This window comes from Pelecanus crispus, chromosome 6 (genome assembly GCF_030463565.1).
Source record: "Pelecanus crispus isolate bPelCri1 chromosome 6, bPelCri1.pri, whole genome shotgun sequence".
Classification (NCBI taxonomy): domain Eukaryota; kingdom Metazoa; phylum Chordata; class Aves; order Pelecaniformes; family Pelecanidae; genus Pelecanus; species Pelecanus crispus.
The window spans coordinates 48,518,130-48,579,077 of record NC_134648.1 but is presented as its reverse complement, the minus strand read 5'-3'; the positions used below and the strand labels follow the sequence as shown (position 1 = coordinate 48,579,077).

The window sequence follows — 60,948 nt, the reverse complement described above, 5'->3', positions numbered from 1 at the left end:
GGCAGGACTAAACATACAAGATGTGGTTTCTCCAGATGAGAGGCCCTTGTGTGATCAATAAGGCTGAGCAAATTCAGCCCTGTCTCTCACAAGAGCAATGCTAAACAAAGTGTTCATAATGACAAACCAGGAGTTTTTGCACAAGGTGCGGGGGCCATCCTATTCCAGCATCACTTCTCCCTCAGCCCTGCAGGCCTTGCATGGGTTGAAGACTTCTGTGCAGACAGGGAAGAAGTACTGTCGACAAGATGCTTCATCTACTTGCTGTCAACACAAAAAAATTGATAGCAAGTCTGCTGACCCCACTCACTTCATATTCTTCCTGCAGCAAACTCCCACCAATGTGTAGATCTTTTTTTTAAAAAATACTTGTTTCAGTGAATTAAGATGGACACCTCTCCCAGAAACAGGCAGGTGAATCCTCTGGGACCCATGGGATCCAGCTCTGGCACTGGCCCACTAAGAAGTACCTGGGAAGATCAGCACTCTGTTCTGCTCCCACTCCCCTGTTCCCTTTCTCAGAACCCCTGCAGGTGGATCCAGGTCCCAACGTGGCCAGCAAGAAGTCTGTGGAGCCAGGCACACAAGGCACAGCTCTCTTCACACCCGGATCTGGTACCCATTGAGGTCTGGCATAGCTTTGGAATCGGCAGGCTTCTTCTCACCAGATGGCCTGTGAGCAAAGAGGGTAAGAACTATTCAGAAACTGTTTTTTCAGTCAGGAGATTCTGCACATAGAGATGGCAGCACAGGAGAAGGTACAGGAAAGCTTCAGACTTATCCTACACTACTGAGGGCAGGGTTATTCTGCAACCTCCAGTAACTCTCCCAGCAATCTCCACAGAAGAGCATGCAGGTTAGGAAAAGTAGGAAGTCCACTCTGGTACCCCAGATCAGTTTCAGGAAAACTATCTCACTGACAGCAGTGTAATTTTTGGGATCTCTTTGGGGCACAGGTCTGTGAAACACCAGAGCTCAGACCCCTGCGTAAGGTTAAATATCAGCTATCAAGATCACTGTCTATTTGAGCTGCTTTCCTCCTCCCTTGCCAAAACAAAAAAAACCAGCTGTCCCCCCACTCCTCAAGCACTGATAAACTCACAAAGGCACAGACTAGGGAAGAATGCTACTGCAGGTCAGAGAAGTATCCCCTGTTACAAAGAACCCCAGTGAGACATCAGAAGGATCCAAAACCAGACAGCAAGGTGGAGTCTGTGAGTAAAAGAGATGCTCTAGCTAGGTCTCCTGCCCAGCAGCCCACTCACCGTCGGTCCCCACGGCTGTTGCGCCGATGGGGGCTGGCCTGACCTCTTTGTGGGGAGGAGACATCTTTCTTTCTGTCCTTGGTGGGAGAGGGAGGCCCAGTTCCTTTGCCAATCTGCCAGAAAAATTGAAGAGCAACATGAGCAGAAAACCAATACAAGTGGTAACCAGAAAAGACAAAGCCTAACAATGATTAATTATATGGGAATAAAAGACGAAAAGGCAAGGCAAGCGCATCAAAAATGCAAAAGCCAGAAAAAACAAGCCACAGTGACAGCTATGGCTCCAAGGACTGTTGTACAGTCCAAGCTAATCGCAGCTGCAGTACTGCATGAGCGTCCATTAGGGGATCGGCCTGTATACAAAGGAAAAGAGCCCCCAGACTCCAATTCACCCTCTACTCCAGTACCATCTAGGAGAGCCTCTTCACTGCCACTCCTGCCACTTCATTCCCCCAGCACACCATCATCCAGGCAAGACAGCGGATGCAGCAGTGAACTACTCCATCCTTGTTCCTTACCTTCAGCCTCATATCACGGGCGTGTCTCTCAAGCTCTTTACGGAAGTCTTCCCGGGTTAGCTTGTCTAGATCCAGGATGGAATGCTTCCACTCAATCTGCTCCACGCTGTGTGGGTCATGGGACACACAGTGGCCCAGCTTCACCTTTTTGAGAGTGTGCCAGCAGCGGCGATATGCCTCCTCGAAGTCAAAGATGAGTTCGCTCAGTGTGCGGAAGACGGGTGCTTTGTACATGAGCTCCTCGCGTCGGCTGATGCCCAGTGCCCCATAGCGGCCTCCAAAGTTCACCCCCAGCACAATGTGTCGGAAGTAGTTCCCTGAGAAGTGGGTTTTGAAGCTGATGGGGAAACGGTCCAGCGTGGTCATGTTGTTGGTGAGGTAACTGACAGCAGCCACTATTCAGGAAACAACCAGTGATACCATTTTCTTGGCAAGATACCTCTTTCCTGCTCCAAACCTTCCCAGCCTGCTCAGCAGACTCACCACGGATTCAGGCATCACATAAGCAGGATTTGTTCTCCAGATCAAGAGTCCAGCTCATTGCAAGCTGCCCTGCTTTCATCTGGGTCATGGGGAAACCAGACTTGGCCTCTTCAACAAGACAGTCAACAAAGGGGAGTTAATTTTGGTGCAGTTTTGTGATGCAGAAGTTGCAATGCTAACACCTCAAGCGTACTGTATTCCATAGCTCCCAAACTGTAATGCTGTAGCATTGTTCCTCAGTTTGTTTTAATCTGTTTTACTAGCTACTATTTCACACACAAACCGAGGAACCTTCAGGACAAAATACTCATAAAACCACCCTTCTGAACCATCCATTTGCCATCTCTGCCCCTGCAGGTGGCTTTGCCAGTGTGCGTCAAGAATCTATAGCCCGAGTGACATAGATAGCCTGGAAGATAGCTAGGAAAGATGTGTACTTGAAGTTGACACATGTCTAGAATTAATAAAGGTATTGCCTAAGCTGGCAGGTAGTGTTAGACATAATAGTAAAGTGACATACACCATAATTAGAGGTTAGGGAGGATCCCTAACTTGTTTTAATGTAGAACACATGCAGGCAACTTTGCAGTAAAGGAACAATTTTATCCACAAAAGAATTCCTGACCCAACTCTAGCTAATATTTTTGCCCCTCTTTAGATATTCCTTAGATCCTTCCTTTACCTTTTACTCGCTTGTAGAGTTGTCCAGAGCTGTACCACCCTTCTTGGGGAAGGAGAAGCAACTCCAAAGAACTAGTTCTGATATTTCAGAGAATTGCTTGGATTTGGATTTTATTGGTGGGTTTTTTTGGGAGAACTGGGGAAGGAAAACAGAGGGATGTGGGGCTTGGTGACAATATTATCAGCAGTGTCAAACCGTCATAAGAGCAGAGGAGAAAGGATGGGCAGACATGCACAATTCCAAGAGGAAAGGATACATTCCCAGGATCACAGCTTCCAGGCATTTTATTGGCAGGGCCTCTTTGGTCATTTCTTTGGCCAGGTCCATCAGCCTGCAGAGTGGGAAAGGGAAAGATGAGGACAGTTAGAGGGCTTGTGCTATGCAAGTACAGCCAGTTCAGCCCTTTTGCACTATATATGTAAGGTAGGTTTCCAGGAGAGAAGGTGACCCACTGAGGACAGGGAACAGAAGAAAATACCTTCTTTAGGAAGATATTAAATCCAAACCAGGTCTCTACCACATGCTGTCGCTGCTTGCAAGGAACTCCCTTCAGTGCGTTACAGCAAAGCTGCCTACTAGGCCAACTTCTGTTCTCAGGGATACCACAGCACTTGGCTTGTTCTGGATGGACACCAATGTGACCACAAGCGGAAGCCTCAAAGGACCAACAGCCAGCAATATTTGCCACGCAAGGTTCAAGGACAGTGAAGCCCTCTTCTCTGGCATCAACCCTACTCTCCATTCAACAAATACTGTGGAGAAGACATTGCACTGATTACAAGAGAAGACATTTGGGGTCACATAAGACTATGGACTAGACCAATAGTAAGAAGCCAGTCTTGGGAGACTCTCAATATGCTATCCAAGAGAGTCAATGAACATGAGGTGCTTATCTCCAGGAACTTATGGGGCACAGCTCTTCCCAATATCTGCATTCAGGAGAATCCCCTTCTCCTTCAAAGTATGAGATGCCAAAAGCTTAGTGAGCCTAGATTCTGCAAAGGCACTCACAGGAGCTATGAAGTTAGACCTGTAAAGATCCGTGGCTTTTACGAAACTTGTTTAGGGCAGGACCTAATTTCAGAATCCATCAGAAGTTCATATAGTTACATTCCAATTAGAAGCAGGCAGAATCTGCATATCTTTGAAATACATTTACGTCATTTTACTGGATTTTGATTCATGACAACAAAACCTACTCTTGTCCTTGAGAGGGGCCAGACACAGCTCTGCCCAGCCGTGCCCCAGGCAACAGACAATGAAGTCACCTGAAGCAGGATGGAGCAGCAGTACTGAAAGCCCTGAGTGCCACCTGGCCAGGGGGTGGAAGAAAAAGCAGTGGGTATAGCAAGGCCCCAACATCTTAAAGCAAGGATTAAATGCTGTAGGGGCTGCCAGCACTTACCCAGTCAGAGGTCTGCTCTTCTTAATCTCAAAGAATTGTGTCCCAGTGTGATTGTACCTGGAGGCAAGAAGTTAAGGGCTTGGCAGTTTGGAAAGTAGAGTTTGAAGAAAATCTGTCTGAAGAACTTTCATGTTACTTACTGTTCTCACAGCAAAGTCATGATCCCACAAATATAACAGCAATGCAAGAGAGTCCCCACCCCTATCTCCTGCGTTTCTCCCATTTATAGTCCCTCCTTACTTCCACTGTATTTCCTTCTTGTCAATTCTTTCTCCGCCCCACACACTCCATTTCCCAAAGGTCCATGCTGACAGCACATGCACTGCGCAGCTTTCCAGTTACCAGGGCAGAACAAAGTTTGACAGATCTCTGCCTGCTCTGGTCTGCACAGAACACACAGAGCACTGAAACAATCATGGTGCCTTATTCTGAGACTGACTGGGACCCAATCCAGAGCACAACCACCTTAGATGGGTAAGAGATGCCAAAAGGTCTGCCTTCTTACCTTGTTTTAGGGCTGAAGCCAGAACTAGTTCTGTGTTTCATCAGTGAGATTAGACTATGCTTGCATGGCACATACCTGCTGTCCAGCACAACAGGGATGGAGAAACCTCATTCCCAGGACACAGTCACACAGGCAGCTCTGCACATAAAGGGGCAGGATACCACAGCTGCACAAAAGCAGGGTGGCTGACTGTCCTTTAGACAGCTACAGAGAAGAGTGTTCAAGTAGGATGACCTGAGAGGCCATTTTCTCACCAGCACAGCCCACCCATGCCTGAACAGTGAGGTGACACAGTCTGTAGTCCGAGTCCGTCTGTCAGATATGCTTGTTTATAATGAAATGGCACTGTAAAGCCACTGACCTAGAAGGGTGGGTAGTGGGGAAAGGCCCTTGACAATATGTGCATTTGTTGCAGGAGTGAACAGGATTCAAAGGTAACTTGGGCAGAAAAGAAACAGCAGCAAAACAGACTATCATCCCAAGTCCAGCTTCCTGTTTTCAGGGAGCAAGTTTCAGTTCCCCTCCAGCTACAACAGAATGAGCTTTTCTGTTCTTCACAGGAAAAGAAATTCCCCTTGCTCCCTCTTCCTGGGTTATCGCACCAGTGACTAAGGTAACAGTAAAGGATACTGAAGCTCCCTGATGTAGCGCTGTACAGCTTCTAGGCGCTCAGGGATGGGGGTGGATGGCTGGAATGCAGGCACACTTGGTATGGGAATCTGAAATGGGGAGCAGAACGTAAATCACTGCTTCCAAACCTCTCCAACTTCTTGCTGAACTCAGTGGCACATAGCTGCAGAGAGCATGTTTTTCTGAAACCAGCCCCTTTTTGCTGCCCGAAGTGACCACACCAAGAACATTCCTCTGTTCCCACACTGATAACTGGGAAGGGGTTCAGAATGAAGCACCACCACAGACCTGCAAGAGAAACTGTGTGAAAGGGTCCTGCATTTAGGCAACGTTACATTGGAAGAATTACATAAAATTAACTGACAAGGCAAGATGCAAGACAGGAAAGCTATCACCTGAGAGAGCTTGGCCTCATTTGAGTATGCAAACTGGAAGGCACAAAACAAAAATAGGGGAAGGGGGGAGACAGAAGCAAAAACGGGGAATGAGTTTCCCCAAAGCCACCGGAGCATGGAACAGTCCTGCAAGTAAGGGTGTAAAGGTCCCTCCCTGCCTCCTGGCATCTCAGGTGAGTTGGCACTGACTAGGACACAGGCTTGACAACATCATGACTCCCCCCCTGCAATATCCATTGTTTTGAATTACGTGGTTAGAGAATGACTGCTGAAAGCACCGTTTGGACTGCCGTCCCATTCTGAGGCCTTGGCCTTACGGATCCAGTCAGATTTTCCTCACCATTTGCTCCACAGGGGATAACTGCAGCCTTGTCAGCAGCTGAGAAAATGTGTCTGAGAAGGGTCCTGTCCACACGACAAATATGATGGAGAAGACACAAATTTGGTGTGACTGACAGGCTTGGAGAAACAGCCCAGCCTTTTCCCTCTGAAGGATAGCTCATGCCTTGCACACACCCCTCTTATACCAGACTGCAGCTTTTCACAGCAGTTTGTTTTTTAGCATTTTAGTTCCTCCTCAGACTTCCCCCAGAGCTGGGCTATCCCCCGCTAAGAAACAGTGAGTCAGAACCAGATCTTCCCTTGGGCCTTCCACTCCACTGAGCACAACTGTCTCTGCAGGCCATGGTTTTGTAGCCAGCAGCACTGCTTAGCTGCTCATCACCCTCCACATGTATTTCTGTGGCCACTCATTTCTGTACCTCCTTCTGCTGCCCTGGGTTGGCACAAGTGACTGGTGAACCAGGTCAGGCACCCGAACCAGCTGAAAGCTGAGCCAGCAAGCATGGGTAGTTTTCAGTCAGATCAGTTCCCTGTCCCGGTTTGCCACATGGTCACACTCTGCTTGTGCCCGCACAGCAGGGGCCAGAGACTGCTTAACCTTGAGAGGTGGGCTGTCGCTGCCTCTGGAAACTGTAATCTGTGAGTGTTTTTCACTCTAGCTCCAAACACCATCAGCAAGTAAACACTGAGCTAAACTCAGTCTCTATCCATTTTCTCTCCTGTGTTTTGATCTTTCTTTTCTTTTTTTTTTTTGGAAAACTAAGTAGCACCATTTGGCCACTGGTACCCATTTTCCTAGCACCTCTTAGAGGTGCCAACTGCCATCTCCAGTGCCTCATTTGCATACCCTGCTTGGAGCAAGCAGAGGCACCGGCTGGCTCACTTGCAGGAGGCGGCACAGGAATGGCAGGAGCAGATGTGAATCTGGGTTTGTTCAGCCGCAGCAGGAGCAGGGAAGGCTCCAGAGAGCAGCACAGGGATGGAGCCGTCTCTGGAACCACATGAGCTGACTCAGTTTGGATGCTGTGAGCTGACTCACTGAGTCATAGGAAATAATTTCCCGGCAGAAACAATGAAAGAGGTTAACAACCAGGACAGGCTGACTATTTAACTTTGTTTCATTTCTTCGGTATGGGGACTTCCATGCTTTTTGAGTGGAGACAGGGGTATTAAGTGCATGTTGACAGCACAGACCAATGATTCCAGGTAGTTACTCCTCCCTTTACTAGTACAGACCCCCAGATCCCCTTTTCCTCAAAGGACTGTGCAACACTGAGACAGCATAATGGCAACCAGTTCAGCAGGGGACTAGTTAATGCAGAAGAGCCTCCTGCACCTCAAGTAATTAAACTGATGAAAGTACAGTGTGCTCTCTCTCTGAGATCTGGGCCTGCAGCCCAGACTGGGCTACAGTTTCTTTTGCATCAGGTCTATAGCATTTTAATGGGGCAATAGAAGCAGGAGGAGAGGAATAAGGTCTCCATCCCTCAATCCCACACTGTCAGGATGGGAGACCTAATGCTTTGTTCTTACCCAGCATCATCCACTGGACAGCTCAGAAGGGCTATAAATATTAGGCAGTCTTCACAATCCTCCAGAAAGCAGAGAGGAATTTATTTGTAACAGAAAAGATAGGAAATCAGATCTATTTGCTTTCCCTTTTGTTATTCTGAAAGCTGGAGGAAGAGCTAGGAAGAGAGCCCAGATTTCCCAGAGCACATACATCTGCCAGGCTTAGCAGACTGACTGAGCACGTCCTTGGTCCCTCATCACTTGTGTGGAGGGGCTGCATCACCCCACTCCTAGATTCATGCACCCCGGCAGGCTGGCTATATGCATGGGATTGGGACTCTGCTTTTAGAAAGGGGGTCCTGAGAACAACAGAGATTTTAATGTAGTAAGTGGGCCATGCTGTACGGGAGACAAGGCAGATGGTAGCCAGGCACAGGCAAAGCTCCACCCGTATCCATATCACAGACGTGCTTGTTTGGCCAACCTGGTTTAGCAACAGTTTCTTTTATGGTGCTTATATGTATCCAAGCCCCTCCCTAATCTTCCTTTTGCAAGCAACATGGGAGCAGTACCAATCCCAGTTGTTAGCCTGACTAAAGAAACTGGATTTTTCCCTCTCTCTCTGTATGAACCCATTAGGTGCAACTCTTCCTGTCTTTGCCCTCATAACTGCCTCATTTAAAATCCGTCATTTCTCAATGAGGCAAGCACACATCACTTTGTATTTCCAGTGTGCACCCATTTGATGGTCCCAGCAGCTCCAAGGACAGCAATACTCCACCCTATTGCTAAAAAGGAAACAACCTACAGGAGGGTGGCACGCTCAAGCCTAGCATGCGTGGCCAATCAACTATGTCCTGCCACCGTGGCATGGCTCACTCAATGCCCACTCACCACAAATCTACTGGAAGGAAATGGGGACCAGGGGAGATCTCTGAGCTCTCACACCCCAGTGAAAGACATGGCCCCTGCAGCTGATCTGTGAACATATTTATGAAGTCTGATCACAGCCTCTTGCAGTCATCATTTTACAGTATTAAGTTTAGTTTATGGACAACTCTTTTGAGAGTTATTTCCCCCAGCACTCAATACTGGCTACCGTTCAAGGCCAAAAAGAGTAGGCAAACCACTGTCCAATTTCCAACACCTAAAAAGGCCTATTCACCCTCCAGCACAAGGAGAGTACCTGGCTTTTCAAAGGAGCTAGCTCTGCAGAGTACACTCATTGCCCTAATTCTCATCTGTTGCATCAGCCATTCAAAGAAACTTGATGGCACCGAGACGGGTGGTGATATAAGCAGGCCTCAAAGATAAAAACACATCCCTAGAGGGGAAAAGGAGCTAGGGAAACAGAGCCCATCCATCCTTGCTGCTTCCTGCATCCCAGCATCCTCTCAGCTGTATGCCTGGTGAACTTGGGAATGGGATCTCAGATTGCAGAGCGCTGCATGGAATTTATAGATCTGGTTCCCAGTGGTGCTAGCAGACGCCAAAAAAAAAAAAAAAAAGGATAGCCCAATTTCACCTGTCATTGCAAGAGCTCACACCACTTGTGTCCCCTAACTGTAATCCTTTGGCACCAAGACAATAAAGTGAGAACAGTGGAAGTACTTCACATTAAGACCAAAACCAGAGACTGAACGCTGTACTTCCCTCCCCTCATGCACTGGGCTCTTGTTTGTGAACTTCTTTCTTCCATTTCCCTCACCTCTCCTGGCCAAATCAGCCCTTTTGGTCAGGAAATTAAGTAGTGCATTTTCTGATTGATCTGAAACATGTTTTCTGCCTTCACCCAGGCTCAGGACAAAGTCAGAGGAGAGGAAGGAACTCTGAAAAGGAAGGAAAAGTCTAGCAGAGTTAGAACAGGGACTGTAATCAGGATTCAAGATTTGTTCTGGTTCCTGCTACAGATGCCTATAACTCTTCACTGCACAAAGGATGTTACATCACATGCTTCTCCAGAGTTCCTCGTCGAAAGCAGTACGGATTGCCTGTGCGCTATATAATAGCAAGTTCTTGCATACTTCAAGGTAATACATTCCCAAGGAAGTAAGTCCTTGCTAAAAAAGCCTGAGCAGAAAAAACTTCATCTTTTTGTATTTGAATTTCCTGTTAGCGTGATGGGAATACCCTCATAACCCGCCAATGGAGTGCCACACCAAATGTTTGCAGTGTCTTTTGTTCACAGGATGGCAATGAAAGGGGGAGATTTTTCTCCAGCTGGGGTGCAACACAGATAGCAACAATCACAAGAATTCACATGCAAATGTTTCAGTGTGGCACAAGGTTAAGTGAAATGATCACTGGTTCCTCTTTTTGTAGACTTCTCTGCATCAAGGCCAGGAACGCGCCTGGAAATCACAACGTCTGACCCTAGACCAGCAACAAGCTCTGCAAGCGTTTGCTAACTTCTCTTAAAACTCTCAGGCATCAAGAGTCCCTTTTCTGACAGACACTGTTCTGTGCAAGAATGCTTTTTGGTGTGGGAGAGTGTACCCAAATCTAATTTCTTCTGGTTCAAAGACTCGCCTCTGCCTGCCTCACTTACCCTCCCACCTCAAGTATTCGGACTCTTGTAACTCTCCTCATCTTTTAACCATTTATCCAGTCTTCCTCTTTAGGGCAATGCATCTCCCTCCCAGGGGGCTCGCACATTAGCCATCTGAAGCCTGTTTTCCAGCAAGGCCTCAGAAGAGGAGGGTGCTGCTGGCGCACCGGGCAGGGCAGAGCCCCGCGGGCACCCTCCCGCTCTCCGAGCTAGAGCGTGGCTTTGCTTCCTGCAGGAGCACCCCCGGGGCCCTTTTCCCGAGGGATCGCTCCCCAGCTGGGGAGCCCGGTCCCCAAGGGGGGCGGGCGAGAGACCCTTCCCAGCGGGATGCCACCGTTTCCCCTTTTCCCTTCGTGCGCCCCGCAGGGGACGGCCCGGCCCGGGCGCTCCCGCCGGGACCCCGCGCCGCAGCAGCCCCGGGCGGGGGGGGTCTCACCTTGGGCAGGTCGGCGGCGCCCCGGATCCTCTGCGCCACCCGCTCCCCCTCGGGGTGGATCCTGCCCACATGCCGCCACATCCGCTCCCAGGTGGGCTCATCCACGGGCAGCCCGCCGCGGTTGACGAAGAAGGGGACGCCGCCGTCGCGGAGATCCTCCTCGCCCTCCTCCTCCTGCTGCTCCTCGTCCCGCGGCGCCGCCGCCGCCGCCGCCGCTTCGCCGGACGCGGGGCGCCTGGCGGCGGCCGCGGCCCCGCCGCCCCCCGGCATCGGCATCGCCGCCGCCGCCGCCCGCGCTCAGCGCCCGCCGCCCGCCGCCGGGCCGCCGGGGGCCGCGCCCCGCATGGCCGGCGCACCGGGCACGGGGCGTCACCGCCCCCGCCTCGCCCCCGGAGCTATCAAGGCGGAGGGGGCGCGGGGAAAAGGGGAGAAAAAGCCGGGCGGGGCGGCGCCGGCTGCCGCATCAGGCCGCCGCGGCGGGGGAGGCGCCGGCGGCCCGACCGCCCGCGGCAGTGACGGCGGGCACCGCGCGGGGCGGGCCTGCCGCCGGGGCGCCCCCGCCGCGCCGCCTCCCGAGCGCTCCGCGGGGCGGGGGGGCGGGCGGGGACAGCCGCCCCCCCACCGGGTGCTGCATGCGGGGTAACAAAGCCCCCGCGCCGGGCGGGGCGGGGCGGGGCGGCGCCGCGCTGGGCCGGGCCGGGCGCCGCTCCCCTCCGCTCTGCTCTGCTCCGCCCCGGGCCCGGCGGCGCGGGGTCTCGCAGGGCCCCGGGTGGCGGCGGGCGCCCGCCGGCGGGGTCCCGCTGCCCGCGGGCGATAGGGCCGGGAGGCGGCTGCGGCCGGGCGATAACGGCGGCGGGGCGGGAGGGCGGGAGGCAGCCGCTGGGGGCGGGGCTGCGGGGGGCGGGGCCACGAGGCGACCGTTTAACGGCCGCCGTGAGGGGCAGCTCGGGCTGGGCGCGGGGCCGTTAGTGCGCGGCTGCGCGCGGTGTCCGCCGGCCCGCTGGGCTGTGAGGGAGGAGCGGGGCCGGGCCGGGCCGGGTCGGGCCCGGGGAGGCCGGAGGGGCCCGGGGAGGCCGCCCTGCTGGAGGCGGGGGCGGGTTTCCATGTGGAGGTAGCTTTGAGGAACAGAAGAGCTGGGATAAAATTACCCCGTAGAAAGCAGTGAGTGGCAAAGAAGGTAACTGGGCTGCTCCTGCTTTGTCTTACCAAGTGGCAGAAAGTGATGGTGAAGGCTGGATGGACTTTCCCCAGGTGGGAGCTGCATCGCTAATCTCAGGGTGTGCCACATGTAGTGTGTCTCCCGTGGGAGGGGCCCAGTTTCAGGGTTCTTTTGCCTGGAAAGAGGTAAAATGCACCTTTATATGAGGCCTGGAGGTGCACCACAAGTGAAAGGCCGAGTGCTTTGCTCTAGCTTCATGGTCTGGTTCTCTATTTCAGCCCTCCTGCAGGACTGTGAAGCGTGCAGCTGCGATGGGCGGCTCTCCCCACAATACAGGAGATGTGGAAGCCTGTTGTCCGGTGTGCTCCTGGCACAACAGTTGTGTCCTCATCCATAAGAGCCAGGATGTGTCTTGCCATGGACAGGGCTGCTGACTGTGTTTTTTGCCACCCTATAATATTAATCCACTTTGAAACCTCTAGTATAATACAAAAGTGTTCTGTAACTTAAGCACCGAGTAAAAGAAATGTGAACAAAATGACAGGTCAGCTGTTAAGGAACCTTCTGAAGGGCATCTTGAAATGCTTGCATTTAGCACTCCAAACAAAGGGCTGTTGTTCAGCATCGGTGTGGGGAATGAGGGAAATACATCCTGGGTCTGGTTGCCATGGGATTTGATGCGTCCTGAGAACTGGGTGTACCCTTTACGGAGTCTGGCAGAGGATTTCAGAGAGAAATGCCACTTGTCCTGTAATGCTCTGCAGGCACATGTTCGCATGAGATGATTTCTGAGGGCAAAATACTTGAACATAGTCAAATTGCTGAAAGGTTGATTTCCTTTCAGAAAAATTAAGCTAAATGCATATCCTTGCTTCTGCCTTCCAAAAAAGTCACCAGCATTGCTTCATGCAACCTATGTTGACTGTGGTAATACTTAAACACATACTTCTTCACTGAATAAGGATTTTCTTTTGAATGGGGACCTTGAGCAGTGCTGATTTGTCACTTCAGTAAGGTTTTTAGTGGTTTTATTGTTGTCTTTGCCTTTTACCTGTGAGCAAGTGGAGATCGGTAGAAGTCGACTTGTACCTGAAAAGGCAGCAAAGCCTGTGACGGGAATCACTTTACAGCTGCTGAGTGGACACATTTTGTAAGAATAGTTCATACTCTCCCATGTCCTTCGTCCCTTCTTCCCCAGTGGTCCCCAGTTCCTCTACAGACACAGGACTGGAAGCGCACCAGTCATACGATGGCAGTGCACAAGCATATTGGGGGACATCATCTGTATTTTGGTAGTGGCAGGTATATTTTTAGTAACAGCATGGGAAAGGACAGGGTGCAAAGGCCTTAAATGCTTCTTTTGGAGCTGTATTGCCTCCCCTGGCTGAAGCTAAGCACAGCTGTCCATAGAAGCAAGGATGCTGGTTTTGATTTTGAGCTCCAGCACTAATTCAGGGCTGGCAATTCACATTGCCTTCTGTACCTCAGCTTTTCTATCTGTAAGAGGGAAATGCTAATAACTTGCAGCCAGAGATTTTGTAAAGTTTAGTTGGTATTTTTGGCATGTTAAGAATTATTCTTTCCTAAAAGTGAAAATAACGTGTTATAGTAGAAGTGAAATACAATCCTTGTATCTTTAATGCCTCAAAATATATTCTCAAATCTCAGCTGGAGGAAATGTAGCTGATAATCATCATCAGGCCTTAAAATAAGGCTTGTCAGGGGATTTTTGCTTCAGTTAATATTAGTTAATTATTAGCCAGTGTCCTTCCCTTCTGGCCATCACTTTTTGGCAGCAGCAGGAGATCAGTATTTTAAGGTAGTAACATGGCACTATGCTTTGTTTAGCTGGGAAAGAATAGAGCACAGCTGTGCTGAGTGAGCCAGTCCCTGCAGTGGGGAGTGAATGTAAGTGGGGTGACAGCAGAGGACAGAGACTTTGCTGCTTCTTCTGCACAGCTAGCGTTTCCTTGTCCGTGAGTGGTGTTACCTGTGGTGCGGGCTGTGTAATGGGCATTAAACACCGCCTCTAATTTCTGGCAGCAGATTATTGTGGCTAGGATGATGAGGGACCAGAAGACCATTTGATTTTTGTTTAATAACAATATAAATCTTTCATTTACCTATGCTCTGTAGAGGAAGACCGTGCAGACACTCTTTGTGAATTATACCTGAGAATGGTTTAAGCAGGTGAAGCTTTGTTAAGACAGAGTTAAGATTTGCTGTTAGCGAAAGAATAAATGACATTCATAAAAGATTGAAATCAAGTCAGAACTTCTTTGAATAAAGAAGTTATTTCATAAGATAGAAAATATTTTATAAAGGTATTCAAGTGATGTAGAGAGCACTTGAAAAATAAATTCTCTCCTCTGCTCTTCTGGATGAATTGAGAGTTTTGTCTCTATTGGAGGGGATCCAAATTTGTTTCTGTAAACATGGATAGTGAGCGATAGTGTTGACTTTCTGTTTTGTAATGTCTTTTGCATTTTGATTAATATTTATTTTTTTTAATTTCTGCCAATCATTTGTTATTATGCTGTCATTTTGTTTAAAAAAAAAAATCTTTAAAAACACCAGACTGTTCTTAAAGCACTGTCTTTGTGAACTTGCATAGGAGCAATTAAAACACTTACCAGAGATTTCTAGTTCTCAACGGCAATTCTAGGCCACTATTTCCATAGTTTAGTTAACATAGATTTTCTTAATGTGAGCTGCAACCCTTCATTTAAGAACTCAATGATCTTAAAGGTCTTTTCCAACCTATGTGATTCTATGATTTTATATAACACTAAATGTTGCTTAGAGCATGAGCAGGGGTTGTACTGTCTTTATCCATCTTTGCCTAACTCTTTGTGATCTAAGCTTCTCTGTGCTGCTGACTTCCTTTATTGTAACTGTTCCGGAGTGGGTTCCTTTTCTGTGTTATTGAAAGAGCTCAGTGAAAAGCCTCATGTGACAAACCAGCGTCTTTCCGAATCTATTTCCCAGAGTTTATTTAGCTCCAAAGTTATCATCAAAACCCACTAAATTTCCTTCAGTGTTTGTTACATATTAATTCTATTTAATTCCCTGTGTGTTTGGAATGCTTCTTTCAAAGGCACCTGTAGTTTGTCTAAACTGATTTTCCTAACTTTGCAATTGAGTCACATGGTGCCCCTGTATCACACTGAATAGCTTGCAACATACTTCGTGAGGGCCCTTCTCCTGAGAGCTGTGTTCCTATGTATCACAGATTCCTTTGCACCTGTAGGAAATATGTAGGAAACTTCCTGCAGATTCACATATTTGCATCCAGACTTGACTCTACTGGTAGCAGTTACAACAGGAGGTGAGGAGCTGAAGGGCAGGAAGCGAAGTGTGTGGCTGCCTGACTGTGCTTGGGCCCTGCAGCATCTAGCTGAGTCCCGTTGCAGAGAGGAATGGGCTGGGAGGGATGTCATGGTGGGGTCCAGGGTGACCTTGACCTGACAAGTTAGCACAGCTGCTGTGCCCGGTAAAGGGATGGGGAGGAAACCTGTATAGCTTTTTAGTAGCAAATTCTCTATGCAAAATCATTACGTGAGATATGGTGTTAATTTGGATTCACAGTACTTATGTTCTATGAACATATTTACATGAACCTTGTTCTTTGTGTGGAATAAGTGGGGAGCTGAATTTGTTAAGTCTAGGGGAGGAGAAGCCTGCAAGGGTACAGGCTTTAGATATATAAAAGGTCCCTGAAAAAAAGGAGTGTCTTACACTTCTAGGGTATATAGGACAAGAGGTAATACATGTTTAAAATGTAATGAGAAGGATTCAGGTTATACATCAGAAAAAACTTTCCATAAGGATAGTGAAAGTCTGGAAGAAATGGCCTCAGCAAAATACGGAGTCCATATCATTGAGAAGTTTCAAGCATTGTTCATCAGCCATCAGTCAGGAATTATTACAATTGGATTTGATAATCTTAACGGTCTTTTCCAACCTAAATGATTCTATGATTTAGTTAGAGTTGATCCTGCTTCTGGGAGGAGGGGGAAGAACCTGTATGACTTGTTAAAATCCCTTACAGCCCTTTCTTCTGTGCCTGAAAGTCAGTGGCATAATGTATTGACCACTGAAGGTAGGGAGAGTTTTTGCCAATTTGAAGGGCTCTCTTGATGGTGAAATACACTCAACTCGCTTCCACAAATGACCCTTGCTTGTACAAACAGCCTCTTGGGTTCCAGTTACTGCACTTAGATGAAAGAAATAGTGTATAGCAGGGTGGAACATCAGAGCAGAGTGGCTTAACGGAATTTTTCTTTGTAATATCTTTTTTACACACTATGTGTACTACCTTTTTAAGTGTTTGATTTGTTGGGGTTTTTTGTTTGTTTTTTGTTTTTTTTAAAGCTGCTTTCAGTTAAAGATAGAGGGTTGCAACTCATGTATCAACGTGGTGTTTTTTGTTTATGTGGTGTTTTTTGTTTGTGTGGTGTTTCCTTTGTCTGTGTTTAGTTTTCTCCAGCTCACAACTGTACTGACTTTAGCCTGCTCATACATATGGCTTTATGTGTGATGAAATTCTCTGCTGCACAGAAAACCCTGCTGAGATCAGTATACTGCTGAGCAGTATGCATATGCTGCAGTAGATCTTTGCCCAGAGCAGGAATTCTACCTTTGCCCCTAATTCTGCTCTTGCCTAGGTTCTTGTCAGGGCTATCTCTGAAGATAACAGCAAAGCTTCTGTATTTGATTGCAAAGCTGATGTAACCTTTAGTCTGTCTGGGAGATTGATTGGCATAGAAGTGCCAGAATAGCCCTATCCTGCGGGCAGCTAAGAATGATTTCATCAGAGATATAGCGACTCCACACACTTTCCTATTCAGGTGCAGTCATACTGATTACTTTTCCTGTGTAGGTCAGATCTATGAGAGAGGAGACTTAGATCCAATCAAGTTATCAAATGTCAGCAAATATTTGTGAAACTTCTGCATTTATCTTCCTTTATCATTGGCCTGTTGAGCTGTCACATAACCCAGCACATCGTGGCATGGCATTCTCTGTCCTGTCTGTCACACGGTTGATACATGAGCCATGCATCATCTACCGTGTGGAGATTCACACACTGGGAGTCAAGAAGGCTGAAAGGTTAGGACTTGCTGGAATAAGGAGAGGGCTATAGATGGTGATCGAAACTTTACGATTGGACTGTTTTATTTGGAGTTTCTAATTTGTTCTTAATAATAACTCTGCTTGATGAAAGGGACTTGGAGGGACCTTGGGTGTGGAGTTTCAGGGTTGAGAAAGGAAGGGAACAGCCCATCATCTTGCGTGCTCTATGCCACCCCAGCTTAGAGGCAGGGTGTGAGACCAAAAGCTAGAGTTTTGGGTTGTGTGTAGAACTGGCATCTGAAGATTTATTAATCCAAATAGGGAACAGAAAAAGCACCATGATACTTGGGTGACAAGTGAAAGAACTGTAAGTAGAAATGCTTTCTGAAGTTCAGCTATCTCCTTCAGAGAAAAACCATAGACTGGTATGGTTTCACATCAAACTGCAGTGAAAGGAAGTTGAACGGCTAACAGGTATAAAGTATTCTACTTAGCTGGGAAGAAAAAGGGGCTTTGTTTTCTGAAGAGAGTGGAAAACTCCAATTTTAGGAGTCACAAAAGAGTTAGCAGAGCTTTCTTTTATATGAGTGCTAAGCAGACATAGCTCAGTGTAATCCTGAAGTTACACTGGCAAAAAAAATGTGGAACATAAATTGAAAATAAGTGTACCTGATTTTAAAGTTCATTGTCTTCTCCAGTGAGCTAGTGGATAAAGCTAGAAGGTTCTTTTATCATAAAATTCATAATTTCCTTTCTGTCTATCTATATTTTTTCTAGAGTTGGAGAGGAAACAGGCTTCTGTCCCATAAAACCTGTTTCCTCTTCTACACTGGTACAGAGCAGACACTTCTGAAAGATTTAACTGGAACCAGAATAATGAATACACCAACATGCAGGGTATTTATTTAGGTTTTTGGAAGAACTGCTTTCAAATCCCAACAATGCATTGTGTGAAACAGAAATTTAAACATACATGTCTTGCATCCAAATAGGTGTGCTGACCTTGGGCTATAATGTGAGTCTTTCTTATATGGGTCAGAGTGAGCATTCAGTTATACATACAAAAGACACTACTCCCAAACTAGCCAGGTCAGGAAGTTGTGTACAGCTTTAGGTTCAACTCCCTGTGCCAAGTCTTGTCATGCATGCAGTTTGCACTTAAGTCTGTCTTATCACTGACTGCAGATTGTCAGTACATTCTGGCATTGGCGCCTCTCCCTTTTGGTTTGATCAGAAAACTCTCCTTGAACCTGAGTAACCTTTCTTAGCAAAAATTTATTTTTCTTCAAGAAATTTCAATAAACTGGCATTTCCCAAGAGCAAAGGTATTTCCTCAAGAAATTTTTTATTATTTTCTCAGTCAAATTGGTCTTGAGCAGTTTTCTATTCACAACTTGGTCCTTTGCGTTTCCAGTTTTAACTTCATCATTTAGTGGTAATAGACTCCCCCCCCCCCCCCCCCCCCCAGGATAAAGTTATTGCAGCAAAGAAACTTTCAAGTGCTGCATGTGTTTTAGAGATCTGTGCTGCATTTCCTCCTCTCTGGTACTCTGTTATGTCTGTGCTTCCCCAGTTTTCTTTTTTGTGTGCCTGCAGCATCCTTGCAAAACATGGAAGTGCTACTCTTCCCATTCTGCAAATTGAGAAATGAGATGGAGAACTTAAGCATGTGCTTTTACTGTAGGCGAAAAGACACCTGAGCAGGCTGTGTGATCACTGACCTAGAGCAGTACACTCAGGGGAGTGAGCCGGGTAACTGGTTTAGGACCAATTCTGTGCAATGATATCTGAATGTATAGGTGCTGACTGGTTCATACTGGTACAGCAGTGCTGTGCCATGTGTGGCTCCTGGCCTGGGAATCTGCAGCTCAGAGAGCTCTGTGGTGTTCTTTGCTGTGTGGTGTAAACTTGTCCTGAGTGACTTGTCCAAGATGACACAGGAATATACTGGCAGAGTGGGGAATTAAGGTGAGTTTTCTCCTGAGCAGCGAGCCAACCTTCTTTAATTTTGTTTCTAGGCTACATAAATTGTAAGTGAATAAAAATTCTGTGCATCTGGAAAGACTTTTTCAGTATTTTTTGGAAAGTGGGTTAATTCCTATAACAAGATGGGTTTTGGGGACTGGAGAGAATTGGTTGGAATGGGATTAGTTATGTTAAGGAAATGCTTAGTCTGTTTTTCACTGCTGGAAATGCAAATAAAATTTTGATGGATTAGACTTTCATCTTGCTTTTCTTTATTGAAGTTAGAGTAGGAATGCATTGACCTGCCCTATTATGTCATAGACTTAAAAGATTTATTATACATTGAGGAATGTATTAGAAGAATATTAATAAAATTTTTCATTGAAAATGGGTTTATCTCTATTAAGAAATGTTTTTGTCAGTGTTAATCTCCTGGTTCTTGACTCTGTTGTCGTGTCCACCCCCCTCACTAATTCGTAGTCCTATTGTGCCCAATTTATTAACTGATGACAATGTGTGAAGATGGTGTTGGTTTTTTGTGCTCTCTGCAGTGTGGAAGCATTTTCTTGTTTGCACAATGCATTTGTCAGTAACGTTCCATTCCATCCCATCTTTGAAAGCACGGGAAGTGTGAGGAGACTGGAGTGTTAGCGGGTGCAGCTGCAGTGCGTTCCTGATGTCAAAATCCCACCTTTTGCCATAGCAGTAACATCAACACTAAATGTAGAGAATGGCTGGAAAACTCCAAATGCAATTTTTTAAATTGAGTTCCATTAAAATTTCTTATGAGAGGGAAACAGTTCTCTGACTGACAAGTGGAAAAGCTTGTGGAGAGAACAAAACTTTTTGAAAAGTGTTGTAGGAGTGGGCAGCATTTCCTTCCCCAAACTGAGCTTCTGCAAACTCTTGAGTTATACATTGCATAAGAAAAGGACCAGAGAGGCTGCACTAGTGTCCTAGTTTGCACTTTGCTTGAGTTTAAGAGTGTTGTGCACTTCCTGTTTGTTAAAAAATAGTGAGTTTTGAAGACCTAAATTTAACCAGGTTGATGCAGAGCCACAGAATTAACTGTTCAAGCTGGAGATGTTCAGACAAGGTGATTTATAAGTGGGACCTTTATTCTTGGCTTCTTTCTCCAGTCTATTTCCCAGAAATAAAACATACAGGCCCTTAAGAAAATAAAATGCACTTCCCAACATGAAAATGGTCTAGAATACAGGTCTGCTTTTATTTTACTGATGTCTCAGTCTTTCCTCTTTGTTCCCTTCCCAGATATGTCTCCTTGCTTGGAGGAAAGCTGGCACATTAGGATGCCAAACGAGGACCAGAAAACAATGCACAGGAAGTAAGTATTCTGAAGAGAATCCCAGCCAAATTATGACAAATCCAGCCCTATCTTTGAAGAATTTTACAATGCAGTTCTTCACTGTTACCCTGGTTTTCTGAAACCTGCTAATCTCCTAATAATGATAGTTTTGCATTCACTATTGCATTACATTTTTTTTGGTAGGTATCCTATTGAATGTGCTTGATGCCACATAGTGCCATCCATTCATACAGAGGAGAGAATTTGTTACTGCAGATTTTGGAGGTAGGGTTGGGTTTACATGGAAGTTAAGGTGTAGTACAAATAGCTGAATTTTTTATTTTAGCTGGCTGTGGACTAAAAAGATAAGTTTTCCAAGGGAATATTGTATAAGGAATATACTGCAGGGCTCAAGGCTCACACTTTGGGAGTATAATGGACTCTGCAGAGGCTCAGGTGTTGCTTTCCATCCAGGTTGTTCACTTTGTTAGTATTTGAATTGGAAATTAATTGGATAGTTAATAAGACTGTACCTATAATTATGGAGATTATGTTTTTCACCCTCTCCAACTGGAAGTGGTGCTGAATCTAAGCCTCAGCTCCAGAACACCTTGACCTCTGAGTATTTGAAAGCTGGATTTTTTTACTTCAGGCTTACAAAGAGGCTGTGTTTGTGAAAGCTTTGTGCCATGTTTGATCATTTGTCTATTTCTCTGTAGAGTGATTACTTAGCTTTTTTCCTGGGTAAAAATTTTAGCGAAGACGTAGGCATGAGAACAAAATGGGAGGAGTGACATCTAGTGGTTAGCAATGAAAATGTGCATAATTAATTTTTTTCCCCTCAGAACAATGAAAAGTAAAGCAATTCCTAATAAATGGCTTGGGATTCACTTAGAATTTATAAAACTTGAAATTTAGAGATCATTTCTGATCAGTGGAACCTTTTCTGTGTGCTGTCAGCCTCTGGTGAGCAGTAACTTCCTTGCTTGATGACTGATGCCAAGGAATGAGTTTGATGTCTGATGCCAAAGCCTGGTTACCCTCAACATAGAATCATAGAATCGTTTAGGTTGGAAAACACCTTTAAGATCATCCAGTCCAACCATTAACCTAACACTACCAAGTCCACCACTAAACCGGTTAAGCGTAGAGTAGCAGTTTCATGTTTCCTGGTTTGTGGCTGGATTATTTATAATGAAAGTAAAAACTAGGAATCATTAAGATTGGAAAGGACCTCTAAGATCATCATTCCAATAATCAACCCAACACCACCATGCCCACTAAACCATGTCCCAGCTTGCCACATCTACCCGTTTTTTGAACACTTCCAGGGATGGTGATTCCACCACCTCTCTGGATGGCCTGTTCCAATACTTGACCACCCTTTCCGTAAAGAAATTTCTCCTAATATCCAATCTAAACCTCCCCTGGCGCAGCTTGAGCCCATTTCCTCCTGTCCTATCATTATCCACTTGGAAGAAGAGACCAACACCCACCTTGCTACAACCTCCTTTCAGGTAGTTGTAGAGGGCGACAAGGTCTCCCCTCAACCTCCTCTTCTCCAGACTAAACAACCCCAGTTCCCTCAGCCACTCCTCATAAGGCCTGTGCTCCAGACCCTTCACCAGCTTCCTTGCCCTTCTCTGGACACACTCCAGCACCTTAATATCTTTCTTGTGTTGAGGGGCCCAAAACTGCACACAGTATTCGAGGTGTGTCCTCACCAGTGCCAAGTACAGGGGGACAATCACTTCCCTGCTCCTGCTGGCCACACTATTTCTGATACAAGCCAGGATGCTGTTGGCCTTCTTGGCCACCTGGGCATACTGCTGGCTCATGTTCAGCCGGCTGTTGACCAACATCCCCAAGTCCTTTTCCACCAGGCAGCTTTCCAGCCACTCTTCCCCAAGCCTGTAGCGTTGCATGGGGTTGTTGTGACCCAAGTGCAGTACTTGGTCTTGTTAAACCTCATACAGTTGGCCTTGGCCCATCAGTACAACATGTTCTAATGTCTTCCTGTTTCTGTTTTCCATTTCATTGCTTGTTTGATTTCAGGAATATTTTTACATGGCTATCCCTTTCCCACAACCAGAATTTTAAGATCATATGGTTTTATGATTTTTGTTTTTTAGAGCATTGAAGGGAGATCATCTCATGAATAGCTCAGTTATGAGGGAAAAATTATTTGAAAAGAAACTGATCTCGGCAAAGATCAACTGTTTTCTTATGTTGAGAACCTAACTTTCTCATTTATTGCTCTTGGTGTTAGAAGAGTTGACACTGTTCACTTCCACTGGGAAGGATTCTAGTCCTGGACTGGACTTCCACCACCCAGCCCAGGTCTTTGCTAGCTCAGGCAACCTTGTTGAATGGATTCTGTCTAAGGGTACAGAGTGGATTACACCTGCATGATGCCTGGTAGAGGAAATGGGTGGTTTTAGTAGGTTCTTTCCTGTTGTAATTTCCAAGGACTCTTTTTCTAGGCTACTGGACCAGTGTAACTAATCTTGCTATCAAATACTTACGGACAAATGCCAGCTGTCCATTTCCCATTGAAGCAGGAGCTAGATAAAATCTCGATCGCTCCAGGGCAGTGCTTGGCTTCTTTTGTTATACAACACTATGATTTCAGGTTAAATTTGGAATGCCAAGAAATGAGCTAGTCTATGGTCATATTTTTTTAGATCTCAGTAACAAAAAATGTTGTGCCTTCCCACTGGCCTGGCAGGCTTCAGAGAGAATGGAAACAGGTATTGCCTCAGACTTGAGAAAGGAGTGGGGTCCACTGAAATTAGACCAATCTCTCTCTTATCTGGCTTCCTGGGAAGTCACAAGCATATTCGGAAATACTCCTGCCCATCCATTATAGTATGAAGTTGGGGAAGTTTTGGGGTCAAGTTTAGACTAGCGGCCACTGCAGTTGAGTCAGTAATTATAGTAATATGGCAAATTCTGAGCTCCAGAATGCTTTTGGGATGCATAGTGTATAAATACATATGTAGCTATGGAAAATTCTTCGAAAAGAGGTAGTATTTAATACCTAGGAGGAGCGGTAGCTGTGTCAATCTGTTGGGTCTCATGAGTCTTTGATTTGGCCTTGGATATCCAGATGACTCTGCCCAGCTTTGTTTCCTTTCAGTTCTTCAGGGGTGAAGAAATGCAGAGAGGAAGGTAAAGGGATGTGTGGCACACGTGTGTGTGTGCTAGTAACATATCTGTCACAGCTGTGGGGTCTGAAAGGAGAAGGAAGGAAACAGGTGAAATCTGTTGTGCTAAGAGGAAGTCAGCATGTGTTTGAATGCTAGCAAATGACAGATCTTTCCTTTAAAACTCTGTGCTCTCATACTGTGAGAAGGGGGCAGGCTTGCCATTGTTAGATACCTCCTTTTTGAAGCTGTAAGGTGAGCTTGTTTGGATGCAAGTTTTGTGGAGAAGTCCATGCTACAACAGGGACAAAGCCCAGTGCCATCATTGAGTTCCTCTGGAGCGGGGAGTGTTACAGACAGGACCTGCACATAGGGGAGAACAGCAAAGGAATTTTTCCAAAACTTCGGTAGTTACAGCTACTGGGGTATGACAGAAATCACCCTCAATTTAGCATCAATGCTCTAACAGGTAGCAGAACTTCTTCAAAATATATGCCTATTGCATTATAACTTCTGCACATATTTTTCAAGTATGGTATGTGATACAACAGCTATTACAGGTGAAGCCACACCAGCTTCTTTTCCTGCAGTGAGTCAGGCCTCTTAGGCCTATAGTGTCAATGACCTTTCTCCAGCCATGGCTTCATGCATAAAAGTGTAAGAAATCCCTTACTGTGTCAAACCTATGTCTCATCTAGACTAGTATTTCTGCCTCGGACAGTAACAGCAGGTGATAGTATATGGGGCTAGGACATGATCCTGACCATGTTGTGCATTCCCCTCATTCTTTCCCAGCATCCACAGTCATTGGATTAGGATCTTTAGGAGGTACACTTGTGCCCATTCCCTTACCTGTTTTGGAACTGCTGTCCATAAATTAATCCTCTTTGTATAGCCTGCTCTTTTTGTCTAGCCTGCAGATATTATTGGTCTCCTCAGTCCCATGTGACCAGAAATTTACTGTTTGCTGTGTTTTAAAGGAAAGTTATTACTTTTGTCTGTCTTAAACCTGTCTTGCACATAGTTTAAGTGAGTGCCCATACTTCTAATATTGTAAGGATTGGTGAGTAATGGTCCTGCTCTCACTTTCTTCACTCCCTTCATGATTTTGTAATTCTCAATTGTATCCCCCTCAGCCTGCATGTCTCCAAATTAAGGAGAGAAATCTCTCCTCATAGTGCAGCTGCTCCATCCCCTAAATTCCTGTTGTACAGTTCATGTGCTCGCATGAAACACAAGTGCTTAAATGCGTATACAGATCAGTCTCTCACTAGCTGCATTTCCCAGCTGTCTGTCACAAGGTAGAGTTGGCTGCCCAATTAAAGCGGCCAGAGTGATCACAGCATAACTATTTTTTTGAGCACCTTGTATTTGACCTTTTTTAAAGCTGTAGCAAGCAGATTCCAAGAACACTTGTGGGTTGAACTGCAGCAGCTTTCTGTTGGATGGAGACTGGCCAATTTACAGCTGTCCCTATGGATGTCTAGCTTTTTCTTGGCCTGAAAACTAGCTGTTACAAAGGTCCAGATCCTCACTAGTTGCATGTGGAGTTTCTGGTCATTTGGGTTACAGTGCTGGCCAGTCACCCATTTGTACTTTTTGTGGTAATTCTTGCCTCTCTCAGTGCTGAATGTGTAGAGTAATTTTTTACTTCTTGGTAGTTAGTACCCTTCCTGTATGTGACAGGATGTCCATGGTGAGAATGCGGCCAGCTGCAGGGTACTTACAGGTAGTAGCCACACTTGGAGGCACTTGCACTGATTTTGGCCAGGACACTGATGCTCTCCATCTTGAGAAGTGGATCTTTAGAGGAAGCTGATGCTGCAGGCAGCATCTATCATCTCACTGGTCTCTAAATAGGGTGGAGGTTACTATCAGGTGGTGTGGTTATGATAAAACTGGTTCTTATATCTTACTGTTCTTGACTCCTGGCAGTTTATTATAGATTAAGTTGTCTTGGTTTATTGAAAATAATCCTGATATTGTTTTTAATCATAAATTGATGAGTTATTTCTTTCACAGATGACTGAGTAGCTCTTCTTGGGACCCATGTTGAAAAAAAATCCTTTTCTCAGTTTTAAGTCCTGTAACTGATTTGACTGGGTAGTGAAGGGAAGGCTGAAATGTTTAATTTTATTATATCAGTAAGAATTAAAGGGTATAAAAGAAAAAGATAACTAAGACTAACACTTGGTCTAACTAAACATGTATGACTATGTAGTCTGGTAAGCAGAAGACTGCGAAAAGAAAATTTGCTGGTTTTTTCTCTTTTAGAAAAGTAAAGATTTAAAAAATTGAATGAGAGCAAGTGTTTCTCCCAGATTTTAATAAAAAACACTGAATGTGCCCACCTACTCTCATCTTATTGCTGATTTTGCCATATTCATGTGGGAATAGTGTGAGCTACAACAGTTTGTGTTGCAGTGACCTTAATTGTGTAAGGCATGGGGCACATTTTCTCCTGCAGGTTCTGTACACACAGTGCTATGAAACCTGCAACACCTTTTCTGGATACATTCTGTATTGGAGTGTCTTCCTGTCTCTAAGAATAATACTCCCCAGAGCTGATCTTCCGTGTCCCTAGCTGCTGCATTTTCACTGCCAAGAAAGTAACCTCATTCATCCTTTGCACCAAACAGTGTCCGGGAAACTTCATACGTCAAACTAAGCAATGACTACATACCAGAATAAACTCTCATAGACAACTAGTGAAGAACAAACACATACATGGTCTGTTCACCCCTGATCTCTCATCTCTTGTTCTCAAAACGCTTCCTACAGACAGCTTAGGAACTAAAATTGTCACCATAAACCGTGGACTCAGCGGAGATACTGGTTTTATAGTGAGTGATAATCTTCCTTCCCACAAACTCTCACTGTTTCACACTAGCAATTGTCTATCTCTTTCTTCCTTAACAGAATCACACAAGGTTTCCCCTTCACAGGTACCACCTGCTTTTTCTCTTGGATGCTTTACCAATGCCTACCTAAGTAAATGCAGAGTTCTTGTTCTCAATATGTACTCAGCTATACTCAGAAAGGATTTCTGTTCGTGAAGGCTTTTTTTTCAGCTATCATGTTTGGTCTAATAAAACTATTGCACTGGTCTACAAACTCATCTTAGAATAATTTGCAGCTACAGCAATGCTAATGCTGGAAGGAAAAAATGTGACTCGGGGAAACTGCTCCCTCTGCTGTGTAATCCTCCTGCCAGAAGCTCTGCACTTGCGGTATTCATTCAGCTTTGTTTTTCCTGTGACACAGTTATGTTGTTGGGTGTTGATTCCTTGTGCATAGTAGAAATTTTGAGAAACCCTCAATCCCTGGGCTTTTGACAACAAAACACTAATTTCTTTGTCACACTGGTGAAAAAAAATCACATTTTTATATTTATAAATACCAGCATCAAAATAAAAATTTTGTAACAATAAAATAACTATAAAATATTTCAAATTCCATGAGGCGTCCCATTCATGCATCTTTTAAATACAGGCTTTCTAGAAATTTGATTTTATGAAGGGACACTACACAAGGAAATTTTTTATTTAAATGAAAATGGAACCATCCATTGCTTTCAGCAGTTTTTCATGTACAGTAAATACACTGCTACTTGAACACCTTCCATGTAGCATAGATAGTGTTAATAAAATTCCTCACTGGTGTCTATGTAGTATAGGTAGAGCTAACAGTCTAATAATTCCTTGGTGGTGGGTTTTGGTTTTGGTTATGGTGGTTTTTCAGCTTTTACTGGGTTTATTTTGTTATCTTCCTTCTGGGAAAACTTGCTTTTTAAAGGATAGACAAGTGTATCAGTATTGTTAATGTGATTCCTGTGGTAGACAAGGCACTTCAAAGGGGAAGCAACATTTCGTGGAAGGTCATGCAGCAATCGCCTGATCTCTGGAAGCCTGTTTTCCAGGCAGATGCCCTAGGAAGAACACTGAATTCTTGCAAGTTCCTTGTTCTGGTATTTGTGAACTGGATTGTCCTATAGTACAGCTTCAGAATGCTTCAAAGATGGATATTCAGTCTTCACTTTAGTTGAGACTTGATCCAGAAACTATTGTAGAGATAGAAACAGTGGCCTTGAACAAACATTGACTGCAGCTACTTTAGTGCTTTGTTTCTGAGCAGTAGTGTGCTTTCAAAGCAGATCTTGTTGCCCTCCTTTACTGCAAGCTGGTTCATTTTACAGAGTGATTCCGGTGTATGTGAACCACATATGAAGTCCTTTGGAAAAAACCCAAAAGCTGTGGTTCCATGTATGCACCAGGTGCATCCAACCCACAAGGAGTCACAGAAGTCTGAAGCAAAGACTGGTTCTCACTACTGCAAAGCCCCCCAGAGTGTCCTGAACAGTCCTGTACCATTAGAAGACTCTCAAACTATGGAGGACACTTGCAACATAGAATCATGGAATCACAGAATAGTTTGAGTTAGAAGGGGCCTTTAAAGGTCATCTAGTCCAACCCCTCTGCAGTGAGCAGGGACAGCTTTAACTAGATCAGGTTGCTCAGAGCCCTGTCCAGCCTGACCTTGAATGTTTCCAGGGATGGGGCATCTACCACCTCTCTGGGCAACCTGTTCCAGTGCTTCACCACCCTCATTGTAAAAGATTTCTTCCTTCTATCTAGTCTGAATCTACCCTCTTTTAGTTTAAAACCATTACCGCTTGTCGTATCACAACAGGCCCTGCTAAAAAGTTTAATCCCATCTTTCTTATAAACCTCCTTTAAGTACTGAAAGGCTGCTATAAGGTCTCCCTGGAGCCTTCTCTTCTCCAGGCCGAACAACCCCAACTCTCTCAGCCTTTCCTCATAGGAGAACTGTTCCATCCCTCTGATCATTTTTGTGGCCCTCCTCTGGACCTGCTCCAACAGGTCCATGTCTTTCCTGTGCTACGGGCTCCACAGCTGGACACAGTACTCCACATGGGGTCTCATGAGAGCAAAGTAGAAGGCAGAATCACCTCCCTCAACCTGCTGGCCATGCTTCTTTTGATGCAGTCCAGGATACAGTTGGCCTTCTGGCTACAACTGAGGACATTGAGGCTCATGTCCAGCTTTTCATCCACCAGTACCCCCAAGTCCTCTGCTGGGCTGCTCTCAATCCCTTCATCCCCCAGCCTGTATTGATACTGACAGTTGCCCCAACCCAGGTGCAGGACCTTGCATCTGGCCTTGTTGAGGTTCACATGGGCCCACTTCTCAAGCTTGTCCAGGTCCCTCTGGATGGCATTCCATTCCCTCAGGCATATCAGCTGCACCATTCAGCTTGGTGTCATCTGCAAACTTGCTGAGGGTGCAGTCGATCCCACTGTCTATGTCCTTGATGAAGATATTAAACAGTACTGGTCCCACTTTGGACCCCTGAAGGACACCACTTGTCTCCCATCTCCATCTGGACGTTGAGCAGTTGACCACTACCCTCTGGATGTGACCATCCAACCAGTTCCTCATCCACCAAACATTCCACCCATCACATCCATATCTCTCCAATTTAGAGAGAAGGATGTTGTGGGGGACTGTGTCAAAGGCCTTACAGAAGTCCAGATAGATGACATCCATAGCTCTTCCCTTGTCCACTGATGTAGTCACTCCATCATAGAAGGCCACTAGGTTGGTCAAGCAAAACTTGCCCTTTGTAAATGCATGCTGGCTGTCTCAAATCACCTCCCTGTCCTCCATGTGCCTTAGCATAGCTTCTTGGAGGATCTTCCCAGGCACAGAAGTGAGAAGTGCTTCTTCATGCACACTTTCATATTTGCTATTAGCTGCCATCCCTCATCTCTGTGTCTTTGCTGCTCCTTTCTCCATCCTTCTCCTGGCTTGAAGTGTGTTAATTTCTTTAGCTGTCCTATTTCTTTTGCAATCTACCCTTGCTGAACCCCTCCTGTCTTCTAGCAGCCTTTCTTATTTAAGTATTTGTCCTTTCTGCTACAGTCTTTTGCAGTTGTGATAAACTCCAGGCTCCCTGAAGATCCAGTGAGACATACCTGAGACTGAAGAAACAGTGCTTATCATCAACCTGTATAGTGAGAAGTCTGAAAAGTTTCTCTGGTGGAAAGATAAGGAAGCTGGCGGAGGAGCTCGCCAAGCCACTCTCCATCATCTATCAGCAGTCCTGGTTAACAGGGGAGGTCCCTGATGACTGGAGGCTTGCCAATGTGACGCCCATCTACAAGAAGGGCCGGAAGGAGGACCCGGGGAACTACAGGCCTGTCAGCCTGACCTCGGTGCCGGGGAAGATTATGGAGAGGTTCATCTTGAGCGAACTCCACAGGCAAGTACAGGTCAACCAGGGGATCAGACCCAGCCAGCATGGGTTCACGAAAGGCAGGTCCTGCTTGACCAACCTGATCTCCTTCTATGACCTGGTGACCCGCCTGGTAGATGATGGAAAGGCTGTGGATGTCATCTACCTGGACTTTAGCAAAGCTTTTGACACCGTCTCGCATAATATCCTCCTCGGGAAGCTGGCAGCTCACGGCTTGGACAGGCATACTCTTCGCTGGGTAAAGAACTGGTTGGGTGGCCGAGCCCAGAGAGTTGTGGTAAATGGTGTTAAGTCCAGTTGGCAGCCGGTCACGAGCGGTGTTCCCCAGGGCTCTGTTTTAGGGCCAGTCTTGTTCAATATCTTTATCAATGATCTGGATGAGGGGATCGAGTGTGCCCTCAGTAAGTTTGCAGATGACACCAAATTGGGTGGGAGTGTCGATCTGCTCGAGGGTAGGATGGCCCTGCAGAGGGACCTGGACAGGCTGGATCGATGGGCCGTGGCCAACTGTATGAGGTTTAACAAGTCCAAGTGCCGGGTCCTGCACTTGGGTCACAACAACCCCATGCAACGCTACAGGCTTGGGGAGGAGTGGCTGGAAAGCTGCCTGGTGGAAAAGGACTTGGGGATGTTGGTCAACAGCCGGCTGAACATGAGCCAGCAGTGTGCCCAGGTGGCCAAGAAGGCCAACAGCATCCTGGCTTGTATCAGGAATGCTGTGGCCAGCAGGAGCAGGGAGGTGATTGTGCCCCTGTACTCGGCGCTGGTGAGGCCGCACTTGGAATACTGTGTCCAGTTTTGGGCCCCTCAATACAAGAAAGACATTGAGGTGCTGGAGCGTGTTCAGAGACGGGCACAAGGCTGGTGAAGGGTCTGGAGAACAAGTCTTATGAGGAGCGGCTGAGGGAAGTGGCGTTGTTTAGCCTGGAGAAGAGGAGGCTGAGGGGAGACCTTATCGCTCTCTACAACTACCTGAAAGGAGGTAGTAGTGAGGTGGGTGTTGGTCTCTTCTCCCAAGTAGCTAGCGATAGGACGAGAGGAAATGGGCTCAAGCTGCGCCAGGGGAGGTTTAGGCTGGAAATTAGGAAAAATTTCTTTACGGAAAGTGTGGTCAAGCATTGGAACAGGCTGCCCAGAGAGGTGGTGGAGTCACCATCCCTGGAAGTGTTCAAAAAATGGGTAGATGTGGCACTTCGGGATATGGTTTAGTCTAGTCTACCCTTGATTGGTTTAGGTGGGCTTGGTAGTGTAGGTTAATGGTTGGACTGGATGATCTTAAAGGTCTTTTCCAACCTAGACGATTCTATGATTCTATGATAAGTCCATAGCAAAATCAGGATTTCTATGCCTCATGCAATCAGACCAACAAGTAGTGTTATATTATATTCAAGAAGATAAAGGCTCAATTCTTGAAAAACTGGGAGAACAATCATTTTTCATGGGCATTATGCCCTGTTTCAGACATTTGAAGACATCTTCATGTCCGAAGACACCACTGACCAATCCCCATTGATTTGAGGATTCTGGGGTGACCTGGAGGAGAGTGTGGAGGAGAACATGTTCTTCTGTGGGCTCTGGAGTGTTTGCTCCAGGAGCTTTCCAAGATCTCTCTGTTGGCAAATTCAGGTTTACCTTTCGGGCCTGCTCCGCACCATGATCTGGTGGGCCACACAGTTCAGAGCTCGTTTCTCACAAAAATTAGGACAGATGGGTATGTGTCAGTTCTCCATTTACCCTACAGAACGCTCAGAGAATTACATTGTATCCACAGACATATGTGGCTGGACAGCTTGCTCTTCCCTCCCTTGCAGAGTCCTCTGATGGAGACAGGACGAGTATGATGGCCATCTACCTCTCCCTGTCAAGTAGAGGGGTTCTGTGGACCACTTCTTAGTGGGGAGCAGGTCCCGCTTCAGGTGTGGTTCCACCTTCTTTCTTCTCCTCAGCTGGCTCCCCAGTCACAGCTCAAAAGCACTGCCTGAGCTGCTGCAGGCAGGGGGCAATGAGTGTTCTGTATAGCCCTTCTGCTGGGATGATGTGACCCTCCCAAAGTCGAGGTGCCATTCATCAGGGCAGGAGACCATGCAACCAGTCTCTGACAACATTGCCCAGTACCAGCTACAGCTGCACAAATCCCCCAGGTTCATACTTCTTACTGAGGCTTTGGGATGTCTTTGTGGTCGCTGTGTTCTTGCTGACAGCTTTCCAGTTTCCACAGCAGGCTGGGAACTCCTCATACGTGTATAAGCACAGCATACCTGTCATTGTGCTCTACTTAGCTTATGATCATAGTGGGATCTGGAATGGAAGAGGATATTGCATCTGTTGTTTGATCTGTTTTAAATACATAAACGCCTGTCTTTGCAGTTAATGCCTTTAAAGTCATAGTGTATGTAATATAGCCTCACTGGAATATCTTCTTCCACAAGCCATAGCTGGTTACTTTGGAAGTTAGACCAGGCTTCTCTCACATGGGATGTAGCACCACCTTATTCTTAAGCTTTTCCCTAGGTATCTGTCATTGGTCTCTGTTTATAGCGGCACAGACTTCAAGATGAATTGTTTAGATGTCTCTATTCAGGCTAACTGTTCCAGAGTTGAGTTTGTTCTGGGACTGCACATTCAATGACTATTAGGCAGTGTAGGAGAAAAATTGTCAGGCTAGATTGACCTTTGGTCTGACCCAGTACAGCTCTTGTATCTTTCATCTCTGCTTTCTTTGTTGGGTGAACTGTGCAGAAAAACTTGTAAGTCAGCATATTTCTTCTGGTTTAGCCAAAGAAGGGAAATGTTTCATTTGAAGACTCATCTTAAAGAACCTTTTTCTTTGTAGTCACCAGACATCTGGCTTTTTTATTTCCACTAACGTAGAGGTAGCCTTTCCATCTGGCTTTTCCAAGTATGAAAGTTCTACCCAGAGGGTAGATCATATCTGTGATAACAAGTAAAGATCCACTGTCTGTTTTTATTCACCTCCCCCATTGCATTGCTGGAGCGTTTACATTCTATGGACTGAAAGAGAAACAAGTACTGAACTGATAACAAAAAATGATCTTACAAAGGCAGGCTCCGAGGAAATGTGTACTTGGATATGTGGTTAGCAAAAAGACAAGTGATAGCAGCTCAGGGAGACACTTTGCATGTAAGTGGTTTGAATTTCCTGCATTTTGGCTTAGAATAGTGCTGTGTTTGCTGGAAATGTGAAAAGTGAAAATGAAGAAAAAGGAAGAGATCAGTTAGTGAAAATACTAAACCATGTCCCTGGAGAATGTTGTCTTCTTTTAGATTTACAGAGGTAAAATAACATGTCAAAGTAGCTGAAGGGCTATTTCTACCCAATTTACAAAATACAGTCTGATTTAAAGGTTCCTTTATTGTTGTATCTGCCTCCTTCTGTTTCTGAATAACTTGCAAGAGTGCAGTGAGTTCAGAACTGACATAAACTTAACTAGATGTCAACATTATATGGATATTTCATGTTCTGCTACTTGGGGAGTACAAGGTTGTGATGGCTTAAAAAGTTGAATCTGGGACACTGCTGAATGCTTACATGAATATAAAAATACATAGGGAGGCATCAGCCAGAATACACAAATACATGGAACAATACATAGCCATTGATTACAGTTGTGATGAAATAGTGTGTTCTAAGAAGTACCTCTTGTGTCTCTTCTCCTTAGCCCACATCATGGAGCTTACTACCTACAAAAAGCAATAGATCTCGAGGTAGGAGTCTCAAGTCCAGTGGAGATTCACAAGGTTAGAAGGGACCTCTGGAAATCATCTAGTCAAGCTCCCTGCTTAGAACAGGGTCAACTTGAGCAGGTTGTTCAGGACCATGTCCAGTCATGTTTGGGAATTATGTCCAAGGATGGACACTCCATAACCACTCTAAACAACCTGTTCCAGTGTTTGACCACTGTCACAATAAACTTTTCTTATGTTTAAATGGAGTTCCCTGTGTTTCAATGCATGCCCATTGCCTCCTGCCCTGTCACTGGATACCAGTGAGAAGAATCTGTTTTTGCCTTCTTTACTTCCTCCCATCAGGTATTTATACACATTAATAAGATCCCCCCTGAGCCTTCTTTTCTCCAGGGTAAACAATTCTACCTCTCTCAACCTCTCCTCGTATGATAGGTGCTTCAATACCTTAATCATTTTTGTGGCCCTTTACTGAGCTTGCTCCACTCTGTTCATGTCTCTTGTGCTGGGGAGCCCAGTGCTGGACGCAGGACTCTGGGTAGGATCTCACCCGTGCTGAGCAGAATGGTAGGATCACCTTCCTCAGCCTGCTGGCAATGCTCTCCCTCATCCAGTCCTGGAGGCCATTTGTCTTCCTTGCCACAAGGGCACATTGCTGGCTCATGTTCAAACAGGATCTCTAGATCCCTTTCTTCAGAGTGGCTTTCCAGCTAGTTAGCCCCCAGCCTGTACTGGTGTATGGGATTATTCCACCCGAGGTGCAGGATTTGGCATTTCCCTCTGTTGAATTTCATGAGGTACCTGTTGGTCCCATTGCCCATTCTTCAGGCTGTCAGGGTCCCTCTGATGGCAGCACAACCATCTGATGTGTCAAACACTCCTCCCAGTTTTGTACCATCTGCAAAATTGCTGAAGGTACACTCTGTCCCGTTGTCCAGACCATTAATGAAGATGTTAAATACTATTGGCTCCACTATCAACCCCTGGCGTACACGATTAGTGACAGGCCTCCAGCTGGACTTTGTGCCATTGATCACAACTCTTAGAGCCTGACAGTTCAGTGAGTTTTCAGTCCACCTCACAATCCATTTATCAAGCCCATGCTTCATCAGATTCTGAGGAATTTCAAAGACTTAGTAAACAAATGCCAACTATGAATAGGAAGGTGAGTCCTCATTCTTGTAAGATCTGTGATATGTTTATTGAATGGACTATAGCAAAGTGTTTCTGCTGAATTAGTTTGATTTTCAGTTTACAGAGAAATTCACAATTCCTGCTTTGCTATTTCTGCATGGACGAGGGCGGTGTCAGGTTTATTTTGCTATGAAGAGAGAATTGATTGATATTCCCTGCATAGCTGATTCAGGGAAAGTGTGAGTTTTACTGTCATATAAATTATTTCGTTATTTGTACTTCATGTAGTTATGAAGCTGTGTAAACAATATTAATAAAATCAATTATGTGAGGTTTTTTCCCCAACTTCTAGAATACTTTGGTTTTGAACAATTTACTTGCCCTTTTTGCCAGGTCAGATCATGAGTGAGTTCATGTGAGTGAACTCATATTACTGTATCACCCTGAGGGCAGAGAGTTTTGCATGAGGCCTCTGTGCAGAATAAAGAGCAGAAAATAATTACTGCAAGGTCCTGAATCTTTCTGAAAGTGCTAGCTTGGTATCCTAACCTTCTGTCTGGGGTGAATTAAGAGCTGTTTCTATGACCCATCTAACTGAGCAACAGCTAGAGCTCAAAGAACCAGCTTCTCCAAAATGTGTGGGGACTGTCCACACACTTTGATGCTTTCCAAGTGAATTTTTCACTGTCTCCCCTGGCCCAGTTGATGGGATTGTGCAGGTTGTCTCCAGAAGCATGTCACTGCTGTTTGTTAAGAGATTCTGAGGGCTAAGTACACTGAACTGGGGCTTTCCATCTCTTTCCCAGGACTGGGCATGCAAAGTGTTTGGGCTTGAGTAATTAGCACCTCAGACCCACTAAATCCTTCTTTGTACTCAGCAAAGTAGTTGCCTTCCTTCGATGACTGGTGGCCAACAAAACAAATACCAGAACCAGGAAGAGCATCTTTCTGCCTGTTTTAATGTGCATTTCTTTGTCTCCAGGCCCTCCTGGCTCCTTTTTACATGCCAGTCTTAATCCTGAGCATCTGACACCTCTCCAAGAGTTCCTGAGATGCCAAACTCCTCTTAGCTCTAGAAAACTTCAACGCATTTGTCTTTGTTTTAATTAATCCATCTTTACCCTTCTGAAGGATATCCTCAAGTAGGCTTTCTGTCATTCATTTCTCTTTTTGTTTATTCAGCCCTAGGACAGCAGGAAGGATCATCAGAGGGAAGCTGGGACTCTTCTCCTTCATCCAGAATTTATGTTTTTGTTGGAACATAAAATACATGAATGAAGTCGTCTCAGTATCAAAAACAGAGGTAGCAATGTAATTTCTCAGAGGAGATCTCTTACATAATCTATGAGCACTTTCTTGCAGGTGCTGTTTTTATGGGGTGAGAAGGGCATATGGGGCGGGCACCTTCAAATTCCTTTGTCTGTCCATTTTAAACATACCCATTCAAACTCATCCCTGGTGTCTTCTACCTTGACAGAGCTTCATACAAATACATTTGATCCACCATAACATTAATAATCATTGTGAGGGCACTTGTAATCAATCCGCAACAGGCCAAAAGCAGAGACCTTCAGCATGAAGATGACAGACAAGAGCACTTGAGCTCAGGTCAGCTGTTAACTCCAGGCTTTTACATTTCCAGCAGCAGGACAGCAGTGGGAGTTAGAAGCTTATATAGAGTCTCTCAGAGCACTGCCAAGGCAAGGACTTGTAATTTACGATTTAAAGCTTTATGGAGAAGTGAGTATTGTCTGTTGGTGATGTTGGCTATTCATTGGCAACTCATGTAATTTTGCCTTGTCACAAAGATTGCTGCTTGCTATTTTAAAATGATACTTCTGGCTCTCAAACTTGGGAGTGGTAATCTGTTCATGTTTAGGTGTTGGATGATATGATTGAAACACTTTTGTCCCCAAATGGAAAAGAAAGGTCAAAAACCTTTCAGAACACTTCTTCCAAGAAGTCAATGCAATGCAGCTGGCTCTGAAACAAGCCTCATGCTAAGACATCCTGCTTTTGGAAAAAGGGCTGTGCTTGAATATTGCAACTCCGGCCCACCTCTGTTTTCAAGACCAATGCAGCTTCAGGCTTTAGTCCCTGTTAGACACAGTGAGAGAACATAAAGGGTCTGATCTTTGAAAGCCTTGAGTGAGCAGCTGTATCATGAGCTCCTGCCGCCAGGCTGAGGCAGTACTCAAGCAGGAGGAATGTAGAAGGTCTGCTGCTGTTCCAGCTGCCAGAAGGTGCTGCTCTGCCAGTAGCCTCTTTTGCTCTCCTCTCCCTGTCACTCAGGCTGGGGTAGAGGTGCCAGCAATTAGTGGCTAGTTCTTGCAGTATTCAAAGCTAGGCTTAGGCTTAGGCCAGGTTCCACATGTCTTCTGAGTCAGCAGAAGAACTGTTCTCAGGGATGATCACATGTTGCCCACCAAGCAGAGCTCAGATAGCTTTGTAACCCCACATGCTTTACCTTTATCAGCCCACCAAGTGCAGCATGTATGGACAAAATTATATCTCTCCAGCTGACCTCCAGCGGTAACCCTTGTACCAAACAGCTACTTACTGCTGACTTGAACAGCTCTCATCACCCTCCAGTAACCACTGACCCGAGCACCTCTAGTACCCGCTGGTTTAAGCACCTCTAACCAGCTTTCTTTCTGCTATGTGTCTCAGCTTTCTCTCTATATATGCAGGGCCTGCCCATATATACAATCCTTGGTACAAATGGAGAAGACAATGAAAAAGCTGGTGGAAGTACTTGAATGGATGCTGACCTATTCCTATGACTGCCTCACCCCTTATACCAGAAGCCTGAGGTAGAGTATATTGGCCACACACTGAAGCTTATAGGTTATTTGTAAAATTAAATTTTGTTTTTTTAATAACATTCTCAGCATGTCAGATGGAGCTGGTCATAACTCGATAACTATGAAGAATAGCTGTTGACAAGCCAGTAGTGTATGTCCTGTGCAATGGGGAAGCCAGTCCCTAACAGCAGTTCTGATGTGATGTTAACACGCAGTTTTTAGGGCACATGGCCATTTCCATCCCTTTTCATTAACACTCAAAGTCAACTTTTCTGCTGCAGTTCAGGAAGCAAGGAGTTAATTCTCTGCTTATTGGAAAGTAGTGAGATGGAGCAGTGGGAGTAGGCCTATTGAGTATCTCTGAGGGGATGTAGGCAAGGAGCTGGTGGGAGCTTGTTCAGGTAGAAAAAGATGGATGAATATTTCACCCAGCAGAAGACTTGCTGCTGAATCGGTTAATCTACTTCCCCAGATCAGAACTGAGCAGGACAGAAAACATTTTGAATTTAAGGGTAAAGTAATCTTCCTGGCCACAAGCTCAGCTCAGTTGTGAGGGCAGAACACACTGTGTGAAGCTAGGAAGGGCAGTGATTAATAGGACATTATAATACAAAAAGATCTGGGTGGCTAGTCTTGGCTTACTTAAAGGTTGTACAGTTGCTTCATGTCTTTCTGATTCCATTAAAGTGAAATAAATAGTGGCCAGCTGGCAGAATATCAACCTCATGCATTTAAGTGCATAAATTATTAAAATACATAGGGTAGAGTCTGGGGTGCAGGACTTATGAGGTCTTTGGGTATTTGTGCAAACTTTGTGTCTGTATGCTGGATATTTCATGGAAATAACAATTTTAAACACAAAATTTCTTCCTCAGCCATCATATGTTAAGTTAGTGTATGTCTAGGCCAGCACAGGTGATCAGAGGGAAAGCAGTGAGCCTTAGCACAGCAGATTGTACCCCTGACAAAAGAACTGGTTCAATGACAGGCCATGGGAGACTCCACAACCTGTGAAATGTAGCAGAAAACATGTTTTCTCCTCCCTGGGAAGCTGAGCCCCTGGCAAAGAAAGCACGAGGCACCTTCTGTTTGCACTGGTCTTACTGTGTGGCTAGTGAAGCAGATGACTGCACTCACTTTGCTACAGTCCTATTTTGGCATCACAATGTATTTTTAAGACTAGACTGAGGGCATCTTCTCCCTCCTCCCTCCCCACATACAGTGCTCAATCTTTGTTAAATTACGCACATAAAACCTGGCTATCTGCACTTCACCTGTCCCTGGCCCAATTTCCTTCTGCTTGTTGTGAGAGGCTCATCCATGATGTAATGGGGAGAAGGCAGGAAAAAACTGTCATGTTCAGTGCTTTCAAAGGACCTCTCTACCGTTTTCCACTGAGGTAAAATCAAAGGTGGGGATGCTCTCTGTCATCTAGTGGCAACTCACTACCTTCTTTGCCCAGTCTCAATGTTCAACTGGGCTTAGAAGCACTGTGTCATGTTGTTTTGTGTTGTTTTTTTTTTTCCTGAGATCATTAGAGTGATCCAGCTGATGTTGCTCCATAAAGGCAGGCAAATACTGAGAGTAGCTCAGGATTATTCAGACAAAATCTGAAATGTGCTTGTCTCTTCAGTGTCCTTTTGTTGGTTTTGAAGCTACATTGTTGTGAACAAGCTGATTGAAAGATTTCATTGCAAATAGTGAGTTTAATGTGGAATGGTCCCACAAAGTGAACCTGGAGCTTCCTGGCAAGAAATTTATTCCAAAATTACATTATTTTTTTCTGGAGAATGGAAGTAAGATTATATGCGTTACAAAATGCATGTAAGGAACTCATTGTACATAGGCTCCAGATCAAGACTATTCACATGAATTATACCTGGTATACAGGTATATCTATACGCCAGTTGAAACAAGGGACCGCTTCAAACACTTTCTGAACACCTGCCTGGAAGCCCTTGTTGTGTCAGTACAATCCTCTGCTTCTGATGAAATGGCTGGGGGTGGCCTCCCAGCTGTTGCTCCAACCTATTAACTACAAGTTAGTGCGTTGGTGTGCGTATGAGTGAGCTGGGTGAAGTGGATGTGTTATGTGTAGTTATCTGCTATTAAAATTAACAGCTTGATTTTATTATTAATAACAGCTTTATTAAGAAAAAAGTGTTTGTGTAAATATGGGTTGTGAAGATCTCTGTCTTCCTCCAACTTGATACTGTGTCAGGGAAATGAAAATTTTCAACATATGCACTGAGTAATCCAGGCACACAGATAAATCTGTGTAAGTTCCTTAATGATTCCTGGCAGGTAATGAGGCCAGAACCAGGCTGGAGGACCAGTTAGGGAACTTCTGCTGGCACATACAGGGTCTGTATGTCATGGATGGAGCCTGCTTGTAGTTCTGTTCATATACATTCATAAAATTAATTGTATAGGCTTATTTAGACTAGTCAGGTTATTTTAATGGGTGCCACATTTCTTATGTGCTAAGATGTAAAGGTTTTTTTCGATTTGGCAAGCTGGATTTTGGATAAAAATTATAATTTCTTAAAAATTTACAATAAAGTATTCAAATTTTATTAAAGTACCTGGAATATGTTAAGCACAGGGTTTACATTTTCAAACTTTAAAAATTTTTATTAAAATACAGGCATTTTATTAGTATTTGGAAATTTGATTATTGGATACCTAAATTGTGAAGACCAGGAGCAAGAACAACGTACTGGAGGACAGAAAGTTTTATATGAAAGGAGGAAAGATATCAACAGGTGAAAATAGTGTTAGAACATATATGGGAATAGACTGGAAGACCTAGGCCTAAGTTTGCCACATTTTGGCGGTGGTAGATATCATTCTTTTCTCTCTGTCTCTTACATGTGACTGGAAACAAGAATATTAGTTTTCTTCTTTCTCAGTTCTCAGGTGAGTTTCAACTGTCACTGAGTTAATGCATATGAAGAAAATAATCCGTCTTCACTTTCTAGTTAGCAATAGCGAAACTAAGGCATAATTTTTTTGTACAACAAAAGCTGAAAATACTGGGGCAATGGAAATATAAGTTTTTGTTCTGTTGTGAAGACTGGAAATATGCTTGTCATGAATAATGATGTTTTATAGAAATGAAAGACTACTATGTAAATGTGTATTTGTCAGAGCTGCAAAATGGAGACTAAGTACCAACTATGCTGGCAGTGTTATGCAGACCTTTGATTATAAAAGGTTGAATTCTGTAGAGCACAGCAGTGCACAAGAGACAGGCTGGTTGGAGGAGAAACTCAAGACTTTTATTAGCTGCAAAGGCACTTCATTCAAAGAGGTGTTCAGCCTGCTGGGAATATCTGTTTCACCCTAGACATGCTTTTACTGTGTGCTTCACATAGGGCACAGTTTTAGCAGTCTCCTGAAAATTTTAAATCTGCATGAAACATGGCACAAGCTTGCAATGACAGTAGGATGGCTTTCGGGAGATCATAGAGCAGCTTTTAATATTCAAGTGCTGTGACTGTGTATCCGTCAAAAAAAAAAAAAATCTATGGTGAAATCATTAGCCCTAAATTTTAATAGAAAAAGTAAAACCTGTTAGTTCTCCAGACCTTTACAACAAGATTTCCATTGACTTTGAGGCAAGGATTTTGCTCAGTAATAAAACTGGTAACTGATTCAGTCTTTACAGTTATTACTTGTTTGTGTTTTGCTGAAAGGCGAGCTAGCAAAGTGGAACATGCCTCTCTACAGTTCTCAGTATGATGCTTATAAAGAGCCATTTATGGGTTACCCTAAAATTTCAGAAAAAAAATGTTATTTTGTTAGCTAAAGATTTAATTTTCCTTTTACCATTACGGGTGTAAATGCAAACACCTTACAATTAATGGAATTATTCATTATTTGCAAAGCTGTGTAAGACAGAAGAAAAGCTAATTTTCTTATTAGCTGTTTCTTGCTTATTCACTTCACCCTCATGTGAATTAATCTAACACTAGACACCAAACCATCAAATGTGATATTAACTGGTGGAGGATGTTATTTTCCTCATATTGCTCACTTATTGTAGTCTTCAATGAAAAAAACTAATAGAATCCAGCTCTTAAGAAAAAGCCCTTCACTGACAAAAAGCCAATGTTATTTCAGGATCTCCCCCTGATTGGTCAAGCCACTGTAGGAAACTGAGCAGGGATAAAACTTGCTGCGGACCTCACAGTGAGAAAATGCTTCCCTGGGTGAATAATTCCAGTGTTTGTCATCTCAAAGACATTTAATGTGTGGCAGAACTGTGAGGAGAGAGAGAGTGGTGTCTAAGAAAACTAGGTTAACCCCATAAAGGGAGTTCTAGGACAATGATGGATTGTGTTACTTTCTGTGATGGCTACAGTTGATTCTTCTCCTGGCCCTTACCTGATACACTTCCTCCTTGAATAAAAATTATCAAGTGCATGTATATTCAGGAGAAAGGGTTAAATGTTTGTGCTAAGTTGCTTTTATTACCTAATATAAAATCTTCATGACCTATTTGAGACATAAATGTCTAAAATACTGTACTCATTAAAAGTAGAAAAGCCATGTTTTTCCAACATTTGTAATGGAATTCAAGTTCCTCATCTTCCAGGCTTGCAGTTTGAGCATGCTATTCCAAGAAATACAAGATGAGCACGAGGGAGGAAGGAGAGAACACTTGACACCAAAATCACAGATTTGCTCACTCCCCTCGGTTCTGGGCCAAGCATCATACCTAGAGAAATAATTTCTCCTTTCTCTTCCTTTACAAATCAAATTCATACATGAAGCATTCTTTGCTGATGCTCTTATCCTATCAGCTTCTCATCTGTAAGTTTGCGGTCCCCAAGACAGATTAGGATATTGGTGCTGTGCATGTCCTTGTGAGCCAAAAGACCTTCAGCTTTGTGGGGTTTAATCTGCTTTTACTTCAGGGAGGCATTGCTGCAATTCTATCTCAAGTTTCTCCCATATTTTTCCCACATGATTGTGCTTTGAGACTGGAGACAAGTCCATGATGAGCTGTGGAGGGTGGGAATTTAGTGACTGATGACTTTAAATTTCTTCTGCTGTTGTGTGGGTCTGTAAAAAGAGAAAACCCCAGCAGAGCATGCTGGTCAGTAGCAAGGTGAAGTTTGGATAGGGTGATAGGGCCCTTCCAAGTCTTGTGGTACCTGTCTGTCTGAGTTAAATGACACCTAACCTTGGTCAGGCCTGGAAGGACACTTTTTGTTCAAAAAAAGAAAAAAATGTACACGGTGATAAGACCATTTCCTTTCTCACAGCGTCTCCTTTAATGTCAGGCCTGAAATATGAAGTCATTAGGGGATATTAAAACAGTGCTGACAAACTAATTAACAAAAGACATTACGCCGGATGGGCTCAATTTATCCTTTTTAATGGTTCTTATAAATGGGTGCCGCCAATTAAAATTAATAAAGATTTACCAGCGATTGCCCAGCATACACTGTTAAGGAGCTCCACTGAAGGTCGCCTTAAAGTCAGCCTTGTCAAAGCTGCAAGTTCAGCTCCCAGTACCAAGCCATGCTGAGTTACTCTCAGTTATGTTTTCCCAGGCAGTTTCTCTTTCTTTGTATTTGGCTGAAGTTTATACACTTCTGTCTCTGTCTCTCTAAAAACTCATCCATCTGTCTGTTGACTCTATTAAAAAATATCCCCCCATTCACTATTAGATTTGTCACAGTTTCACAAAGGAGAATCTCAACAGTCAGTCTAACGAGAACTTTGTTCTTTCCAAATCTGTCTGTGATGAAGAAAATCTTGACATACAGCTTTCTTTTTAAACTAGTGTTTATTTTCTTGCTGTCAAATTAAGGTACAACAGAATCCCTGCTTAGGGGCCGAGTACCCACAATCAAGAATGCCCTGTGTGGCTGTAGCTTTGTTCAGCCTAGAACAGACTGAGCTCTGTCAGGCTGCCAGTGCTCCACCATGTTTGTTGCTCATGTTTTGTGAACAAGGAAGTTTAGGAATTCATCCTTACACTTGGATGACAGTGAGAGCCTCATGTTGAAACAGTTTCAGCCAGCTATGTGGGAAATTAAAACACTAGCTTGTGTAGGTGATTAGGCATTAAAAATATGAATTAGGAATGGATCAAGGGAGAATTCTGCTAATACCCCAGTGAATAAAAATTGATGACAAACAGTAACTTCTTTGTAACCAGTCCACTAACAGGAAAACAGCTTGATAGACTCGCCATGCAGCCACTAACCTGACCAGCTCACCTCTGAGGTTCTGTCCTCCATTTGCATTTTGTAAGGCAGTGGGGCAGGTAAACTGGCTGAATGCCATTCTTTTTTCCCTTACTTTACTTGAAACAAATGCTGGCGGAAAGACTACTGTAAGTGGCTAGATGGAGATGCAGCTGTAGCTTGTGCTGGGCTGTGTTGGCAGGTCCGTCCTGATCTTTGTGTCATGGGAATGTATTGACTGTACTGGGCAGGAGGCAGACTGTGGGAGAAGGTGGAAATCACTGCTTAAGAACTGAATGATTTGGTGCAATCTTTTGGTATTGCTTCTGTTAAGGACTCCCCAGAAGGCAGCACTAGGGGACACCTGCTCTTGTCTTCCCATGCACATTTAGAACTAGATCCCCAGTGTGAGATGGCAAGAACATGCTAACACTTTTGGAGAGTAGCCAAACAGTTCCAGATTCATTACTCTTCAGTTCCTGGTAAATGACTGCTGTATGCTGGAAAGAGGGGACCAGAAATGGTATCCTCTGTTCTTTTCTATAATTTCTTTGTAAAAATACTGATGAAGCACAGTAAATTAACAGTTCAAAAAAGGAAAGAGACCAATGGGAACAATGGTAAAGGCAGTGTTACATGAACTAGAGAAACAGCTCAACTGATTTTGTGGGAAACCACCTCAGATTGCCACAACTGGGGCAAAGTGGCCCTGCTGGGTGAGCTGATGAAACTCCAAGGAAATGAGAAGGATTAGATCTGCGAGAACTTCAAGAGAGCTGAAGCTTTATGTTGTATAGCTGTAACTACCTCACTGGAGCTAGTTTCTTACTTCCTTTACTTTTGCCATCTCACTCCCCCACTTTTGAGTATGCTAAGCAAATAGAGGAAATCTGTACAGTATATTCCAGGAATGAACATGTCCTCCTTGTGAAGCTTAAAGGACAGGATAACAGAAAAGATTTTCAGATTTTCTGGAGATGAAGAGAGGGAGGGGGTAGGAAAGAAAGGAAGGAGAAAGAGAAGGAATAAAATCTAAGGAGGAATTGGAGAGAAATTCTAAACAGAAACACAATTACTGAGTAGAGTCTTTCAAATTGCTCTTAACACTTGTGCAAAATTTTAGTAACTCCTCTAGATGAACATTGATTAATTTTCTTCTCACAAGCAGTATTCTTTGGCAGAAAGGTACATTATTTATTCCAATTAGAAGTATGAAACATTGGGACTAGGGGACAGACTTTGGATTTTGGAAACAAGTTCTCTGCTCTATTGAAACAAGTCAACTGCAAGATTTTAGGTTTAGAAATGTGAGTCCATCCAGGGTTTTTCAGGAATGACTTGTGGGTTCACCCTATCTCAGTTTTGTTATTTATTTCCATTACGGTCTGGAGCAGACAAGATACAATGGTACGGCATTTGATGGAATCTGTGAAGCCATGCATTCTCAGCAGAGAAAGGTTAAATCTGTTACCAAGCTTTCTGTAGAGTAAAGCTCTCATCTATGTCTAAATCTGATCATTTCGAAATACACCTCATTATAGAGCTCTCAGAATTCCTCTTGAGCTGTCTGAATACCTAAAACCCCAGTAGCAGCAACACCTATGACACCAGTTGCCCAAAGCCAATTCTCTCTTGGCTTGCCTAGTAAGTTGATATTTAAGTTGATGACAAGAAGGTATTTGCACACCACTTCAGTATTGAATTTAGTAGCATGCAGAGTCTGGACTCTTCCTACTCCACTTGGTTGAAGTCTTATTTTCTGTAATGTTGAAAATATCCTTGAAAGAAGTCTTTTGTTGAATCCAGTCCCTACCCTGTGTCCTATTACACTTAATGTCACAGGACTATAAATTGTTTACTGTCCCATACTAAAATTTTGGCACAGATATTTATGGCAGAGGTCTTCATCTTTGTAAATCTCCTTAAATGTCTTCTTCTGTGCCAGCCTGCTGGATGATAGAAAACCTTTATGTTTATCATAATGTGAATAGCTTTGTGCTGTTTAAAGGTATCGCTCTTTTGTTGACTTGTTGATTTTATTAGAATAACCACATTTAGGCTTGTGTTGCCTAATAATGGTGCTTAGAACAAAGATTGTTTATCTTCAGATAGTTAATTTTTCCTCTTCATTTTCTCTCCTCTCTATTTCTGATGCAAATGTAAGAGCTTTGTGGTGTCCCTGTAAACCATTCCGTGTTTAGTATTCAGTTTTTGTGTGACTCTGGAGAAAGGAAACTGAAGAAAGGAAAACGTATCTTCTAATTTAACAAATATTCAGCTAATGGCAAGATATACGTATTTTGCCTGTTAAGACTTCTCTTACCTGATCCTCTAACTGGCCTGTAGCAGAGGATCTGCCTACCCAGGGCTTTGCATGTTTTCTAGCTTTGTATTATTCAGTCTTCTCAAATTCCCAGTTGCTTTGCAGGTTTTTTTTTGAGCTAGATCCTCACTAAAATAACCAGGTAAATGGGCAGGAAAAACAACGGATCAGAACTGAAAGTGAAAAGCAGCAGAGCATCGTGATTTCAAAAGGTCTAAATAACGGGAAAGAGAATACTCACAAAGATCACTTTCTGACCAAGTTTAGTTCAGAAAACAGTATCATCTGGAGAGGCTATTCTGGAGCTTTCTTGGCTTCAGCTCCCACAGTGTGCAGAGCTGAGGGGACATAGTGATTAATAGTGGTAGTTCTCTCAGTATTTCTCTGGATCTTTCCATCCTGATGGGTCATACCACCTAAACTCCTTGGCATCCTGGAATCTCCTCATACAATGAACTTACAAACCCCCCTAATATTCAGGAACAGCCATATATAACCTGCAGTTACATCTGGCTAGAACATGGCAGCTGTTCTGTAGCCCAAAGCAAGACCATGTAACATTTAGTAAATAAGATCTGCCAATTACTTCACAGCATCCTGCAAAGCAGCAGGATGATTTTTAAGAGATAGTGTAGGTATGCACAATAAAAGCAAGAGTGTTTGGTGTTACTCTGCTTTGTCTTTTAAAAAGGGACCACATGCTCAAATTTTGGCTCATATCTTCCCTGGTAAATAGTACCATGCCTGATGGAGCAGGTGGGTCCTGCTTGTGAGCCAGACCCTTCAATATCTCTACTGTTTTACTGCCTCCTTTTTTGCATGCCCCCAGATTTTTTTTTTCAAATACCGCTGCCAATTGCCCCTCTTAACAGAACATTATTAGATGCACCATTGAGACTTGTTTTTGTAAGTCTGATCCTCCCATATGCAGTGACTGCCAATCAAACTTATTCAGGATGCGTTAAAGGGGAATATTGGGGTGTATGTGTTACAACCTGGTTCCAGGCTACTAAGCTTTGCAGTTTCCTCAAACAACCCTGCACTGAGGGATCACCAGCTTTTGCCTGCACTCCTGATGTACAGTACATTAATCGTGCCCTCCCTAATTCCTGCTTCAAGATAAATCTCTTGCGCTCCCATTATTTGGCTAATTGCTGTGGATTATATGGCAGTCGGGTGCTCTTTGGCAGGGAAAGATTAATGGAGGACATTTCCTTTGTTTTGATTTCATTTGCTAATTGCTGTGTGGAGAGGTGGTTATGTTAATTCATCCTCTCTCCCTGTTAGATAGCAGGGTTTTGTTTAGCATGTGCTGGGAAAGGAGTAGGTTGCCAGGAATGTTTCTTTGTCTTGCTCTGTGGATTTGGGAGGGGGGAGGTCTTCAGGCAGTAGGTCAGCTTTATCATTGGGTAGATGGAGTACTCTTATGCTTATGTGCTTTTGTATGTTTCCATGCATAGGAAGTACTAGGTGCACAAATGAGGAATAAAGAATTTTCTGCATTTTTGCTGGAGGCTGAATCATCTGGTTGTTGGTCTCTTTGTATCTCTGTCAGACTTGTGGTAGAAAGTCAGAACCCCACTGAAAAACCTGGGCCCTTTAGCTGAGCATGTATGCCACCATTCTAGCCACTGGACAAGATGCAGGGTCAGAGCCTGTGAGCAACTAAGCATCCTTGCTCTCCTGATGAACTTGATGGGAATTGAGTGCTGTTACTAGCTCTGTTTTTATTAGGTAATTTTAAAAACAACTGTCACCAAATGTGCAGTTCCCTCAACTTTAGATAAATGCAGAAGTCTGAGGGAGCTGGTCAGATAATTGAGCCATTCACACTTGTTAGCCAGAAAGGAGCCCAAGCCACTCACTGGTGACTGAAAATTGCTACCATCTGTTGCCTGTTCTCTGGCTTTTGCAAAGTGTCTCTGATGTCAGTCTTTCCTGCTGAGACAGATGTTCCCATTGCACATCTGCAATCAGGTATTTGTACTAATTGCCCCTTTCCATTGACAGGTTCATCTGCAGCACCTTCACCCCAGCAGAGATGCCTCAGAACAGAGATATTATTGGAGTAACATCTGAAAGGCATAGTTGGAAGGAATCTGCCCAATGCCTTCTACAATTTAATTGTTCTGTGAATAAATGAGACACCTCAGTCTCCAGAGTTATCAGCTTGACAGTTTTTACTAGAACAAAATCCTTTTGGTTCAATGGCTGCAGCTATTAATTTAGGGATCCAGACATAAAGTCTTTATTATGGACGACTGCCAGTCTTTCTACCAAGAAGGCTGTCAGCCAGTCCTTAGTTTGGGGAAGTTAAACAATCTGACCATCTTTAGGTCTTGTTGTTTCAAGGGACTTTAAATTGAGAACAATAAAATCAACCCTGGATAGTGATAGAAATAATTGTGCTAAGCTGTTTATGTTTCTGATAGTTTGCAGCAAAATGGAAGGGCAGGGTTTAGTTGTCTTTGGATTTATGAACTCTAATCATTATTTACTTTTTAAATTCCTGTGGAAGCCTTTCTGTTTTCACTTTATGTGAATATAGACAGGAGCACACTTACCTGCTCTAGACTGTTCATTATTTTTCTATTGCCATGAGAGCATCTTCTTGTCTCTTTGGTAAATTCCTCAGGAGGAAACATTTTGGGGCCTCTCATAACTCTGTTGCTCTGCTGTTATTGCTATTGTTTCAAGTTAGGCTCCCTGCACTAAGACACCATCTATTTCTGCAGTGCCTGCATATTTCCATTATTCCTTTTGCATCCTTTTAAATTTTCTTCCCACTGCTGTGAGCTTAGTAAGATGCGCTTAGCCTACAGCAGATCTTCTTGGCTGACCAGTAAAATTTCACCCCCTATAATGTCCAGACTTCAAATTAAATAACCATGCTGATCTTGGACATCACTGGATTATAAGCTAGGACTCTTCAGGCATTTTCTTAACCTTCTTTAAGAAACACAGAATTTAGTATTTAGAGTGGACACTATATGCGAGCTGTCAAAGTTGCTTTGTGTAGGTCTTCAAACTGTATTTCATGTCTTCCAGAAGGGTCAAGATTTCAGGAGGCTGCCAGGAGGTTCTAAGATGCTGCCCTGTTTCAGGTGTCCCAGAAGATGGCTGGGCAGGCTCAGCTCTACTTTGTTATAAGTGGTTCAATTTGGAACGCTTAGAACTCTCATGTTAGGTTGGCAAACTTGGGCCCCAAGCAGGACTCTTGGTGTAAGGTAGCCATTGTCTGGAACATAGAAAGTGGTTTTCAGAAATCTCTTCACAGCTACTGAGAGCTTTAGGAGTTATTGCTCATGGTCTAGCAGGGAAAATGGCTTGCTTTTGCTGTATGTGTCACTGCTAGAATGTTTCTGTAATTGTGGCTGAGGGTGGTGGAAACATAAAACATTACAGGATGTTTCATGTTGGAAATTGTTTTGAGATAGGGTGTGACTAAGAGTGTTTTACAGTAGGTGTCTGAGAGAAGGCTGACTGTGAACTAAGTCATGTGGAAATGATTCCATAACACTTAATGTATTTTGCAATTCATAGCAGTTATTATCCATACCTCTCAAAGCACTTTCAAGAAAGGTTAATGTTGTGAGAAGTCTTTAACACAGGGGCTATTGTTTTGCATGGAATAAGCTCACAAAATCACAGAGTAGGATGTTGAATTGGGCAAGGTGACTGGGAAATCCGGAGAGGAAAGTTGGTTAGGAAAAGGATGAGGCTCAGATCCTCAGATGATTAAACAGCCTATAAATGCAGGGGGTACTCATTGCTCCAAGTAAAGTGTCTGAGCTTTGCCTCAGGAGTCCTAGCTCTTAATTCACGTCTAAACCATGGCTATTGGTCCCTACTGTGATACCACCAATGAAACAATTGCAAGGCTAGATAGGGGAGGCACTGTTCAGTATGAGGGAGCAATAGCATCAGCAGACGAGGGCCTCTCCAATGCTAAGTGTTAAAACAATCAGAGGCCCGTGAGGTCTTTTTTACGGCACGAGGAACAGACAACATTGCCATCATGATACTGAAGCCATCAAACCTAAACATACAGTAGCTAGTGCTGCCTTGAAAAAGCAAAGAAAAAATGTGTCATGGGGTAACATGTTACTGCCAAGCAGTGACCCAGCACTTAGATAGAAGTGGCCTTTATCGTGCATGTGTATATGCCTCTGAAGATTGAACTGAGATTATAAATTATTTAGTGGGCTTGAAGGTTGTTACTGGAAACATGGGCTTGCATACACCAGTCATTTGGAAAGCAGTTCTTGGTGAAACATCATTAGCAGCAAACTCACCAGAAGAGTGGAAATGAATTTCATAGGCCATAGAACTAAAAAAGGTCATGCTAAGTATTGGGTCCAGTCCCTTGCAGTTTATCAGAAACTTGAAAGCTGTGTAAAGGGAAGGGGGTTAGGACATTTAGTCACATGTCTGCCACTTTGCCAGCTGTTGTTAGTGCTAGTAATAACTTATTCCTCAGGGTGACTTTCCTGATCTCCTAATCTCTAATTAGCAGGAACTGATAACAAGGAGGTGACCTCCATAGACAGGGCAATGGAAATTATATTGAATCCCAAATAGAGAGGGGATTCTTACACTATTTTAGAGTTGAATACTATTATTTAACAAATTTTCCATACTGCAACATTGTTCAGGATGTGGCATTTCCGCTCATAAATTAAACACAGGTGGAGGACACTAGAGTATGGAGCCTTGAAACCCACCTAATGTATTATTAATGCACTTGCTACAGGAACAGAGAATGGTAACCCCTGCATACCCACACTACACATCCATTTTATTTCTGCCCTGAGCAGGAGAAATACCATCTGTAGCGATGGAGGGATGGAGTTGGCATGATTCATCAGGATCTTGGCAGTCTGTTAACTGCACTGGATGTTTGGACTTCCTCTGCCTGCCTTCCTGATTCTGTGCTAAAATCTGGCTATTAATTTCATGTAGAGATGACTCCCAGTAGTTGCTGAGAAGTCACTGACATCTAAGCTTATGCCTTTGATCAGGTTGATGCTGATTATCTAAAACATAAAAATCTGTCTCATCCCTAATGCTCTGGACTGTCTTATCTTCCAAGCCTGCTTGGAAATAACTGTCTGATAGAAATGGAAGACTCATTCTCCTGATGCTTGGCCCTTCTGATTTTCAGGTAGTTGGAAGTTGTCTACAGAAGTTGCATTGTCTTGTTTTAATTGTGATCTCCTTTGAGTGTTTGTCGTCTTTCCAAGTGTTCATTCACTGTGATAAGCCTATATTAAATGGTCTGCTCTGCTATTCCCCAGAGGTGTTAGTCTGCCTAAGACTGGGGGTTTCCTTTGTTCCACATGTGGCATGTAAGGCTGTGTGGTTTCTCTAGTGTTTCATCCCCAGCCTACTGACAGCACAGAGGCACTGAGCTCTTTCACTGGAAGTGAAGTGGACATCCCCATTCCTAAGTCAGAGAGGCCAGAGAGATTGGTACCTGCTGTCTGATACGCAGGACTCATCCTTGCAGATCCTTGTAAACTAGCAATCTTGGAAAGCAGCCACCAGCTGCTATTCCCTCAGTAAGGAAGGTAGCCTATACCTTTCTAACCAATAGGAAATACTGCCATTTATCTATCGGTCCATGCTGCTTCATCTGTAAGAGAACATAACAGAGAGAGATGCATTTTTCATACTTCTCTTTTCCCTCATCAAAAAGAAAAGGAAAAATTTGGGCAAGGAAAAGCAGAAATTATCACCAGGAAGTGTTTCTACCTCTCAGGTATGTGATGGGGTTCAGGCAATTTTCTCCTCACTGAGAAGAGACCTAAGGGCAGATATGGGGTCATGTGAGGTCATTCTACTTCCCTCGCAGTGCTGCTATAGCTACAGCTTTGTCTTAACATGGCTGCATATGGCTGTTGTACGCTGTTTAGTACACACCACATCTCACCAGCTGCTGTCATGGGGTGAGCTGATTCCTGAGGCTCAGTAGCATCTGTGCCTTCTAAGGCCAGAAGCAGAGAACGTATGGAAGGCTCCTTTATGTCATGGTACTGTGCCTTCCAAGGAGACTTGGCCTTGAGCAGGCAGAAGGCAGACAGGGAGCTTGGTGGTGGGTCTTTCATGGCAGGATGTGAAGGATACCAGGTTGTCTCGGAATCCTGAAAGGGATCTGTGGGGCCTTTTCTTTGCTGCCATTACTATCAACCTGTGTTTTAAACAATTTTTAAAGCTGTGTTTCCTGATAGTTTTTAGAAGAGGAAGATAATTCCTAATCTTCCCTCCAGCTGGGTTATACACATCCAGTGAGGTTGAAACATGTGTGTGTGTATTAGTTATTCTTTTGATTTACTTACTCATGCAGAGGAGGTGAAACCACAGCGATGAGCCATGACCACATGGGTCCAGTCACTGCAGAACCACAGAAGATACTGACCCTTACCCTGAAAGCTGTTATAGCTTATATGTAACTGAGTTGATTTCTATGAGAAAAGGATGATTTGTCACATAGTTTTCAAAGCACTTGAAGATACTTCCAGCTCTGTAAAAATATATGGAATTATCAATGCAGAATATGATGCCCAGCTGTGCAAAGCCCTGGGTGATTAATAGGGCCTGACTGTGAGAAATGATTTAGAACATGGCAGCTCAGTCTGAGATTCCCAAGGGAGAATAAGCAAAGCAGTCCCATAATTCCCCAGAGTCTCAGAAGGAATGCAATTAAAAAATTAACTTTATCGCAAAATTAAATTTAAAATGCAGAACGCAGCCAGGCAGTGTCCTTAATAGAGGCCAGAAAGGTCATATCCATTGATTTTTATTTTTCTCCATGGGATGTTTCCATCTGAGTATACTGTCATGTCCCAAGTTGAATTCCAAAATAGGCAGTTTGCAAATGCATTTAATCAATCTGTAATTATTGATTTGGTTTCAGAGAGGAAAGTATGGTCAGTGAAATGACAGGCCAGCTATACTTTCTATTCTCCTTCCAGGACATAAGGAAAGGCCATGCTAGCCCAAGATTATTGCCTGAATCTGTCCCAGGAAGGCTTTTTGCAATGACTGCCCTATCTTTGATGATTCCTGCATTGTAATAAGGGACAAAAATTATTTATTGTTTTCATACATGTTCTGTTCACTTCCTTGAACCTTCAGAGAGAAAATTCCTCCAATATAGCAGCTGGCAGGTGTCCAAAATGGATTATAGCCAGAACCACCACCCCAAGAGAGTATCCGTTCTTTCTAAGAAATAGCAAATGCACATCAATCAGAAGAGCACACACAAAAGGAAGCCCATAAAATGTTAATAGACCTGACCAAAGCTGAAGCTTTCTGGCCTTTCAACAAATCTAACTATATCATGCAAAGTCAATTCTTGAACTTCCAACTCATCGTAACCAACAAATTTCTCTTGGGTAGAGGCACCTCTTCCACCTTGTACAACTGGAAACCCTACTGTTCTTAAACTTTTTATGGGTAATTTCCGTGACAGATCAGTGTTCCTGTCATCAGTCCAATGGAACAGGTTTACATATATCAAAATATGTGGACTGAAAAAAATTTAGTGATGACACAGTGGGAGGAAGTACTAAGTTATCTGTGAATGAGTCAAGAGAATCCTACACACCTGTCAAATTAAGACTGGATGGATCAGTCACCCCCTGAGAGAAGAGCACAAAATGTCCAACAAAAATTTGCTCACAGACTTTAAGCCTAAAATTGAGAAAGAGCTGCTGAAACATGTAGTGAAAAGACGAGGCTTGTAAACATATAGAATTGGGGTAAAGAGCAGGAGGAAAATAAACCTTCTTTTACAGTAAGAGGGTTATAAGGGAAAGAAACAGATTATTTAGTAGATTAGAAGGATGGTATTAGCTGAGGATATCACTACATCTAGTCAGTTTTTCAACTCACTCGGATAAAACATCAAAGAGAGAGAAAAAAGTCTTAAAGACTAACAACATGAGATCAGTCTTCAGAAAAGACAGGGAAGAGCTCCCAGCAATCACGCTCTCAATGCAATTGCTAATAAAGTAGCACAAACAAATGTATCTAGGTTTTTGTTAAGCATCGGCTTGTGTTTACACTTAGATAATATGAACAAAGGGGTCCCTAGGTGAAGAATCTCACTGGCTCCAATGAGGGATACTGAGTGTCTGTTTCTATAGATCAGCCATCTCCAAACTGTTTTGATCGGGCATCCCTATCAGTAAAAAATTTTTGAGTATGCTCCCCCAAGCCTGGGCCCTTGGAGTCAGTTCTTGAATCTGTTAGGCTCTGAAGAAGTTGCCTGATTTTCTGAGCTGATGTGCACCCTTTGTTTCAGCTGGGATGAAATCCAGGGTGGGCCACTCTCTGCTGGAGACACCATAAAGCCTGGCACGAACCAATGCAACTAAACACTTCATTGTCATGAACTCAGACAAAGAATGACATAAAATCCAGTATGCCTGAAGAGTAGCTACTGTATGATATTGTTTCTCTAGCACATTGATGCTCTTGTCTCAGAACTACCTCAAGGAGAGATTTACATTATTTCTCTGATTATGGCCTTGTGCTGACAGGGTGCTCAGCATTGCACAAGACAGTGTTGTGTGCTCTGTCTTAAACCACATAGGCTGCAGGCCCTGAAGAAGGTAATGGGACTTCTGCTTGCTGATTTCAACAGATTCAAAACACAGTTTTTTCTCTAGAGCAGATACAGCACACTAGGGAACGAGATGAATAAACTAGTAAGATTGATGCCTTCAGGCAAAATCAAACTTTCAGCGCTTAGATGCCCACTAGTTGAATCGATTCACAAAGTCCCCTGCCTTCATTAGGGCAGATGTTTGCTAGGAAGTGTTTTCACAGTTGTTGGAGTCTATGGAGAAATGAAAATTATTTCTGCTAACAGATAACGGTTTGGACACAAAAATAACAACAGTTATTTGAAACTAATATTTCCACCTGGTTTTAAATGAGGTATTGAACCTTTCATTAGAACACTATCTGTGATCTAAAATACTAAATCCTGAACTGAGCAAAAATAGAAGCACTCAGCCTGTTGACTAGTAAAGGTTTGACAGTTTAGGGTTCAGAATCAAGAAATTTTTGGAAGCTAGAAATTCTTCTCTCTATACTGTTCTAGTCTTAGAAGTGTAGAATTTATAAATTTTCAGTATGATTTGAAAAATGGGCTTTTTCCTTTGTTTAATCAAAATCATGTCTTTTTGAGTTATATGATGGGGTTTTTAATGTTTAGCAATAACATGATTTCTTTTTAAATGCCAGCTGTCTGAAAAGTGCCTTTAAGTGATTTCAAGGAATCCTTTTTAGCTGTAGCAGTCTGGGAGATCATCCCATCAGGTAGCAAAGCTTAATTTCCAGCATGTTTATGTGCATAGAACTAAGTACTTCCTTGTCTTTCCTATGTGCCAGGGATCAGGAGGAATGTTGGTACTTTCTAAGATTTCCCAGTTGTCTGGAGTAAGGAAAGGAGATGGCTGCTGTATTTGCTTTTCTAACTGAACTTCCGTTTTCCTGAGCAGGAGTTTGAAAATCCATTGCAAATCAAGAATTTTCTCACAGTTTAGCACCATGTAACTCCAGGAAGATTAATCTAATCCATCAGATTCATTCTCTTGTTCTTTGGATTAAAAAATATAGCTAAAATCCAATTTCTTTGCCCAATTTTACTTCCACTCCAGGAGTTTGCAAGGGTATATGGATTCAGATCAAAGACTTAAACTGAGAAACAGGAAATGTGATCTGTAATCTATTTTAATCTTATCAAGCAATTTTACATTTTAAATTCCTAAGGAAATACTGATTTTATTTTGGTCTTCACAATTGCCCTCTTTTTTTTGGCAAATATATACAGGCTGGTATGGTAAGTATGATACTACTCCTGACTAGGAGGATATACTATACCTGTACCAGTTTGAATCAAGCAATGGTGTAGTTTAATGTGCACCCATTTAGGATCCTAATTTCTACATTTTATTATACTAGAAAATCATGGCTTCATTTTTATCAGAAGATTAATTTGTGTCAAGATCTAATTGGATTGAAATTGGAACTCAATTACAATGCACAAATAGCTTTAAACTTTATTAGATATCTATCCAGACTTTTGAAGGTAGTTTTACTTAAAGCTTAAAAAAATATTTTTTACTAAAATCTGAGTCTAAAAAATCCATCTATACTTAGGGAATTGAACAGTTTGTTTCTGTTTGTTCATGTATTTCAGTATTTTAAACTAGCTTAATTTACACTCTCACAGCTTATTTTTCTTCATGTTTTGTAAAAGAAAAACGACCTTTCCTAGTTTTTCAACTCCCACTTGGTTTCTCAGTTTTCAGTGAACAAGTCTTTGAACTGAACTAGTTGAATAAACCAAAACATCTCCCTGTACTAAGAAAAAAGACTCCTGTTGTCAAAATAAGGCTCTTGTTTTAAAAAGCCATGAATCTGGAAGTTTGGACAGTGGGTTATATGGATTTAGTGGTTTGACTTTAACTGCCAACTGAGAACCTGTGCTGCTTGCTCTTTTCAAGTTGAATTTTAAACAAACTCTTTAAAAAAAAAAAAACCCAAAAGGGAATTTGCTTCTGCACTTCAGCTGCTGTAGTTTACAGTTCAACATAAGTTTAAACTGCTCATATTGGTAGCTTATTCTACATGTCCTGTGACAGCAGCAGTGGCTGTTGGCTGATGAAAGGAGCAAGTACCGAATAGGTTACACGCCTATTGCTCTGTACACAGTACACTGAAAACAGTAAAAATGTAATCTCCACCCTACTACTGCTGGAAGGTAGGTGTTCATAATTTCATTATGTTCTTTCTTTCTGGAGGTGAGTCTGTTTTCTTCTAAGCTAATTCTGCTTTTTTTTTTTTTTTTTCCTTCCCCTGCAGAGCATGAGAGTTCGACTTAGGAAGCCCAGTGCACATTAAAAGCCTTGGTTTGGCCAAAATTTAGATTAGAATTGGGGTGCAGGTGATAAATGGTACAAATGCTGCAAAACTCTGTCATATAAAACCAGCCCAGGACTGTTTTCTCCAGTGTTTCTTCATCTTCAGCCATTCATAAAGAGGATTACACTGATTCATTCCAAGGGAGACAGCCTGCTCAGGTTTTCTTAATACGCAGCCTGCATTCTCCTTTGCTTTGTGTCACCTGCCAGGTCATCCTCCTGCACAACTAGCTGAATTTAGCTTTATTTTTTCTCTCTTCATAACTCTGTACTGCCAAACAGTTGATAGCAGGTCCCAGCAGTGAATATGCATGGAGTAATCCCAGCAGATAGATGGTTGTCCCTCTGCTTCACACTAAAATATCTGTACCCCTGTACTTGGGGTGCCTGCATTGTACCATGAGCCCCTTCTTCCTTCCCTCTGTGCTCCACTTCTGTCCAGAGTCTCACTGCTTCCAGGCTGGATACCCCCAGTGAGTATGCATCACTGGTGTCTTTTTTTTCCAGCTCCCTTTGAATTGTCGCATTTAATGCCTGGAGCTCTTTTTAGTCAGCTATTCAGTCAGCAAAATTTACGAGCACATGCTGCTTTCCCTTAAGATTTTCCCTTACGTGTGTTTAAAAAGGGGGCTGAAGGAAATCAGCCTGGTGGCTCTTGCTCTTTTTATGATGAATAAATGCCTCCCATTCGCAAAGGTATGCTCTCCCCTCCCTCCCCTCTCCCAGGCAAAAACCCCGCGCTTGCCTTGCTATGTGTCCTGTGGGAGGGCTCTTTGCAGGAGTCAGAGACAGGGAGCTTTCCTCACCCTTCGTAAAAGACGGAGTTGTTGACGCCTTTTCTCTTAAATAACAAATATTCTTTACTGCCATTTTTACTTTCGCCTGTGCTTAGAAACAGAGCAAACTTACAGCTCTGTACTTCTCATGAGGAGAAACGGGAGCTCTCCCTTTCTCTAAAGCTCCTCGGGGAGGGTCCAAAACGGTTGTTCTAGCAGGCAGCTTTGGGGCCAACAGAGCTCGCCCGGCCGGGCGGGGAGGCTGGAGCCTGCTGTTCGACGCCGTGGCCACCGAGAGGCACCAAAACCCCACGGTTGGGGCGGCCGGTCTCGCCTCCGCTCGGCTCGGCTCGGCGGGGCTCGGCGCGGCGGGGCGGGAGGGGACGGCTGCACCGCTCGCCCCGCACGCCCGGCGGGCGCGGCCCCTGCGGGCCGGCTGCTGCGCCTCCCGGGAGAGCTGCGGGAAGCGGGGGGCTTCCCTCGGTGACTGTCCCCGGGTGGAGCTGCGGTTACCCTGCTGAGAGGCGGGTTGGAGGCAGGGCTGGTGGAAGGGAACACCGGGAGCTACTGATGGCCCGGGCGCTGGGGGTTCGTCACCTCCTAGGACGGTGCTTCAACGCCTGCTCACGCTGCCCTGCTCCCCGCAGCTCGCGTCGCGTCGCAGCCATCGAGCCCAGGAACAGGAGTGCTCAGACTCCGGCTGCAGCCTTACATCTGTATTTGGTTACTTACCTGGTGGCATGGAGGAGAGAAGCTGAATGAGCTAGCGTGTCTTCCTTGGGAAGTTTCTCATGTCACCCCACACAGTACTTGGGTGCTGCCCTCTGTCACCATCATCCCTCGGGGTACCACAGCCTCCTGCCAATTTTTTTTTGTGCATACTTGTTTTGATGCCACATTTAAAAATTCCTCAGAAATCTGGAAGAGCCTTTCAAAGTCACATCTTTAAACAATCTTCCTTTTTGTCTGAGAATGGCAGACACTCAGTGAAGAGCAGTCCAGGCTCTCAAGGGGGTGAAACAACTATACAACTATTCCATGTATACCATGGCACAGAACTCATAGAATATATGTGCCAGTTGCTGATATGAGTCTGGCCCACGTCACTTCTGTAGCTCTACAGGAAGATGGTTGGGAGAACCTGATTCTGCACTGTGTCTGAATTCAACAGAACAAATGAATGTTGGCTAATCTGGGACGAGTGCACACCAAAAGGTGCAGTGGAGGCCTTTGAAAATCACTGTCTTGTGGTTTGCCTCCATTGAAGGCCACCATTTTGCTAAACAGACATGTAGGGAAGCCCTGGTGTGCCTGCTGCCATCAGCTTAGCGTATAGCAGCTAGCTCCATGGCAAGGCAGGATGAGTTACTGGTCGATCGTCATGTTAGGCAAGGTGGCAAAGGAATCCTCGAATACAGTTCGATCATCTGACTGTGTAACTGAGGTAGGGACCTGATTAGGCCTTCACTTCATACTAGAGGGGGGTTGTGTAGAAGACAAGCTAACATAAAATGTATTGATAAAAGGTCTTTTTATTGCATGAAAAAAGTTGGGTGCTTAGGCTCCACAACTGATGCTCAGTCTTTAGTGACGTTGACCAGATGGTGCAGCTCAGAACACTGATGTTCCTGCTTGTGCTGGGGGAAGGTCTAAGCTCAGAGCTGGCTCTAGGCCTGTGTACTCTTTGGCTTCTCGGATCTGAGCTGCTCTGTGGTTCATGAGGCAGTCTGGAGGCACCTGGGAACAAACACATCCCTGGCCACTAGTGGAGAGTGTAAAAACTAACTAACTGGCATGTTAGTGAGAAAGAGGCTTGGCTGTTGTTGTTATTTTGTGCATTGAAGAGTATGTACTGACAGGTGCTTACAGAGAAGTTGCTAACTGAAGTAAGGTTGTGAATGACTTCCTGTAACTTGTCAAAGTAGCCCTGCCTGCTATTTGTCTGGCTTTCTGCCTCAATGGAAGATTTTGTTACTGAACTCTTGCTGTATAGCCATATAGTAACAGATGGACATGAAAATGCTGAGTATTCAGCTGCAGCAGAGTAGTCCTTTTTTGACAGAGATCCTGAATTCCTTCATCTCTTGAGGAAACTGCCAAAAGCTGCAGAGCCTACAGCGCTGAGAAGTGGGAAGGGCAGGCTGTGGCTTCAGGCTTCCTACAGGAGCCACCTGATGAAGACAATTTTCATAGTTTTGAGGCCCCCCTGAAATGAGGAACTTGAGAAACATGGTGAGAGGTTAGAGTCCAGAGTATAGGTCTGTGTTCAGGGGATGAATCTGGCAGCAAACTCTTTGGCTGTCTGGTGCACGAACCTCAATACCTGCAGTCCTGTAGTATCTTTCTCAGAGCACCCCAAAGTACTTAGATGTTTTTAAACGTCCCACTGTCCTATAAGCTGGTTCAGAGTCTTAAGTCCTGAACTGACTGATGGGGGCCCCAAGGCATAGAATTAGGTTACATGATTGTTGCAGGGTCATACTAGTTTATCAGCTCCCGTTTGATGGCTTAAAACTTTAAAGGTTTTACAAAGCTTCAGAGCTGAAATCCCTTTTCAGTTCTATAGCTCTGTGATTTTTGCCTTTACTTTTTTTATGTAACCCAATTAAATCTCTTATGGGCAGGCTTCTCTGTTTGTAGAAGATCACATAATCTAACCCATGGTGGGAAGAGACTTCCAAAGGTGTACATACTAGACAAAAATCCTGCCGAGGCTTGTGTAGTTTATTTAACCTCTGCAGAATCTGACACGTGCAAAAAATGTTTACCCTATAGCTGAAAAGGACAATGTGCTTGTGTATCACATGAGGATCCTTAGGCCTTTCCAGTCCATTAGTTACCACAGGGGAGTGTTAAAAAACATCCAAAATGAGAGAACCCTTTTAAATGAGCAAGTCAAGGGTCTTAGGAAACCTCTGAATTACTGATGTTAGCTTTTGTTCCATTTGGGGATTTCTTCGCTATTTCAAGGACTGTGAGATCACCTGGAGAAGATTCACCCTGGATATGGAGTGGAAGCCAGCTAGGAGGGCTGTAATTTCCTATTAGTACTGTTTGGTGCTGCCTTTGGGAGTGACTACATCACTACACATCTCCTCTCCGGTGCTTCTCCCATTCCCAACCATGCTGTGACTGCATCCTTCCCTGCCTTTGTATGCCAGAAGTCAAAAAAGAACAAGGGAGTAATGGAAAATCTGATATGGAAGTTAGTTGCTAAAGAATAGGGATCTAATTAATGCCAGTCAACATAGCTTTATGGAAACTAGGTCTTGTCAAACAAACTCAAGAATGTAATCTCACAGAACGGATTGTTAAAGGCAATTGTGTAGATGTGATGTACTTACACTTTCATAAGCATTTGACTTAGTGCTGCACGATAGTCTGGCTAAAATTTTAGTATTACATGATATCAGTAAA

The 60,948-nt window shown here is 44.1% G+C and overlaps 1 protein-coding gene and 1 long non-coding RNA gene across 2 annotated transcripts; one reads left to right on the top strand and one right to left on the bottom strand.

The window, feature by feature from the left end:
* Positions 1-352: 352 nt before the first annotated feature.
* Positions 353-10,997, bottom strand: VASH1 (vasohibin 1). Its single transcript, XM_075712368.1, has 7 exons — positions 10,722-10,997; positions 5,489-5,577; positions 4,354-4,410; positions 3,205-3,279; positions 1,784-2,165; positions 1,266-1,378; positions 353-673 (listed from the first exon to the last, which is right to left on the bottom strand). Exons 1-7 carry the CDS (start codon positions 10,995-10,997, stop codon positions 601-603), a joined length of 1,065 nt encoding a protein of 354 aa, XP_075568483.1. The 3' UTR covers positions 353-600.
* A 7,764-nt stretch (positions 10,998-18,761) lies between these two features.
* LOC142593695 (uncharacterized) lies at positions 18,762-37,297 on the top strand. The gene is made up of 3 exons (XR_012831116.1): positions 18,762-18,924; positions 20,194-20,266; positions 37,179-37,297. It is a non-coding gene; the product is annotated as an uncharacterized LOC142593695 (long non-coding RNA).
* The last annotated feature ends 23,651 nt before the right edge of the window (positions 37,298-60,948 follow it).

Excerpts from the sequence above, each read along its gene's own strand:
- VASH1 (XM_075712368.1), bottom strand. The coding sequence starts at position 10,997 with ATGCCGATGCCGGGGGGCGGCGGGGCCGCGGCCGCCGCCAGGCGCCCC. Across the intron at positions 4,411-5,488 it reads CGCTACATCAGGGAGCTTCA|GTACAATCACACTGGGACAC; the intron begins GTATCCTTTACT and ends TCTTGCCTCCAG. Across the intron at positions 3,280-4,353 it reads AAGAGCAGACCTCTGACTGG|GCTGATGGACCTGGCCAAAG; the intron begins GTAAGTGCTGGC and ends CCCACTCTGCAG.